A 72,089-nucleotide genomic window follows, 5' to 3' on the forward strand; every position below is an offset into this window, starting at 1 on the left:
GGCGTTAGTTAGTATAAGATCTAAGATGTTAGAGCCTCGGGTAGGTTCTTTAATGATCTGGAAAAGATTACAATCTAATGTTAGGCTAATGAATTCTGAAGAAAAACTGCAGGACGACGACAAGTTTGGCCAGTCAATAAGGTATGTGAACTCAGTTGGACAGAGCTGGGTGGCTTTAGCAATGCTGCTACGCAGTTCATCAACAAAGCAATCACTATAATTTAGAGGGCGGTAACAAACGCCTATCAAAACTTTAGCAGAACGGCAGCGGCATGCGGCCCAGACAATCTCCAGGCCTGAAGATGTGTCAATAATGTGCGATGCGATAGTTTTTTTAATACCGAGGAGGACGCCACCACCTCTTCTATCTGAGCGATTGCAGCGATAAATATTATAGGTTAGCTTAACGGGGAGACTTTCGGGATCGGCTAACTCGGGAGAAAGCCAGGTTTCGGCGAGAGCAACAATAGTGCAGTCGCAGTCTTCAAAATAAGATGAGACGAGTTCGCGTTTCGACATCAGGCTTCTAATATTAGTGAATGATATTGTTAACGATGTAGCAATGCGATGAGTTAGCGGCGCTTCACATGTGTCTTGGTCTAGCTATCTGCTGATTTACATTACTGAACGCTTTGTGGCATCATATGCATAAGATTTGTTATCAATGCGCAGTCGGTCAACTGAAAGTTTGAATGGTTTATTTAGTGTTTTCGCGTGATCGATCAATTGTTTTCTGGCTTGTCGTGTAGAAAATGAAAAGTCCTCTCGAACGTAGAAACCAGAACCTTTTAGTTTGTGCGCAGAAGCCAAGATGCGTCCTTCATCTTTAAAATATGTCAGCTTAGCAATGATAGGTCTGCGCTTTTTATCAGCGAACTTACCTATTCTGTGCAATCTGTCAAACTGGGCGCCCGTTACAGCGACACCAAGTTTTTCTGAGAAGAAAGAAATTATCTTCCGCTCCGATGCGGCCCACTCTTCTCGAGCATTATCTTCTATGCCAAAGAACAGCAAGTTTGAGCGTCTTATTCTATTTTCGTTTTCATCACACCTCGAAGAATGTTTTTCAATCTGCTCAGAAAATTTACTCAGTGAATGAGAGCCATGGTCCGGGCCACCTGGGCATTCAAGTGAAGTCCTCGACTCCACTGCAGAAGAGATATGCAGAAGCTTCGTACTCAGCAGCTTGACCTCGCCATCTGCGGCAGACTGCCTGTCGTGGGCTGCCTTTAGATCGGCCCGCAAAGTCGCATTTGCTTCTTGAAGTCGACGCACCGTTTCTGAAGCAGCTGCACGGTCATTTTTGACGTAGTTTAGTTCCGGGACTAAAGCAGCCTGCCCTTCCTCAGTTTAAGTACTCTTTCCGTAGTAGCAACATCAGCTGCCTCTAGCCTGCGTATTGTTTCCAATATAGTAGCAAAGGAATCCGCCTCCACCTTGGACATTGGGCCCGGGTATGGCTCAACATCACCAGAAAGTACAAGCAAAAGTACAGGTAGAGCGGAAAACACATCCCCCGAAAATGCTAGCACTCGTTTAAGTACATCAACGAAATCCCTCGGGCACGACACCTCAAATAAGCAGTAGTTTCTGGTCTTGGAAGACGCAGCGCCTTTCAAATAACTAACCTGCAAAAACAGTGGACGTGAGCTGGCCATCCTAGCAGTGGTGTCGTGCCCGACAAGGATCGTCGACGGTCGGTGTTTATATTCTCACGTGGTGGTGACGTTGAAGAACACAGTAGCAATACTGTGAACGACAAAACTAACTTTTATTGGGCGAACCTGTGCCCACAAGACAGGCTACACTTATAGCACAACGATAGCGGCGAACACGGTCGGCGATCGTCGAAAATCTGATCAACGGGTCAAGCGCGTGGGCTTTTATGCATCAATCGTCGAATGTTCCAGACTAATCGTTGGGACCCGCGTGTCTTCCACAAAGTTCTACACTATTCCCGTCACGCATACATGCAATCAGATTACACTAGTTCGGTGAAAGACAGTGGACGGAACCATCGATAACATTCTAGAAACTTCTTTTACATGCAGGCGCGTCCTGCGCTGTGCAATAACATTTGTTAGGCGGCGAAACGTGGTCGCCCGATAAAGATAAGTACACGTGTCAATATCCGGCCCCGCCGGTGGCGGGCTCAGTGGTAGGTGAAGTGACTGACGGGAGTCCGCGTTGCCAGGCGCATGTGCTGATCGTGTCCAGAGTTCGCATCGGGTTTGGAAATATCGGCCATACGGGTGGCTGATCCTCGGCGTTCAGCAGGCAGCAATCCCACACCTCGGAGCAGATGAACCATGTAAGCGTAATCTGCAAAAACAGTGGACGTGAGCTGGCCATCCTAGCAGTGGTGTCGTGCCCGACTAGGATCGTCGACGGTCGGTGTTTATATCCGGCCCCGCCGGTGGCGGGCTCAGTGGTAGGTGAAGTGACTGACGGTCCGTGTTGCCAGGCGCATGTGCTGATCGTGTCCAGAGTTGGCATCGGGTTTGGAAATATCGGCCATACGGGTGGCTGATCCTCGGCGTTCAGCAGGCAGCAATCCCACACCTCGGAGCAGATGAACCATGTAAGCGTAATCTGCAAAAACAGTGGACGTGAGCTGGCCATCCTAGCAGTGGTGTCGTGCCTGGAATCTGGTCACCAAAGGTGACGCGGACTTCGATCTAAGCGTACGCGCCAAAATTACGTCGATGCGACACGAGCTGCAGCCGGTGGGAACGAGAGTACGCGCATTAGTTAGCCCTAAATTGACGCGTTTCATTCCGTGAGCACTGTACATAACTCAAGTACTACCGACTGTGGTACGGAACGAGCAAACGATTGAATTTTTATAGTGCAGGGATAAGAACCTACTGGAAGACCTTCAGAAATATTTTATGCTGCTTTTTACAGTAAAACACATCAACTTGTGTTAATAAAGCACGCGTCGCGCTATTTTCGGCACCTACATTGCTGCCCTCATACCGGCAACACCGAGGAGACGTCGCTCGAAGTCATCGCTCGCATGGGGTACGACTTGTAGGCGACGAGCGAACGCGACGGCCATCTCCATCGCGTTGCTGTCGCGCGCAAGATCGCTTACATGGGGTTTGCGCTTAATTGCACCTTTTCCTTTATTATTGCAAAATAAGAAAGCTGAGCCTGGTGATGACGTAAGCTCTGATCTGCAGGTACTTTCCTGGAAGAGAGGCGATGTGTGTGCCGGCGGCGTCAGTACGAGAGAGGCGTCTTACTGGGAATGAAGCTAGCTGCTCGGTGAAACGAATATGTTGGGCTGCACGGCTCCCGCATTCAAGTCCCTGTCTACTTACGCATCCGAATATACTCATGAATATGCATCTGCGTTCGCCGAGAGCGAACGCAGATACATGCCCATACGTGTACATGGTACAAGAGAGGACGCACCAAGTGGAGTTTTGGTGTGCCATTCATGCCCAGCAACGAGACGGGTTACTGTGCCCGTCCCGCCAACCGACGATGACAATGAGATGAAGCGGATTGAGAAGCTGAAAGGTAAGCATAACGAGATGCACGAGGCGCTTGAACATACACAGTACAGTACAGTACAGTATATACAGTACAGCATATATCACTTCTGAGCCAAGTTTGGCGTGCGAGACGATCACTAAGATCGAGCTGAGTTTCAGCTAAGTTTAAGTTTAGGTGGGCGAAAGGAGCGTGAACAGCTCTGCTGTTTCATCAGTCTTCGCGACGTTAAGTCTGTGATGCTGGCCCATGTTTTTTTTTTCCGAGAGCAAGGACAGCATATGTGAATTCAACTAAACAATTGCGAGATGTTCGCATGAGATTGTTAGGCGAGGGAATGATACACACTCGATGTCCTCGTGGTTCTCAACTGAAACACCTTAACAAGGCAGTGGTAGGCTTTCGTTAGTAGTGAACAGAAATAACTTTTTCTACTGGGCTATCGGAAGCTTCCAATCGAACAGGTCATGAAAACCAATCAGTAATCACACTGTGAAATAATGAGCATTTAACTAAGCAACTAAACCTTACAGCTAAATTATAAGACTATTTTGACTAGTGATCACTACAGTGGAGTCTAATAAAGGATCTGTGCCGCTGATATGTTGACAATAATCGAGATCTAGGCCAGTATAGTATAGATCATTCCTTCCACTTGATTCTATACCACTCTTATGATCCACTGCTCACTGCAAGGAACTCGCCAGTTCTACTAATGGGTATAGATGTCACCTGGCCCACTGCTTGCCTCCTTATAGGGGTTCTCATATTGCAAGGCACCCTACAGAGATATAAAAAGGGGGTCTGGGCCACTTCCCTGGCGGCAATTTCCAGTGTGGCATCGTCATGCAGCAGATGGGGGACGCCCACGGATTGGGGAGAAACACCCCTTCCCAAGCATTCCATAATGGTTGAGCACTTCATTAGGAGTGCAGTTGTACCTAATTTACCGGTAGGTACCAGGCAGTGCAGCGGTGGCGTAGAGGTAGAGCATCCGCCTCGCGTGCAAGAGGACCGTGGTTCGAATCCCGGTGCTGCGCAATTTTCCACCGGATTAAAAAAAAATCCGCGTGTTGATAAAATTGCACAAACAGGCCTGGAGTGCGGCCTGATGCCGGTGACCAGAACCGGTAACGCACTCCCTCACCAGAGCAGGATTGGCCACCCTGGTGCAGTACTTGGCCACAACCTCCTATATGAATACAACAATCAAACCACGGCCCTCAGTCCTCAGCAGCTGCGAAGCAATTGACCACGGCGGCGGTCAGACCTGTGACGCAGCAGAGGGTGCTAAGAATCCCTGAATCCGAACAGGCCGCCATAGGAATCTGAACCTGACAAAGTTTAACGCTAGAACGTTATCTAGTGAGGCGAGTCTAGCAGTGCTATTGGAGGAGCAGCTTCCGTAGCAGCTTCCTGCACACCTTTACAAGCGTCGTGCGCTAGGAAAGGGCCGAAGCTATGCTAGACGCCCGAGTGCAGTTACCTAACGAGAGCGTTGCCATATTTACGGAAGAAATGAGCCGTCTGTTCCGCCACGCCGACCCGGATATGCCCGAGGAGAAGAAAGTCCGCCTACTTATGCGTGGTGTGAAGGAAGAACTTTTCGGTGCAATAATACGAAGCCCACCGACGACCGTAGAAGAGTTCCTTCGCGAGGCCACCAGCATCGAGAAGACACTCGAAATGCGGAACCGGCTATTCAACCGCCGCACAAGCTCTAGAAACTACGCTGGAATTCAGTCACTGGCCACCGACGACCTGCGCGAGACCATCCGAGCGGTCGTGTGGGAGGAGCTACAGAAGCTGTTCCCGTCATCACAGCCTCAAGTGGCTTCGATTGCCGACGCCGTACGTGAGGAGCTCCAACTCCAACTCGGAGTAGCCCCTGAATCGCCGCAGCCTCAGCCGCAAGCGATGACATACGCCGCTGTAGCCAGCCGTCACGTTACTCCTCCGCACCTACGGCAGGGCCCAGTGACGACACAGTTCTGTCGTCCACCACCACCCCCGCCGCCAGCACGCCAACCCGTCACCCCACGCGGCATTCCAAGGAAGACGGACATTTGGCGCGCTCCTGACCACCGCCCGCTCTGCTACCACTGCGAAGAAGCCGGCCATGTGTACCGCCGATGCCCATGCCGGGAAATGGAACTGCGAGGGCTCGCCACCAACGCACCGCGCCCTCGGGTAGGTGAACGACCTCGCGATATCGCCGACTACCTCGCCGCCACTCAGTGGAGCGCTCGACGACCGTCCCGTTCGCCGTCACCAAGCCGCTACCTGTCGCCGCAGCGCCGACCATACACTGGCCCAGCCCGGGGCCGGTCAGCGAGCCCGTATCCGGAAAACTAAAAGTAGCAACCGATGGAGGTGCGGTTGCTGTTCGTCGAACTGACGAAGATCCTCCGCCGCCGACGAATACGCCGAAGAAACTACCTCGACAACATAACGACACGCCACCGTCCCGACGAAGTGTGGAAGCAAAGAATACGACGATGAAAAACGATCTGACGACGTCACATACCAGCCACAGGTAAACGCGACGCAGCCGTGATCCCACGCCAAGACCGAACTGTATGCAACACAAAGAACCACCGACCTCGACGTGCTTCTCGACGGCCACGCAGTCACCGCCTTAGTCGACACAGGAGCTGATTACTCCGTCATGAGTGGACACATCGCCGCCCAGTTGAAGAAAGTAAAAACTACATGGGAAGGCCCTCAAATTCGGACCGCTGGAGGACACCTCATCACGCCGACTGGAATCTGCACGGCAAGAATTTCCGTTCAGGAGCGGACTTACCCTGCCACCCTCGTTATCCTCCAACAGTGTTCACGAGACGTCATTCTCGGCCTGGACTTCCTGAACCAACACGATGCAATCATCGACCTGAAATCGAAGTCGATAACGCTGTCGGGAGATGGAGCGATACTGCCGGACAGCTCTCGTAGCCACCATGCCTTAAGCGTGCTCGAAAGTCAAGTCAGCATCCCGCCTCGCTCCAGCATTGTCATTTCCGTCGGCACCAAAACACCTGCCGACGTAGAAGGCGTCATCGAGGGTAACCAACGTCTAGTTTGACCGACCGTGCTCGACCGTGCAATTTGCGTCGCAAGAGGGATCGCTCGACTGCCACGAGGGAAAACTGAAGTGTTGCTGACAAACTTCAGCCGGGAGCTCAAGCACATCAACAAGGGCACGACGATCGCGTACATTGAGGAAATTCTGGAAACCAGTAATGCGTTTGTCCTCTCGGATTCCGCCGCATCTACCCCGACGACCATGGTTCCCGAACCAGACTACAACATTAATCCAAGTCTCCCCATGATTAAGCAAGAATAGCTCAGAAGTCTGCTCCGAGGATACAAAGGCTGCTTCTCGACGTCATCAAGGATTCGACAGACACCAGTCGCAAAGCATCGCATAATCACCGAGGAGTGCGCTCGACCACTCCGCCAGAGCCCTTACCGAGTTTCGCTGCGAGAACGTGAAGCTACAAGAGAACAAGTCGACGAAATGCTGCGCGACGACATCATCCAGCCGTCGAAAAGCCCGTGGGCATCCCTTGTTGCCCTCGTGAAGAAAAGGACGGAACCTTACGTTTCTGCGTCGATTATCGTCGACTGAACAAGATCACAAAGAAGGATGTGTACCCCCTACCACGGATAGACGACGCATTAGATCGGCTCTGCAACGCAAAATACTTCTCGTCGATGGATCTCAAGTCTGGCTACTGGCAAATAGAAGTCGACGAAAGAGATCGCGAAAAGACCGCCTTCATCACGCCAGACGGCCTCTACGAGTTCAAGGTCATGCCATTCGGACTGTGCACGGCGCCTGCAACGTTCCAGCGCGTCATGGACACGGTGTTAGCAGGATTGAAAATGGCAGACCTGTCTTGTTTACTTAAGCCGACGCGCTTGACCCGCAGATCAGATTTTCGACGATCGCCGACTGTGTTCGCCTCTGCCGCCGTTCTTTGAGTGTAGCCTGTTTTTGAGGGCACAAGTTCGCCCAATAAAACGCTAGTTTCGTCTTTCTCAGTTTGGCTGCTTTCTTCACAGTCACTACCACGTGACAGTATGAAAGCCTCTAACCCTAAGCTAGAACTGGCAGAACTTTCCAAGTTAATCAACAAGCGTAAGACAGCTGACATAAGGAAGTATAATATGGATGAAATTGAACATGCTCTCAGGAAAGGAGGAAGCCTAAAAGCAGTCAAGAAGAAACTAGGAATAGGCAAGAATCAGATGTATGCGTTAACAGACAAAGCTGGCAATAGCATTACTAATATGGATGAGGTAGTTCACGTGGCTGAGCTCTATAGAGATTTATACAGTACCAGTGGCACCCACAACGATAATGGAAGAGGGAATAGTATTGAGGAATTTAAAATCCAACAAGTAACGCCAGAAGAAGAAAGCCTTGGGAGCTACGGAAAAGGGGGAGGCAGCTGGGGAGGATCAGGTAACAGCAGATTTGTTGAAGGATGGTGGGCAGACTGTTCTAGAGAGACTGGCCACCCTGTATATGCAATGCCTCATGACCTCGAGCGTACCGGAATCTTGGAAGAACGCTAACATAATCCTAATCCATAAGAAAGGGGACGCCAAAGACTTGAAAAATTATAGACCGATCAGCTTACTGTCCGTTGCCTACAAAGTGTTTACTAAGGTAATCGCAAATAGAATCAGGAACACCTTAGACTTCTGTCATGCAAAGGACCAGGCAGGATTCCGTAAAGGCTACTCAACAATAGACCATATTCACACTATCAATCAGGTGATAGAGAAATGTGGGGAATATAACCAACCCTTATATATAGCTTTCATTGATTACGAGAAAGCGTTTGATTTTGTCGAAACCTCAGCAGTCATGGAGGCATTATGGAATGAGGGTGTAGATGAGCCGTATGTAAAAATACTGAAAAATATCTATAGCGGCTCCACAGCCACCGTAGTGGGCTCAAGCAGGGAGATACGATCTCTCCCATGCTATTCACAGCGTGTTTACAGGAGGTATTCAGAGAGCTGGATTGGGAAGAATTTGGGATAAAAGTTAATGGAGAATACCTTAGTAACTTGCGATTCGCTGATGATATTGCCTTGCTTAGTAACTCAGGGGACCAATTGCAATGCATGCTCACCGACCTGGAGAGGCAAAGCAGAAGAGTGGGTCTAAAAATTAATCTGCAGAAAACTAAAGTAATGTTTAACTGTCTCGGAAGAGAACAGCAATTTACAATAGGTAGCGAGACACAGGAAGTGGTAAGGGAATACATCTACTTATGCAGGTAGTGACGGCGGATCCGGATCATGACACGGAAATAATCAGAAGAATAAGAATGGGCTGGGGTGCGTTTGGCAGGCATTCTCAGATCATGAACAGCAGGTTGCCATTATCCCTCAAGAGAAAAGTGTATAATAGCTGTGTCTTACCAGTACTCACCTACGGGGCAGAAACCTGGAGGCTTACGAAAAGGGTTCTACTTAAATTGAGGACGACGCAACGAGCTATGGAAAGAAGAATGATAGGTGTAACGTTAAGGGATAAGAAAAGAGCAGATTGGGTGAGGGAACAAACGCGAGTTAATGACATCTTAGTTGAAATCAAGAAAAAGAAATGGGCATGAGCAGGACATGTAATGAGGAGGGAAGATAACCGATGGCCATTAAGGGTAACGGACTGGATTCCAAGGGAAGGGAAGCGTAGCAGCGGGCGGAAGAAAGTTAGGTGGGCGGATGAGATTAAGTTTGCAGGGACAACATGGCTACAATTAGTAGATGACCTGGGTAGTTGGAGAAGTATGGGAGAGGCCTTTGCCCTGCAGTGGGCGTAACCAGCCTGATGATGATGACCAGGCAGCAGCGCTAGCCTGCCTCCCACAGCAGTGGCAAATGCTCGACTATGTCACTATTGCCATAGTGAGACAAGGGGCACCCATAGGCCTTTCAAGTCTCTATAGGGCTCATTTCTACATGAAAACTCCTACAAACTGAGCGCCAGGCTGAGGGACATGTCTACCCAATAAAAAAACTGGTGGGTTCCCAGCGGCAGTGGGATTCTATTCAAGTACTACCTCCCGCATACGAGGTGGACGCTCGACCATTTCGCCACCACTGTGATTCATGTGGCTTGATAAACAGATTCGCCCCAGCCTTTAAGGCTGAGTCTGGGCCGGGTGCTATTCCCAGGAGTGTCTTGCTCCCACTGGGTGCAGCACCACATGCTGGCCTGCAGGAGTACAACCCATGAACGGATCACTAGCTGCAGCTGCAAATCCTGTACCCATTTACATTGGGTCATCGTCAGACTGAAGTCCACCCAGTTAGCATGATGGCCCACATTGCTACAGTCACCTTGTTGGTCTTGTGGGCTAGACCCATGTATATCACGTAGGCAGAGGCAAAACTCCCCGAATGTGTCCCGTGAAGGACACTGTCAGGCGCTGTGGTGCCAAAGCCACAAGCCCCATCACTTACCTACGCATGTGCAGCATGTATCAAAAGCCATGTGCTTTGCTGTTCACATGTTGTGCCACTGTGAAGGTACATGTCACAAATGACATAGATGATGTGGTAACATACTTGAGGGCTTTAGATTGAGGTATTGAAGCGTTCAGGGCCCCCTAGCGCTTGGTATGTCTGTGGCTGCATATCCAAGCAAAAAGCATTATAGGTTTGCATCCTCAAATGCAAGTCACATGCACTCGCAGCACTGTCAGCTTGTAGTCAAGGTGGTGTCAGCATTTTTGAATATGTAAAGCTAACCATAGAATTAGAAAAAAAATTCATATGAAAATAATGTACTGGCTAAAGGTCTTTTTTGACATGAAACAATGTATACATGCATAGGTGGCAATTAAAGCTGAGCCAAACCAATCCAAAAAAGAGGTAGAAGTTTTGCCATCTAGTACAGCATATTTGCTGCGGAAGTGCACTGTCACCCAATTCATTACGACCAGCTTTTTTGTCGCATGCAACATGCATCGTGAAATGCTGTCAGGAGACTGACGAATTGGATAGTGCCGGCCTGTTCAGCACCAGATGCAGGCAAGACAATACAACTTAGAAAGCTGGGCAAGCTGCTAAGGTTTCATGCATTGTTTGAAAGGTTAGGCATAGAATACACGTGTTGTGTGGCTTTGAGAACACACCACAATGTACCTCAGTCCTAGTCTTAGTACTAGTGCAGATGCCTATAAAATTGACGGATTAGGTTTTCATGCAGTATTGAAGTCGTCGGACGATCCCACCGCTGTTACCGGACGATCTCGCCGCTGCCACCATTTGAATGAGTTGAAGGTCGTAGAGAGGAACTTGGGAGGAACTAGGCGTACAGGGTTTATTTACAGTATTCACATTTTCATTTACACAGTCTAGCGTGACTCTCAAATGGGGCTCGCAAGACGAAGCATACAGCAAACGAGCACACAGCTCACGATTACATTGACGAGCACAGAGCACGATGACGAGCACACAGAAGCCGCGGACAACATCTGGTTATATCCACTTCGTGTTCCCTAGATCCCTAGGTGAGGCAAAACGATCGACGTCAGCGTAAACAAGCCGCCTCTCTGCGGGACGTTTTACAAACACACACACGCACACACAGGTTTCAGTGCCCCCTCCGCGGGCAGACGACCTTTGCAGCGCAGTCGTCGTGGTGTCCATTGTCCTGCGTCCCCGCAGCCAGGTGGTCACGCCCGACCCCAGCCGGCGCCTCTAAATTCTAGAGCTGCCTTTCTCCTGTCCTCCGAACGAGGCGCTTGGTGGATGAACGCCGCCGTAGTCAAGTTCTCCGAAGGAAGTTCACGGTTGGTTAGCGCTGTCCTCGCTGGTTCTCTGAAGGGCGCCCCCACCGCGGGTGAATAGAAACACGTGCAGCGGGCTGATATAACTTGCACGTTGCCACCTTGGCAAGCCATTCCTAACAGCTCCTCCATGGCACGGAAAATCTCGCCTGGCCAGTGCTGGCAACCGCTGGGCCGGAAGAGAATGGCTGGCGAGCAAGACGATGGATTTGCTCTCTGCAACCCCTGCGCAATTATGCCTTCAACCATCTCACAACAACAGGCACAGAACAGTCGATCCCGGCAACACAATACCACTCAGCGTGCAAATGCCCGGAATTAGCTGTTAACCCACCAGGCTTCCTATCAAAATTTCCATGCTAGCCACTCAACTGGGAGCCCCAAAATTTGCCCCAAAATTTTGTGCCGCCAAAGCGAGCGTTCACGTTCCCCCCGAATTTAACCAGATCTGACTGTCGTGCTGCACAAGAGCAAAGGTTTACGTAGATCTAAACCGAAGGCTCTCAAATACCAATACCCAAACATAACTTAAGCAGCCTAAGTTCACGAACAGCCTGTTCTTACCCTATCGCAGTGGCGTACTTATCGCACTTACTTGTGCCACTGAACAGTCTGGTCAACTCCACAGGCACGTAATCACAATTGCGCTAGCTTTGTGGTCCCTATTCAGAACGCGCACTTGCGTCGTACGTAAGCATTTCATCACGCTTACTCACATTTGTTCCTTTAGTCTATACAGGACACGTACCTTAAACGAACAACTAAACTTGCGTAACTTACGCACTCCGCAGAACCCTTAAAAATGCGTCTGCTAATAACTCGTTCTACGCACGCGTACTGGAGAAGGCAGAATACGGCTGCCCTTAACACACACGAGCAACCCAGTCAAACATTCTGCTTCCTTCAGTCCGCACAGGACACGCGCTAAAGGAACTAAGAACGTTTCTCAGTGCAAATCATGCACTCACTGAAAATCTACGCGCTTAACCTTAGAAAATAAAAAAACAAAAAAAAGAAGGTTAACTAATACACACGCGCGTTACGATAGGCCTCTCAACGATAACCTTGACCATCAGGTTACTCACGCACACAAAAAAGAAAGGCTACCTACTCATTAATGAACACTCGCGAAACTAATTGTGTAAACACAACACCTCTTTCAGATCTCGGAGCTTCTGAAACCAAATATCAACAGAGCCCATACCTTACATTTTGAAAGAAACTCTAGCTTCAAATCGCGAAAATTTTCAAAATGTTCAAAAGAAATAAAACAAAACAACACGCTTTCCTTCTGCAGAAGCTCTCTTGGCCTCCCGTTCCAAACATTTTCGACTGACTCATAATTTGGAGCCGTACTCGAGGTGGTCGCGGTTGGAAAGCTAGTCTGGCTACCGAGGAACAACAAAAGGGCTGACTCACTATCAGCTCCTCCAAGACGTTACAGTCTCCTGCCAATTTGTGTTCTAGCGCCACGCTTTCATCACTAACTTGACTTACCGCGTCGCGACTCCCTACCACCTCGTCTCGTCTTGCCACCTGGCGCTCCTTCGCCCTACATGCTGCACTCCGAAAAGAACGACGAAACGACGAGGAACTTAACTGCCACGTGCCCTTTGTCCGCGTCCGTGCAAAACGTGCTTCTCGGTCTCTTTTTGACCTGTGGCTCGAACGTCATTGATGCGTCAACATCGTCAACGACGACCGCACCTTTCTTTTCCTCGCGCCCTGCCTTTTTGCGCCTGTCGCCGACTTTGGCTGCGCTACCTTATTTACCGCTTTCCTATCCTTACGGTGCTTCTTTCTGCGGCGTTTTTTTTCTCGAACTCTCTTTCATGTCGCGTTCTCGTGCCTCGTGGTGGCCGGTACACATTTCGTCGGCCCGGATCGGTCTCTTACCCGCGCAGTCTGAGTGATTCTTAACTAAATCACTCCTCTCTTGGCTACCTAGACTGGCGGAGGGCCGCACCGATCCCTGAACAATGCAATTGTCTTCTCTTGAGCTACGCAGCTCGCAATCCTGCGACCTGCCCTCAACTGCATCGTCCAGCTGGCACTTCACTTCGGCACGTAGATCTGACCTGACATGGGTGCACGCGTCTGTCGGGTCCGCAGTATGCTGTACCTCGCTAACGACCTCGCTACCATGAGATGCGACGCACACGCGCGGTGACTGTGCCAATTCCTTCACAGCTGGCCGAGCTGTCTCTACAGTGCTCTCTAGGCACAGCACTTCGTCGCTCTCACTCTGGCCTTTAACGGCCTCTACTGCCACTAAGGCATCGTTAGCTCCTAGCACTTCGAGTTCAGATATGAACGTGCTGCTAATCTCACAGCTACTACTACTTTCCTCGGCTTTCGACTGAAATCTGCTATCGACTTCCTCCCACTTTCGCTGCATCCAGCTTACAGATTTCTCAAGCCGCTGTTGACTTCGCTCGATTTCCGGCTCCAAACCTTGAATCTCGTTGTTCAATGCAGCAACGTACTGCCTCGTTACATCTGTTAGGTCTCTCTCCTGCGAAAGGCTTTTCAATTCCTGCCTAGCTTTTTCCTGTTCTTGCCTAAATTCTTCCTGTTCCTGCCTAATTGCTTCCTGTTCCCGTTTTTTGCTTAGAATTCGGTTACCAATTTGTTCTATGAATTTCGAATCATTGCCACTTTGCAGAATGGCTTTACGAATCTCTGATTCCGTCAAGTCCTCCTCAACGTTTACCTCGATCTCCTCACACAACCACAACAGGTCAGCTCTCGTCAAACACATTAGGACCATGGTCGCTACTTTAAGCTTTGGCTCTGCTGTCACACAATACTTGCTGCGATACCCACGCAAATCAAAATACAAGTAAAAGATCACCAGCGAATCAAATCCAAAAACACAGAGAAATTGAAGCCTGGTAAATCTTACAGCCAAAACCAAACGTTTACCCACTGAAGCAGCACCATATCACCAGTCCTCCGCCGTACCCAGTCAGTTGCAAGAGGTGGTCAATCACAAGTCGCCTCCAACTTGGTCAGGGTACCGGTCGGTCACCATGTGCCAACGTCCGTGAGCTGCCGTTGCTGTCTCCCGAGACGTAGGCCGATCTACGAGTCGTAGGCCGATCTCACCGCTGCCATCCAGATGTAAGATTTGGACGATCCCACCGCTGCCACCAGATATTAGAGTCGTTGGACGATCCCACCACTGTTACCAGTTGTAGGAGTTGTCGGACGATCTCGCCGCTGCCACCATTTGAAGGAGTTGAAGGTAGTAGAGAGGAACTTGGGAGGAACTAGGCGTACAGGGTTTATTTACAGTATTTACATTTTCACATGGGATACATTTACACAGTCTAGCGTGACTCCCAAATGGGACCCACAAGACGAAGCATACAGCAAACGAGCACATTGACGAGCACAGAGCACGACGACGAGCACACACTAGCCGCCGACAACAGCTGGTTATATCCACTTCGTGTTCCCTAGATCCCTAGGTGAGGCAAAACGTTCGACGTCAGCGTAAGCAAGCCGCCTCTCTGCGGGACGTTTTACAAACACACACACACGCACACACAGGTTTCAGTGCCCCCTCCACGGGCAGACGACCTTTGCAGCGCAGTCGTCGTGGTGTCCATTGTCCTGCCTCCCGGCAGCCAGGTGGTCACGCCCGACCCCAGCCGGCGCCTCTAAATTCCAGAACTGCCTTTCTCCTGTTCTCCGAACGAGGCGCTTGGTGGATGAACGCCGCCGTAGTCAAGTTCTCCGAAGGAAGTTCACGGTTGGTTAGCGCTGTCCTCGCTGGTTCTCTGAAGGGCACCCCCACCGCGGGTGGATAGAAACACGTGCAGCGGGCTGAAATAACTTGCACGTCGCCACCTTGCAGGCCATTCCTAACAGCAGCTAATCTTGGAAGCATGCCATTATGTTTGCTATCTACATGTGTCCGCTTTATCGTTCTTTGGAAGCGCAAACACACGCAACAAAGAACCTGCACTCATTGTCTTGTTCTTCTTTGTTGTCTGTGTTTGCACTTCCAAACAACCATGAAGCTATAGGAGCTTTGACGTTCTAGAAACTTTAATTTTTTTAACAAAAATGTGCCTTGAAACAATCATGTTTTGGTCAGTAAGGCATGTGTCATATGTGTAGAATCTCACATCACCTTGAAGGGGTTCTTTTCCACTGCTTGCTCATTTATGTGTTGATAATGAACTGTAACTTTGTGTAGATACAAACCACTCATTAAAATTGAACATGCCCTAAGCAAGAGCAGTCAGGATGTAGTGCACTATACAAAATATAATTGTGACCCCCTATGGTGGCTCCATGGATGCGGTGTTCTACTAAGCTAGAGGTCGGGAAGATCAAGGAGTTCCTATGGGTGGCCTACAACACGAAAATGAAGTAAAGTGGAGCCTCGTTTACATGCTGCGACATGCACAAGCTAGAAGTGCTACTAGCGTCAATTTTATGTAAACACTGTGCTATATTTGCGCATGTGGTCCCGCTTGGAATGCCACTGCGAAAAATGTGCATGAACGCAGTCCGACACGCATGCACGAGACAAATAAGCATAGTAAGTTAACCTAACGTTGACGTACTTGCTAAAAAGTGCCGAGAAGAAACCTTTAACTTGTAAAGATCCACCGCGAGTTTATCTGCACAGGTTGATACGAAAGATCCCTTGCGTAAGCGCTGTTCGGAAAGTTCCCTGGTTTTATTGTGCACGCACGTGCACACCTCAGAAAATGATGAAAAAATTCACATTTCTGCTACTTTGCCTTTAGCCTGTCTTCTCTTACTTTGGTATGGTTGCAGCAACGCACGAGAGTGCATGAGACCATTTATTTGATGTGCACTTGCGATAGTGTGCGCATTGTTCTCGCTGTGAAGTGCACCAACATGGCGTACTGCCTGGTCACTGCTGTTCGTGCATACACCCTTATTGAATGCACACAGAATGAGCTACCCCCAAGTTGTATGGTTTTAACTATCATTTTTTCTTTCACCCACTTAGGTGCATCTGAACAGTGTTATGATTGGGGGTTCAATCCCATAGCTCGTGATCCGTTGTCAAGATTGGAGTCGGGCATGAATTAGAAGGTAGCTGGCCCATGCCGTCGTCGAACGTATCCACGCTGAGGACGTTGATGAAGGGAAGGACTGCTTCTCATCGAGAACGAGGAATATGGGTTTATTTACAGTATTTATATCAGTCTAACATGACTGTTTGAGAAAGTACATCAGTCTAACATGACTGCTTGAGAGAGAGTGTCCTGAGCAGCCGCACAACAGCGGTTTTTAAACACTCGGTCCTCCCCTGATACCCAGGTGAACGGAAACGGCCGTCCAAGCACCGTAGGCGAGTTGACCAGGCACCATAGGGGAGAACGAGGCACCGTAGGGGCATTTATTCCCCGAACTGCAGCGTGCCCGCCGGCCGCCCATTGTCTGGCGTCTTGGTCGGCGCGTGGGAAGGGGTGTCAGTTGAAGTTCCCGCGGCTTAGTAACAATAGTTGGTCCGCCGAGGCCGTTTATTTACAATGGCGACTTCGTCAAACTCGAGGACGCACGTATTGTTAATCACACACAGTCGACTTAGTCACGCCGTGGCTAGAGGTGTGCGGCGACGCTCCCGGAATGTTGCCGCCATAGTCGCAACTGGGTGGCAAAACTTGCACTGCAGCTGGCCGTTCTTAACAACAGCGAATGGATACCATGCCCATCAGGCTGGCGGTAACGACCAGTGCTTTTAACGAAACGGCACAATGGAATACAGTCAACCACGTGAGGCACCTCTGACAGCATATTCAGTGGGTTGCGATGGATTGAATGATTTCATCAGCCTTTTCACTGTGTGCAAACCTGTGAATCTTTATGATGCATGTGTAAAAGAAACCAAAAACCCGTGCACATACTAGCTTGAAATAGGCATGTCCCATTTGTTGGTGTGCCCACATGCAGGTGTTTGCTAATGTGATCCCCACTATCTCCTCCGGTAACATTCTGATGAATCCACTGCAGCCACTATTTGGAAAAATAGCACATGGCAATTATTTCAAGGTAATTAGTTCTCCTATACAGGATAAATATAGGTAAATTAGCAGTACTCTTGGGCAATAATCTGCCACTTTGCAATAAATCCCGCTAGGTGTAACACTAGTTTTGATATTAGCAAATAACCTTCATGCAGCTTAACTTCATGTGTGATATCTTTCGTGCAATGTCAGTGTTCAGAATAAAAGAATTTGACCGCTGCAAACTGTCATTTTTTTTCTGGACGTGCATATGGACACAATTCTGATATAAAGAACATGCAGGGCTGTATTACAGTACAGAAGTAGGCTGGATGATTCAAGCTCATCACCTCAAAATGCCAAATTGAAAATTCTAAGGAATCAAACTATTGCTGGCCTTCTGTTTTCAGTACAATCTGAAGTACACAAAAATGCACTTCAAATGCAACTGACAAGATTGAAAACATTTGCGACTTATGTCGGCGCTGCAGTTAATTTTGCGTTGGCAAGCGCCTGAATTTCAGAATCTGCAATGAATGGAATGTGCCTAGTACAGGGCATTTCATGCAACAAAGAAGGAATTGCATACTGACGCGTGTATTCTATGCAGAAGACAACGACGATGGGGGCATTAACGGACTCCGTCTAGTGGGTGGCTGAGATTGGGCGAGGACGCAGAAGACGTGTCTCTTCTGTTTGTTTTTGAAAAGGTCCTGTTCTTCTTGAAGAACGTCTCCCTGTCTTCTGTCCGCATTGTACCATGACACTGGTGGATGTGCTGCGTACTGAGCTCGCCTGATGCTCCGGAGTCCTTCTGGGAGTCGTTCATCTAGCCCGGACGCATTGTCACCAGTTACGACGCCCGTATATCGCTTTATTTGTCGACGGTTAGGCCTTGCCCCAGAGTTCTCCCCTCTTCAACCACCTTTCTACGGGAGCTGCACACATCTCGACATGGCCGAAACCAGCCCACCGCAAGTACCCCAAAGCAGCCGGTTTCCCAGTCCACAACAGTAACCATTCTGCATCCGCCGGTTCCCGATCGCTATCGCAGTGCAGTCTTCAGTCTTCGACGAGATTGAAGACTGGCTTGAGAAGTATGAATGCATCGCAACGATTAACCAGTGGACTGAGCAGCAAAAGCTCTCCCACGTCATTGAAAGTAACTTAGCGCGATAACAACACAGAAACAAGAAAGGCGGACAAGTACAAGCGCTACTCACAACTGTTTAATGGAAGGAAGGATACATATATATCCTTTTGTCAAGCATGCGCCTATCAAGTAGAAGAGAAACAGGCACATGCACATCAAAGGCGGTTGCGCAAGAAGTTAAATTCGGCATCTAGTAATGTGATAGAAGGCTCACTTACACACCTATCTCTATTCTTCTTGATAAAGAAGGCCTCAAGAGCGAGCCTGGAAGAGGCGTTGCTGCTCCTGCCCAGAATAGTAGTCGCAGAAAATCGAGCGTCACAACCACACGCGCTAACATGAGCCACCAAATGTGCGCCCTTGTCCTCCTTTTTCTTTAGTTTTTGCGCATGTTCCCTTAAACGGTCATTTACACAACGCTCTGTTTGTCCAATGTAGAGCTGCCCACAACGGTGCTAGGGAATTGCATAAACAACCCCTCTGAAGCACACAACAAAGGGCTTCTCATGACTCGTGCGGCAGCCCCGCCTACTCTCACAGCAAACTCGAGAACACAGCTTCGAAAGCTTGTTGGGAGCAGAAAAAACCAGAGGAATACCATGACGGTTAGCAATCTTTTTAAGGTTGTGTGACACCTTGTGCACGTTGGGTATAACCTCTGGTCTTACCTTCGGTCGTTTGACCTCTGCTCTCGCCCTTCGTGCTCCAAGCTTTACTTTTTTGCAGAAGAGACTCTACTGTAGCGTGAGAAGACTACTATAGGCATGAGAAGCCCTTTGTTGAGTGCTCCAGAGGGGTTGTGTATGCAATTCCCTTGCGCCCTTGTGGGCAGCTCTACATTGGACAAACCGAGCGCTGTGTAAATTACCGTTTAAGGGAACATGCGCAAAAACTAAAGAAAAAGGAGGACAAGGGCGCACATTTGGTGGCTCATGTTAGCGCGTGTGGTTGTGACGCTCGATTTTCTGCGACTACTATTCTGGGCAGGAGCGGCAACGCCTCTTCCAGGCTCGCTCTTGAGGCCTTCTTTATCAAGAAGAATAGAGATGGGCGTGTAAGTGAGCCTTCTATCACATTACTAGATGCCGAATTTCACTTCTTGCGCAACCGCCTTTGATGTGCATGTGCCCGTTTCTCTTCTACTTGGTAGGCGCATGCGTGACAAGAGGATATATATGTACTATCCTTCGTTCCATTAAACAGTTGTGAGTAGCCCTTGTCCATGTCCGCCTATCTTGTTTCCGTGTTTTTTATTGCGCTAAGTTACTGCTTCAAATATGGACGACCAACTAGCCGAACAGTCAACTCTTCTAGAATTCATTTCTCGTACAGTGGGCAATTCCTTTTCTGTGTATTCTCTGCAGTCCTTTGTCACCGATGTTCTTATTTCCCAAATCGTCGAAGCCACATGCCGGGCCAGGTTTTACGCCTTATGTGTCCGGAAAGTGTTATACCCTTGAGATGTTTGTGTTCTGTTTGGTTTGGTGAAGCCGTCCTGGGCACATCTCAAGAGGCTTTGCTAACTCTTGAAGTCTGAGCTCTGGCGCCAAGTCCGACTTCTGCAAGACTGGCTGCGCGTTGTGTGCCACCACGGTAATACGGAATGGCTAGCGAGCCGTAAGTTGAGTGAGTTTAGAAAACTTGCAGCTCAGATCACGGAGACAAGGTGGAGGACCATGCTCAGCTTCCTTCTGAAGTCATCGACAACCAATCGTGCACAGAGAAAACCAGTGGTCGTTTTAGACCAAGTATCGCTCCCCGGGGACGTTTCAAGGCTACTGGAAAATGGTCCGAAGTATGCTGTTCCACCCTCCGTCCGGCCCCACGACCTGGTAGGACTCAACTGAGACGTTTCTGCAAGGTGTAGCCAAGAGGACCATGACCAGTGCCTGAAGGAGGTACTTTACTGCATCTCAAAGTGTTCAAGCAGGGCTACAGACGTTCATGCTAAAAAGAGCTTAGAAGGTGTCGTGAAGTATTTGAAACATAATGAGCTTATGCTGTTGCAGTCAGATAAGGAAGGTGGGTCTGTTGTGTTGCCAAAAGGCCGGTTTGACGAATAAGCGCGGGCAGCGGTGAATAATAATTTCGTTCGATTAGTAAGAGTGCCGTTAGAGTAAAGTCAAAATTAATCGAGTTCTGCAAAAGTTTGAACTTGACCACCCTTGCTAAAGGTATCAAGAATAGCAAAGAAAGCTGTTTGTCTCTTTTCTTTACCGCCAAAACGCACGAGCCCGATATTCCTTTCAGAACTATTATTAGCGAGCGCGGGGCGTGGCAGCATTGCGTGAGCCTTTTTCTTTTGAATAAGCTTAAGAAGCTACATGTGGATGACCCTTTCCGTGTGAAAAGTTCTTCGGAGGTTGCGCAATTTGTTAAGTGTAATGACGGCATTAAGTATCGTTTTTCTGTTGATGTAGAAGATCTATTCTACTCAATTCCTCAGGATAAGCCTCTGGTTTTCTTAAGGGAATGTATTGAGTAGAACGACGTGGTCGACTTCCAGAACTCAGCGAGCCTTTCAGTGGACAGCCTTTTAGCATGGCTCGAGTTTTATTTAAGTGTGGCTTTTATTCTTTACGACGAGCAGCCATATCTGCAGCACCGGGGAGTGTGTATAGGGTCTTGTGTTGCTCCTATTTTGTGCGACATTTTTTTTGTTTTTTGTTGATAGGTCTTTGGAGCAGGTTTTTAATGGGGGACAGGTTTTAAAACTTTTTAGGTATGTTGATGATTTTTAGTGCTTTTTAACAGTAATGGTGACTTTACATCCCCTGCTTTTATTTTAGAAGTTTTTAACCAAGGCAAAGGGCTCGTTTTTACCCATGAACTTCCTGACGACACAGGCCTGTAGTTCCTACATTTAAAACTGTCTTTTGAAGCTAGCCACGTCTGCTGGGCCTATCAACCGCGAGCCATGAAGCAATTGCTGCCGTACGATCCCGCACATTCTAAGGTGGTGAAGCGAGCAGTTGGTAGTCTTCGCTTGGAATCGGCTTTGCGGAAATCGTGCTTACACGAAATGCGGTCTAGTTTCACGTACCAAGTTGGACGCCTTTTGGCAGCTGGTTTCCCTTTGACGGTTGTCAACGCTATAGTAGTCTCTTCTGCAAAAAGTAAAGCTTGGAGCACGAAGGGCGAGAGCAGAGGTCAAACGACCGAAGGTAAGACCAGAGGTTATATCCAACGTGCACAAGGTGTCACACAACCTTAAAAAGGTTGCTAACCGTCATGGTATTCCTCTGTTTTTTTCTGCGCCCAACAAGCTTTCGAAGCTGTGTTCTCGAGGTTGCTGTGAGAGCAGGCGGGGCTGCCGCACGAGTCATGAGAAGCCCTTTGTTGAGTGCTTCAGACGGGTTGTTTATGCAATTCCCTAGCACCGTTGTGGGCAGCTCTACTTTGGAGAAACCGAGCGTTGTGTAAATGACCGTTTAAGGGAACATGCGCAAAAACTAAAGAAAAAGGAGGATAAGGGCGCACATTTGGTGGCTCATGTTAGCGTGTGTGGTTGTGACGCTCGATTTCCTGCGACTACTATTCTGGGCAGGAGAGGCAACAATTCTTCCAGGCTCGCTCTTGAGGCCTTCTTTATGAAGAAGAATAGAGATAGGTGTGTAAGTGAGCCTTCTATCACATTACTAGATGCCGAATTTAACTTCTTGAGCAACCGCCTTTGATTTTTCTATATTCCGACGCGACAGATCCCACAAAAGAGGGGGCGGCGTACTGATATGCGCAAACGAAAGTCTTCAGTGTGCTGAAATAACAGTAACAACGCTCTTAGAAATTGTCTTTGTGATAAGCAACGCTTCCCGCCCAGCCGTTGTCATAGGTACATGCTATCGTCCACCCGACGCAAACAGCTGTTTCGTAGCTGACTTCCATGAGGTGCTTCACTCCGTAACAGTGCTTTATCCCCAATTACCCATCATACTGTTCGGCGATTTCAACTTCCCTGCCATCAATTGGTCCAATATAGCTGAAACAACGTCAAAAAACAACGTCGAAAGTGATTTCCTTAATACGTGTCTTACGTTTGGCTTAACACAAATCGTCAGTAACCCCACGCGGCACAATGATAAGTCTTCTAACATATTAGACCTTATCCTCACTTCTCACTCCGATAATGTTTCACCACTGACGCACTTACCTGGCCTTAGCGATCATTCAGTGCTACATACCTCATTCCAAAGTGACATCCCTGCCTTCACTAAAAATAGAAAAACTATTACGCTTTACCACAAAGGCAACTATACTGATATGAATATTAAACTAGCGGAATTTACCAGCTCATTCTTTACCGGTTTCTTAGAACGTTCTGTTGAAATTAACTGGCTTCTTTTCAAAAATAAAATGCATGAGCTGATAAAAACTTACATACCTACTATCACTGTAACTGAAAAGCACTCATCACCCTGGTTCAATACGACACTAAAGCGTCACAACAATAAAAAGAAAAGGCTTTACCGCGCTGCTAGGCATTACAACTCTGAGTGCGCATGGCAGAAATACTACACCGCTGAAAAAACGTACCTATCCCTTGCTAGTCAAGCAAAACGCTCCTTTTCTTCGACTACCCTACCAAACATCCTGCGAAATAACTCCAAAAAATTCTGGAATATTATAAATCCAAAGCGTTCGCAACCACTTGCTCTGTGCGACGAGAAAAATAAGCCTATTCCTGATCACGAAATCGCCGAAGCGCTTAATCATGCATTCTCTTCCGTGTTTACGAATAAACCTAAAGGTGAACTTCCTGAACTCCCACTTTTCAGTTACCATACAATGCCCGCAATCACCTTCAGTTCTGATGGAATCAAGAAATGCATTGATTCCTTAAAGCTGTCGTCTTCACATGGCATCGATGGTATTAATTCCAAAGTCTTAAAAAATACTAAATATGTTACAAGCGAGATGTTATGTCACATTTTTCAGCAATCTTTATCATCAGAAGTGGTGCCGGATTACTGGAAAATGGGTAAGGTTATACCAGTCCCAAAGAAAGGTCCATCATCATGTAGTAGCTACCGCCCTAACTAGCGTATGTTCGAAATTAATGGAACATGTGCTTTACTCCCACATTGCTACATTCCTAACATCTGTCAGTTTCTTCCACCCTAACCAGTATGGCTTCCGTAAAGGTTTATCTTGTGATAGCCAATTAGCACTCTTTATAAATGACATAAGCTCTAACCTTGATCAAAACATCCCAGTTGATGCCCTCTTTTGAGATTTCGAAAAGGCGTTTGACAAAGTTCCGCATCAACGACTTCTCCTAAAGCTTTCTCGCTTGCACCTTAATCCCCTTGTTTTGAACTGGATACGAAATTTCTTTACTAACAGACAACAGTTTGTGTATGCTAACAACCACTCCTCCTCTAAAAGCCCTGTTCTCTCCGGTGTACCCCAAGGCACAGTTCTCGGGCTCCTCCTATTCCTTATATATATTAATGATTTACCGGCTAATCTTTCATCTAACATTCGCCTTTTTGCTGACGATTGTGTCATTTATCGCCCAATCCTAGCTGATACCGACAACCACGTATTGCAAGATGATCTAGACAAAGTTACCATTCGGTGCAGCACGTGGCTAATGTCACTGAACACTACAAAGACTTTACTAATACATTTTCATCGACGGAAGCTTCACCATACTCCTACGTACGTTCTCTGCAACTCGGAAATATCATCAGTAGAGTCATGCAAGTACCTTGGCCTTACACTCTCAAATAACCTTTCTTGGTCCTCTCATATTACGAACATCACTAACGAAGCCAATCGCACGCTTGGTTACTACCGCCGCAACTTGCGCTTCGTACCACCATCCTTAAAGATACTAACTCATCTAACTTTTGTCAGACCTAAGCTAGAATACGCATGCTCTGTTTGGGACCCACACCAAACCACCCTTTCTAACACTCTAGAAGCTCTTCAGAATCGTGCAGCTCGCTATATTTATTCTAATTATTCTTACCACACTAGTGTCTCTCAGCTAAAATTAAAAGCAGGAATTTCCAATCTAGATATAAGGCGTCATGTTTTCAGACTGTGTCTTTATCACAAATTTTATCATTCTGCTCCTAGTACGTCAGCCATCATTCCAGCACACCGTCAGTCTTGCCGATTACGTCACGAAAAATCTGTGTATCCTCCGCCTGCCCGGACCACTGCGCACCTACATTCTTTCTTTGTGAAGACTCCCCGGGACTGGAATGACCTTTCCGCCGACGCTGTGCACCACTCCAATCCACATCATTTCAAGGCTGCCATTGAGTCCATATTCCACTGAAGTGGTCACCCATCCCTCATGTAATACCTCACACTGGGGCCTTTGAGGTAATAATAAATAAGAATAAATAAATAATGTGCATGTGCCTATTTCTCTTCTACTTGGTAGGCGCATGCGTGACAAGAGGATATATATGTACTATCCTTCCTGCCATTAAACAGTTGTGAGTAGCGCTTGTCCTTGTCTGCCTTTCTTGTTTTCGTGTTTTTATCGCGCTAAAATACTACTTCAAATATGGACGACCAACTAGCCCAACAGTCAACTCTTCTCCCACGTCTATTTCGCCCTTGACGACAGTGGCCCTACTTGTTATGAGAACTGTGAAGCTAGCCTAACGACATGGAATGACTTTAGGCAGAAGATCACGGATACTTTTGCAAGTGCCGACCGACGCGACCGCGCCCAGCAGATGATGGAGCTACGGGTCCAACAACCTAATGAGTCGGTAATAATGTTCGTCGAGGACATGGCCCGCCTCTTTCGGAGAGCCGACCCGAACATGACTGAAGATAGGAAGTAGCGCTACCTCATGCGATGTGTAAAACAGCAGTTGTTAGCTAGCTTGTCCGGAATCCACCAGTCACCGTCGCTGACTTTATTAAAGAGGCTACGGCTATTGAGCGGGCCCTTCATCAACGGTGCAGGCAGTACGATCGACTGTCCACCAGCACTACAATCAATGCCGCCGCAGGGACTGCCGAGTATCAGAACCCCTTGCGTGAATTGATCAGAGAGCTTGTCAGAGAGGAAGTGCAAAAGATTACCGACATTGGATAGACCCGTAGCATCAATCGCCGAAGTGGTCCGCGACGAAATCAGGCAGGCGTTCCCGGCAGCCGATCTTCAAGACCACCAGCGCCCTTGAGTTACGCCGCCACTGTCAGGTGTCCATCACCAGTCACAACCACACTACCGTACCACCAGCCTCCGACAGCCGCTCTTTGGTGGCTGCCGCAAGAGGATGCTTCGAGGCGAGCACCCGTTATGCCGCTGCAGTCACACCCCCAGCCGTCGTTCGCCGCGCCTTGGTCAACGCCGCAAAACGACGCTACGGGAAGGCCGCAATTTCGGAGAACCGACGTATGGCGCACCATCGATAGGCGACCACTCCGTTTTCACTGAACTGAAGGCGGCGACCTCTGGGGGTAAGGTTGCAGGCCCGCCGCAAGACAATAAAAAGCCCCCAACTCTCCCGCTGCAGGACGCTGTGAAGCCGATAAACACCGAAGAAATTGTGAGCGCCGAAATTGATGTTTTCGCGCATGGGCAGCCGGTGACAGCGTTAGTCGACACTGGTGCCGACTTCTCTATAATGAGTCAGGAACTCGTCCGCCGCCTGAAGAAAGACGCCATGGACGGGACCTCACATAAGGATCGCAGGCGGCCAGTTACTAATGCCTACTGGAAGATGTACTTCTAGAATTAACATCGGGCATTCTTCTTTCGTGGCCGCTTTCATCGTTCTGGTATGCTGTAAACATTTGATTATTGGAATGGATTTCCTGAAAGAATATAGCGCCATAATTAACATTCCGGATCGCATGGTGACGTTTTATAAGAGCCCTGGTTTAGTCCATTGCGTATCGCCGCAACACCACTCCTTACGTCTAACAGAAGAAAACGTTGTCATCCCACCTCGATCATGTACCCTTGTTTCGGTAGCATGTGACATACCGTTTCATTGCGAAGGCGTTGCCGACCAAATAACCACTGTTAAGAATGGCGAGCTGCAATGTAGGTTTACCACCCAATTACGACTGGGAGACAAGACGCGCATCCCCCACTCTCCGTCGCTTCAGCTAGGATGCGTTCGATGAAGCGGGCTTTGTGCTGACACGGCCGCAAATCCTCCAGCCCCATCGCCGTTGTGACGGAACGAGTTCGGAGGGCGAACTATTGTGCCCGAGCTCTCCAGCGCGGACCTGATCGAGCTGCCGCGGGAAAGCTGTCTTTTCGCGCTTTTCACAGGACGAAGATGAGCAGGACAACGAGTTACTCAGAATGGCTCCGAGCTTCCCGGAACGGCGCCCCTCCGACGTCGGCTCCAGACCTTCGCACCTGTGTGTTTGCGTGTGTGTGGGCGTAAACTGTACTGCGGAACGGCGCCCCTCTGTCGTCGGCTCCAGACCTTGGAATGTGTGTGCCTTTGTGTGCGTAAACTGTTCTTCGGGGCGGCGGCGAATTTACAATGAGTAAACGAACGCTCGCGTCACCTTGTCGCGGGAGGCGGCTAGTTTTGCGATGACGAAACGAACATTCGCTGCCTTGTATCGCCGGCGGACCGAGTGTTTAAAAACGGCTGTTGTGCGGAGGCTCGACACACTTCTCTCGTGCAGTCAGGTTGGACTGACACACTTTCTCTTGAGCAGTCATGTTGGACTGTGTGGGAGATACGGAGTTCTCTCCTCCGTACTCTTGGGACAAAGGAACGACAACACACAGTAGTGCAAACAGTCACAAGGGCATTTATTGCACCTTTCATGGATCAATGCCTGCTAGCCGAGTTCATATCCCCAAAACATGCCGATAGGCGCGCGACAAATCTAGAAGTCCGACTCACCGCGTCCTCGCGAGCGAATATGTTCGCTCCATGCTGGATCCCAACGCCTGGTCGTTCGCGTGTATAGTCACGCGAATCGTGGCGCGTTCCAAGGCGGCCACGCGAGGCGGTCTCGCAGATGCATCGGTCGCCGCGCGCTCGCGGGAGACGTCCTCCGCCGCGCGCCGACCCGCCGGGCAAGAGCCAGTACCTTGTCCCTCGGTGCCCGAGTAACCCCGCCGCGACGGTCGCGCCATCTCTCGCACCGCGCTTGTACCACCCGACCGCCGCGGGCGCCAGGCCACGCGAGCCGTGCGGGAAAACAGCATATCAGGGGATGCGCTATGCGGGAAAAACATCAGGGGACGCGCGAGAGTCGCGCATCCCCACATCCCCCCAACCTTAAATCACTTCTTATTCCGGCGAAACATGTCACACGGTCTAACATTAACCCGTGCTTCGCGAACAAGATAGTACATGCAACAGTGGCCGCGCTGAGGAAATGTCCGCACGCTGTCCATAACATGCGAGCCGACTGTCCTTGGGGTACACCGCTGGCGTCCGCCGGTCACAGCAGCAGCTTTGCAGACTCGACGGCATCATTCCAGGCCAGGACTCCGGAGACGACGACGCAGTAGTCGGTACGAGCAAGCGTCGCTCGCGCCGACGCGCCCTGCTGGCAAGAGCCGCCGTAGCTGTCGGTGACCGCTGGCTCCTTTGTCCGCCGCCGAGGGTTGTGAGCTGGATGCAGGAGGCCGCCGAAGTCGCTGCGCCGAACTGGCCACAGCATCACCATCGCCCGGGGTGACTCGATCGTACTCCGGGCAGCAGCGCAGACCATGTGCAGGTGACAGCAAGCCAGGGGTGACTCCAATCACGCTGCGTAAACTCAACACACTCGGCAAACACTACAGTAGTGCAAGGGAGAGGAATTCTGCATGCGCATCGCCCACGTGGTACGATGTTCAACTCGGCTAGCAAAAGATCGGGCAGCTACTCAGATGCTAAGTTCACGTGAACGAAGCTCGCTTTCTTGAGTCGAACGAGTAATTTCAATTCGTGCGAGGCTAACTAGAATGAGGGAAGCAACTTGCAACACCTCAACGCCACGGTCCACCAGGTTGTGTCCCTCCACGTGCGACAGGCAGCTTCGTAAAGCCTTAGGCCTAAAGCGTCGCTACTCTGACAACAACCGGCATCCAAAAACACTCAAAATGAGCGCAAAACAGGCAGCCGCGAGGAGACGTTAGCTCTGTGAGGTGGTCCTACTCCGCTCGGTGCACACAGCATCCGAGTTGACGGCGCCCACCGTCCCAGACGGTGTCGGAGCGCCCGGTGCCAGGCCGCAATACCAGTCAGCCCGTCGTGGCACCCGTGGCCCGCGGCCACCCGGCTCCCTGAGCCGCGACTTCATCCGAGTCAAAGAGATAGAAGAAGCTATTTACATAAGAAATTCGGACCACCCACGAGGCTTCCGTACTCACTCGCTTCAGGCTTGCCACTGCTCCGCGGGCGCTCAGCCTCGCTCTCCCAGGATGCAGACCACGTGGCTCTCGTACCGACGAATGTCATTAAAAAAAAAACACTTGCGAAAAGGCTTAGCATGCTGATAAGTTCAAACACACTACAGCCACCGTCGCCTCGCTCAAGAAAGCACGCCGCCGACGCTAGCGATCAAAATCCACGCTAGGCCTACGCTTCGGTTCAAACAAAGGTCTTGAACGAAGCAACACTTAAAATTACCGTCCGATGCCCCAAGAGGTCCACGTTGGGCAGCCAGATGTGGGAGATACGGAGTTCTCTCCTCCGTACTCTTGGGACAAAGGAACGACAACACACAGTAGTGCAAACAGTCACAAGGGCATTTATTGCACCTTTCATGGATCAATGCCTGCTAGCCGAGTTCATATCCCCAAAACATGCCGATAGGCGCGCGACAAATCTAGAAGTCCGACTCACCGCGTCCTCGCGAGCGAATATGTTCGCTCCATGCTGGATCCCAACGCCTGGTCGTTCGCGTGTATAGTCACGCGAATCGTGGCGCGTTCCAAGGCGGCCACGCGAGGCGGTCTCGCAGATGCATCGGTCGCCGCGCGCTCGCGGGAGACGTCCTCCGCCGCGCGCCGACCCGCCGGGCAAGAGCCAGTACCTTGTCCCTCGGTGCCCGAGTAACCCCGCCGCGACGGTCGCGCCATCTCTCGCACCGCGCTTGTACCACCCGACCGCCGCGGGCGCCAGGCCACGCGAGCCGTGCGGGAAAACAGCATATCAGGGGATGCGCTATGCGGGAAAAACATCAGGGGACGCGCGAGAGTCGCGCATCCCCACAACTGACACTCTTTTTCTTAAGCAGTCATGTTAGACTGATTTAAATACTGTAAATAAACCCATTTTCCTCGTTCTCGATGAGAAGCAGTTCTTCCCTTCATCAACGTCCTCAGCGTGTTTAAGTTGGACGACGGCATGGGGCCGCTACCTTCGAATTCATGCCGGACTCCAATCTTGGCAACGGATCTCGAGCGATGGGATTGAGCCCCCAATCCTGACACCACGTTGTTGTTCACTCATAGTATCTCGGTCGCACGAGGAATCGTAAATGTCACCGATGGGCGCACAACCCTGTTGCTAACAAATTTTAGCACAGAGCGACGGTACCTTCCAAAGGGCACGGCTGTGGTCCGCGGCTGCTGTTCACTACTCAAAGAAGCGCCTACGCAAGACCCAGCTCCTGCACTTGACGTCAGCACCGCTTTGTCGCCGCACGAACGAGAACGGCTTCTTACGCTACTGGCCAAATTCAACGACTGCGTTGCGTCGACGTCCAGCGTCGATCGGACATCTCTAACAAAGTACCGAATATTTACAGATGATACAGCAAGACCAATTCACCAAAATCCTTATCGTGTTGCTCCCAGAGAACGTGAAGCCATACAAGTGACAAAAATGCTTGAAGACGACGTGATCCAACCATCAATGAGTCCCTGGGCATCTCCTCTAGTTCAAGTCAAGAAAAAAGACGGCAGCTTGCATTTCTGTGTGGACTACCGAAAACTAAATCAGGTGACAAAGAAAGACGTGTACCCGCTTCCCCATATAGACGACTCACTCGACAGGCTTCGACACGCACGTTACTTCTCTTCAATGGACTTAAAAAGCGGGTATTGGCAAATCGAGGTAGACCCGAGAGACCGCGAAAAAAACTGCTTTTGTGACACCGGACGGCCTATACGAATTTAAGGTCTTGCCTTTCGGCTTGTGCTCTGCCCCTGCTACGTTACAACGCCTCATGGACACTGTGCTTTCAGGCCTGACGTGGAAACCCTGCTTAGTGTACCTCGACGACGTCATCGTGTTCTCCGCAACATTTGAAGAACACCTCGAACGGCTTGAAGCGGTTCCGCAGTCCATCCGGTCCGCCGGCCTTACCCTGAAACCGGAGAAGTGCCACTTTGGCTTTGCGGAACTACGGTTTCTTGGTCACGTCGTCAGCCACGCAGGTGTCCGCCCGGATCCTGAAAAAATTGCCGCCGTTGCACAGTTTCCCGTACCATCCGATAAAAAGGATGTCAAGCGCTTCCTCGGCCTCTGTGCCTATTACCTGCGGTTTATTACAGTTTGCTCTCATTGCGTCGCCGTTAACTCGCCTCACGAGACGGCGTTGCTTTTGTATGGGGCGACGAAGAGCAAGGTGCATTCAACGACTTGCGGCAACGTCTCCAGGCACCTCCAGTGCTTGCTCACTGTGATAAGACCACTCCTACATTGATCCACACTGATGCCAGCAATGTTGGCTTGGGTTGGCAGTTCTTGTGCAGCGGCAGGAGGACACAGAAAGAGTGCTTGCCTATGCAAGTAGAACACTCTCACGCACAGAGGCTAATTATTCTACAACTGAGAAAGAATGCCTCGCCGTGGTATGGGCGGTTATGAAACTTCGCCACATTTGTATGGCCGCCACTTCAGTTATCAGCGACCACCATTCACTCTGTTGGTTGACAAACCTTAAAGATCCTTCTGGACGACTGGCGCGTTGGAGCCTAAGGCTGCAAGAGTTTGACATGACTGTCATGTGCAAGTCGGGGAAACGGCATACGGATGCTGACTGCCTGTCTCGATCGCCGATAGAGTCACCTGCTCCACCCGAAGAAGACTTAGCATTTCTTTGTGTTCTGGACACATCCGCCATCGCGCAACAATAACGGGGCGACCCTGAGTTGCTTGAACTCATCAATTACTTAGAGGGCAGATCTGCGAAACCTCCTAGAGTTTTCGCAAGAGGACTGTCGTCATATTGTTCGCGAGCAAAAGTCCTTTACAAAAGAAACTTTTGTTCGACCGGGTCCCCCTATCTGCTCGTCATTCCTGCAGCTCTTCGCACGGAAGTACTTCAAGCCTGTCACAATTAGGTGACTTCTGGTCACTTAGGCTACATGAGAACGTTGGCCAGAGTGCAGCAAAGGTGCTACTGGCCGACTTACCACCGCCGTGAAACATCACGTTCGCACTTATCTCGACTGCCAGAGACGCAAGTCGTCTCCGTCGAAACCAGCCCGCCTGCTACAGCCCGTCCAAGTTTCTCAAAGACGATTTGATCAAATCGGAATGGATATTTTGGGCCCACTTTCTACTTCTGTTGCAGGCAATCGCTTTGTTATCATCGCAACCGACTTTCTCACACATTACGTTTAAACAAAGGCAATCCAGAGAAGCACAGCAGCCGAGGTGGCGCGCTTTTTGATTGAGCATGTCGTGTTGCGACACGGCGCACCAAGCGTCGTAATAACAGACCGAGGAACTGCATTCACGGTTGCACTTTTAGATCACGTCTTGCTGCTAAGTGCAACGGCTCATCGGAAGTCAACCGCCTACCATCCACAAACCAATGGATTAACAGAGCGCCTAAACAAAACAATTGAAGACATGCTCTCAATGTACGTGGATGTTGAACATAAAAATTGTGATGACATCCTTCCTTATATCGCCTTTGCGTACAACACGGCGAAACAAGAGACCACGCGCATGACTCCGTTCACCCTTGTTCACGGACGGGATGTACAAACGATGTTGGATACGATGCTTCCACACGACTTTGACGACACTGACACAGACGCCGATATGTTTACGCAACGCGCAGAAGAGGCTCGGCAGCTCGCAACGCTTGCGGATCTGCCAGCAGCAAGACGCCGATATGTTTACGCAACGCGCAGAAGAGGCTCGGCAGCTCGCAACGCTTGCGGATCTGCCAGCAGCAAGACTACGAAGCAGGGCGCTATGACCTTCACCGTAGAATAGTAAGCTATGACGTCGGCGAAAGAGTGTGAGTTTGGACACCCATACGAAAACGAGGCCTCTCCAAGAAACTGTTAAGGCGATACTTCGGACCTTATCGAGTATTGCGGCGACTCAGTGATCTCACGTACGAAGTCGTTCCCGATAGTCCCAATTGTACGTGGCGCCACACATACTGTCCTGATTTTGTGCACGTTGTCCGCATGAAGCCGTATGTGAGCGAATAACTATGCCAGAGACCCTTACTTCCACGAGTGACATTTCTGGTTTAGCATCGGGGCGATGCTCTTTTAGGGAGGGACAAATTACGCGTGTATTCTATGCAGAAGACAACAACGATGGGGGCATTAACGGACTCCGTCTAGTGGGTGGCTGAGATTGGGCAAGGACGAAGAAGACGTGTCTTTTCTGTTTGTTTTTGAACAGGTTGTCCTGTTGTTCTTGAAGAACGTCTCCCTGTGTTCTGTCCGCGTTGTATACCGCGACAATACATATTTGGCCGACAGCATATTGTTCAGGCTTCACAGAATAGCTTTTTGCACAGCACTTAGTTAACATAGTTTGTTATGCAATGCTTTTTAAAATATTTGTTTCAGGGTATAAGTTGTACTTAAAGTTGAACGCTGTTCAGAAGCTGAAGAATGTGTTCACGTACAGCCACTTCAGGGGGACAACCTCTCACTAGTCGCTCAGCATCATGAAGACTGCTGTCGGGGACAATTGTGGCTGTTGCAAAGGGTTAAAAGTGAAAAAAATAAAAAGCCAACGCAAGCACTTTATACACGCTCAATCGTGAACAAAAGCCAAGTACTGAAATTGATATATTAACGCAGAATGTTGAAATCTCCTTGTGCATCGGGCGTTGCCAATTTTTATGAAATGCCTCAATCGCGCTGGTGAGCTTGTTCAGTTTTGTTTTTTCATTCGTCGCCAGACATGCCCACACTGCTGTCCATCACTCCTATTACTTGAACGAAAAGCAGATATTAATGCAAATCAATGACTCTGACCGGAGAGCTTGGGCTCCCTACCAATAAGGGTAGTGTTTTTCGTTATTTTTTAAATTTTGACAAAAGTGTCTAATTTTAGAGAAGGGTTGATGGAATTGCAACCCTGAATAAATGCCCCAAAAATATTTAGCACAGGCGAAATTTGATTTCCTTTCGCTGCCAGGATTCGTTCTTTTTTTTCCAAATGGTGATGACTTAAAAAAAAAGAAATCGCTTCTGTAGCTTGTGGGTCTACAGATGCACCCAACTGCCACCTGGTATTACAATTAGTGCAGAAAGGCCTCACTGAGGTACATCTCAAAACAAGGTATTGCACTGTAGTCAAGAGTGCGACGGAATACCGTCTGATCAGGTAAAAGCATTGTTAAATATGGAGCAGGTCACTGACAATGGTCCAAATAAAATGGCGTTTTGGGGCCCTATAACGCAAAACTATTCCAATATGTTTTATTCCAATCTCCTGACGTCAAATTTGCGCAACCGCCGACGCAAGCATCGGGCGGTCACCCGCAGGGTTGTCTGAACAGACCAATCAAACGCTGTCCTCGTTCATAGCAGGTCACTTTTGCTTGCTTGAAAAACAAATAACATTGCCTACACTGAGCGGCTTGTCTTATCTAATTCGCTGACAAGGGGCGAGGAGCACGCTCAAGTGGAGAGGGATTTGATGGGGCCGAGACCTCGCGCACTGAAAATCGATAACCGGATGAAGAGGGTGGTGCCGACGTCTGCGAATGGTCCGTTTTCCCTTACTTAGCTTGCGGTGGCTGGTCGAAAATTGTGGCAGCATGCAACAGAACGTTAAGATTGCAGCTAAGACGGATCCTCATCGGGCTTACCCGATTGGTCTGTTTGGGTGGGAACCCGCGCTCCCTCTCTCCTGGCGGCTGAAGCCGACCGGGGAGCTGCAAAGCGGGGGGGAGAATCTCTCGGATAGCGAAACGGTGCGTACTGACTTCCGATTCTCCCGGTCACCGCTCTGGTTGGCCGGTCTTGCCGAAGGTCCTCGACCCGAGGCGGTTGTGTACCTATTCGCTGCTCCTGTTCTGAAGGCTACGCCAAAGAGACGCGGCTCACTTGACGTGCGCGGCCGTACTGTGCCAAGTCGCCCTCGGAGGCTACTCCGAGCTGAAGGAACGTTGCCCTAGTAGCACGGTCGTTGGGAGCCATTCTCTCGTATAGCGGCGTGTTGCCGCGTTTTTGAGATACTGAGTGTCGCCCTTGACTTGCGGGAGCTTCGGCTCACGGGCCCCGCGCCGATACGGGCGTAACAGCTATCCTGAACGCCAAGGTGGTCGTATAATAAACGCCTTCCTTGTACTCTGGGCCTTCTTGCGGCGCTCTGTTTCGCTCCCAGAGGAGACCGAACGAGCGTCCGCTTCGGGCATACGCTACACACGCGGCTGAGCTGATCGCCCCCTGAGGGGCTCGGATCCTCGGACCCGCGCGGTGGTCTAGGTGACTGCCGGCGGAGCACCGCTATAGACGGAGACCCCAAAGTGGCGCCCAACGAGGGGCCAAGGGCTCATAAAGCCTTTGGCCGCTTGATACCCGAGCCAGAACGCTTTAACAATTAGGCTCGCCGCGTCAGGTCTGGTAGCAAGAGTGTCCCTTTTGCTACTTTCCGCTATCCGCGTCAGTTACGCTAGCCATTGCGGCTCCTTGCCGCCTTTCGCTACCGGACGACCCTCTGCAAGGTACCGAACGAGCGTCCACTTCGGGCACACGAAACACACACGGCTGAGCGTATCGTTCCTGCGGGATCGGATCATCGGCGTGTGTGGTGGTCTATAGGTGGACCCCTAAGAAACACCACGTGAGAGTGACGACGAAGTGTCGCCTGCAACACATGCGGCTGAGCGTACCGGTCCCTTTGGGCTCGTATCCTCGGCATGCGTTGTGGTCTAGGTGTTTCCCATAGGAACACCACGTGAGAGAGATCACAAAGTGGCGCATAAGTTCGTTCGCTGGCAGAATCCTTCTCGCGCACGCTCGCTGCAGCCCACATTGGGATGGAAAAGACAGCGTGGTGTTACGCTATCGCTTCCACTGGAGCGGACGTAGCACATTTGTGAACGGAGCCTCACGTTCACTAATTGTGCGTGCCTGCACATTTGCCCGTAACGGTTCCCTGCGGAGCTAACGGCAGACTGTTGTCACATAAAAGCTCTGACAACTCATTCGGAAAGCCTTAACGCCTGAGCGATCTGGCTGACCGCACCGTGTCTGCTAACCAGAGCGGCCATTGTCCCCTCATTGCGTTAGCAGACGTCGCTTTGCGCGATACCAGGGTCTTGTCCCCCCTCGAGCCGAGCATACACACACGCTCGCGTACTGCCGCCCCCAGTGGGGTGAACACGACAGCGAGCCGCTATGATATCGCTCCCAGTGGAGTGGACGTAGCTCAGCCCGGGAACGGAGCCTTGGCGCTCCCCGAACCGTGCGTGTCGGCACCGCTGCCTACAGCTGTTCCCAGTGGAGCTAGCGGTAGTCTGTTGCCACTTCGCCCCTCATCGGCTCCCTGTGGAGCTTACGGTGGGCAGATCGGTGCAGTGGCCTCAGCCATTTCCGACTTCTGCCCGTTGGCTGCGAACACTTTGAGCAGTCAGAAAGCACCGTGGCCAGCTGCGACCCCCTGTGGGGCACACAGCCGTTCCACAAACAATTCTGCTTCTCAGGTTCCCTTTGGAGTGCATGGTGCAGCGCCCGGTGACGCAGCATCGGAGCAGCGACCCATTTTGTCAACGCGGACCGAACGTGGCTTAAGCGACTCCGCCGTTTTCGGTAGCGACGTAAGACAATGGGTCGGTTCCCCTAGAACCACATTTGTTCGGAGGCTGGCGCGAACGGAACCCCATTGGAATCCACGCCGCTTATCGAGTTGGGAGCCATAGCCCCTTCGCTCGAGAGCATCTGCAACGCTCCAACAGTTTCCTGCGAAGCTGGAGCAGACACGTTGCTGCGCAACGCTGCCGGCATGATCCAAACCCTCTCTGAGGCGGTGAAAGCCCTTGTCGCTAGGCCGAGGCTCACTCGCCCTGCGGTAAAGTTGGCCATTTCGATATACCGTGGATACGGCGACCTGGTGAGTGCCCGAGAATTCATAGAAAACCTGGCGCATTATCAGAGAGCTATGGGAGTGGATGAAAACGACGAGGTGCTGGGACGCGTCGTTCCCGCAGCACTGACTGATGCGGCTGCCAGGTGGTATCGACTTGTCGGCCACCGAGCAGCAAACCTCGGGGAGTTTCGCGTGGCCTTCCTACGCGAATTCCTGCCCGCCGACTACCATGGTAGGATGCGGCGAGAACTGGAGCTACGCACGCAGGCTCTGGATGAGTCATTGCAGGAATATGTGCGAGCGATGGAAGAGTTGTTCTCTATCACTGAGCCCCAAGCCTCAAACGAGGCGAAGCGCATACAGGGGTACATTCTCTCCACTCGCGCGTACCGCCAGCTACCGCCGGTCAGCGAGGCCCTTGAGCCGCACTGTGTGTGAGGAGGAGCCATGCCTTTTCCACCCCCGCGCCTCGCTGAGGCTGCCTGTGAAGCAACAAGCGGGACGAACAACTGGGAGCTGAGCGAACGAGCTCTGGAGCCGTTCTCCTATGAGAGGCGCGTGGCTTTGACTACGCGGTAGCTCGAAACGCGCGTAAAGGGACGTCATCCGTCTTATCGCGTTGGGGAGCCTCAATACAGAGAGCCCTGCGGCATTCCGTCGAACCAACCCAGGTGGAGAGCAGCTGGTTTAGCCTGTGATCGAGAGCGGGCTGGAATGCGCTGTTTCCGCTGTTCGCAGCGGGGTCACATGGCAATGGATTGCACCGTTGACAGGCCTCCAGCGAGGCAGGGAAACGGAAACAGCGATCGCTCGTGAGCGCATGATCGGCCGAACCCTTGTCAGCTCCCTGTGCGTACCGGGCAAGCTGTGATGCTGGTGCGCACGCACCGTTTATTCCGATCACCCTTGCTGGTCGTGAATTTGCGGCGCTACTGGACACGGGCGCTAACGCCTCGTTGTTCGGCGATGAGGCCTTCTCCCATTTGAGCAAGCACGCAGTGCGCTTGAGAGACAGCCGAACGACTTTCAATCTTGCGAAAGGCGTGGCCCATTCGGCAGGCGCTGCAAGGCTGACTGTCAGATGGAGGGAACGACTGAGACGCACGCGTTTCATTCACCTCCCAGGGCTCAGTGTTCCTGCGATTCTCGGACGGGCCTTTCTCCTGAAAACCGGGATCGTTGTGGACATTGCTAATAGTGGCTATCGCGACGGACCTTTTTCCTCGCTTAAGCCGTTCATCAGCCCGCCGGCGCCGACTATTGCCCGTGCAGAAGAGGCGTTCGGACCGTGTCGCGCTGTTAAGAACGGCCAGCTGCAGTGCAAGTTTGCCAGCCATTTACGCCAGCGGTCGCAACCTCATCTTGGAACGCCGCCGCCAACCTCTAGCCATGGCGTGACTAAGTCGACTTTGTGTCGGGAACAATGCGCGCCTCCTCCACTCTCCGTCGCTTCAGCTAGGCTGCTTTTTACGAAGCAGGCTTTGTGCTGAAACCGCCACCGTTACGCTCTAGCCTCTTCGCCGTTGTGACTAAACGAGTTCGACGAAGCAGGCTTTGTGCGCAACACGACAACGCGGACCTGATCTTCTACGGGTGGGGGAGTTGCCGCGGGAAAGCCAACGAAGGCTCCTTCCCACGCGCCGACCAAGACGCAAGACAATGTGCTACCCGGCCGCGCTACCCGGAACGCTCCGAGTTCTACGAAATTCGTGTGGTGTCGATTTCGGACCGTGAACATGCGTGTGTGTGCGTGTGTGTGAGCCCTCATCCTCCTCCAAGTCGAGAGCCCGCCTCCTCCAAAAGCGCGGGTCATATACAATGACGTCGAACTATGACGTCGAGCGGAGTGCATATAAGCAGCGATTGTCGGCTGCTAGCGTGTGCTCATTGTCGTGCTCGAAATGTACTCGTGAGCTGTGTGCTCGTAAGCTGTTTGCTGTATGCTCGTCTTGCGGGCGTCATTTGGGAGTCACGCTAGACTGTCGATGTATCTCATGTTCAACTGTAAATAACATGTAAATAAATCCTGCTCTCCTAAGTCCCGACGAATAATCAAGCTCCTTCCTACAGCTACGACTGCCAAATCTTACATCTGAATGACAGCGGTGAGATCGGCCTACAGCTCGTAGATCGTCCGACAACTCTAACAAATGGTGGCAGCGGCGAGATCGTCCGACGAATCTTACATCTGGTTGGCAGCGGTGAGATCGGCCTACGGCTCATAAATCGGCCTACGACTCGGAGACAGCAACGGCAGCTGACGGACGTTGGCACATGATGACCGACCAGAATCCTGATCAAGTTGGAGGCGACTTGAGATTGACCACCTCTTGCAACTGACTGGGTACGGCGGAGAAGGACTGGTGATATGGTGCTGCTTCAGTGGGTAAGCGTTTGGTTTTGGCAGTAAGATTTGCCAGGCTTCAATTTCGCTGTGTTTTTTGATTTGATTCGCTTGGGATCTTTTACTTGTATTTTGATTTGCGTGGGTATCGCAGCAAGTATTGTGTGGCAGCAGAGCCAAAGCTTAAAGTAGCGACCATGGTCCTAATGTGCTTGACGAGAGCTGACCTGTTGTGGTTGTGTGAAGAGATAGAGGTAGACGTAGAGGAGGACTTGAAGGAATCAGAGATTCGTAAAACCATTCTAGAAAGTAACAATGACTTGAAATTCATCGAACAAATGGGTAACCGAATTCTAAGCAAAAAACGGGAACAGGAAGCAATTAGGCAAGAACAGGAAGAATTTAAGCAAGAGCAGGAAAAAGCTAGGCAGGAACTGAAAAGAATTTCTCAGGAAGAAGGTCTAACAGAAGTAAGGAGGCAGTACATTGATGCATTGAACGAAGAGATTCAAGGTTTAGAGCAGGCAATCTAACTAAGTCAACAGCGGCTGGAGGAATCTGTAGGCTGGACGCAGCGAAAGTGGGAGGAAGTAGACAGCAGATTTCAGTCGAAAGCCGAGGAAAGTAGCACCTGCGAGATTAGCAGCACGTTCATAAGTGAACTCGAAGTGCTAGCAGTTAACGATGACTTAGTGGCAGCAGAGGCCGTTAAAGGCCATAGTGAAAGCGACGAGGTGCTGTGCCAACAGAGGACTGTAGAGGCAGCAAGGCCAGCTGCGAACAAATAGGCACAGTCACCGCGTGTGTGCGTCGCAAGTAAAGTTAACGAGGTTGCTAGCGAAGTAAAGAGCACTGCTGACCCGACAGGCGCGAGCACCCATGTTGAGCCAGATCTGCGTGCAGAAGTGAAGTGCGAGCTGAGCGATGCAGTTGAGGGTAATTCTCAGGATTGCGAGCTGCGTAGCTCAAGACAACTGCATTGTTCAGGGATCGGTAAAGCTCTCCGCCAGTCTAGGTAGCCTAGATAGAGGTGATTTAGTTATTCATCACTCAGACTGTGCGGGTAAGAGACCGATCCAGGCCGACGAGATGTGGTCCGGCCAGCACGAGGCGCCAGAAGGCGACATGAAAGAGAAGTCAAAGAGAAAGCGCCGCAGAAAGAAGCGCCGTAAAGATCGGAATGCGGTGGCTAATGTAGCGAAGCCAAAGACGGCGACTGGTGCGAAAAGGCAGGGCGCAGAGAAAAGAAAGGTGCGGTCGTCATTGACGACGTGTGCGCATCAAGTACGTCCTCGTCGTTCTTTTCGAAGCTCAGCGTGTAGGGCGAGGGAGCGCAAGGTGGCAAGACGAAACGAGGGGATAGGGGGTCGTGACGCGGTTAATCGAGTTCGTGTTGAAAGCGGGGCGCCAGGACGGAAATTGGCAGGAGACTGTAACGTCTTGGAGGAGCTGATAGTGAGTCAGCCCTTTTGTTGTTCCTCGGTAGCCGCAATAGCTTTCGAACCGCGACCACCTCGAGTACGGCTAAAATAGTATGAGTCAGTTGTGAACGCTTGAAAAGAGAAGCCAAGAGAGCTTCCGTAGAAGGAAAACGTGTTGTATTGTCCTATTTTTGAACATTTGCAAATTTTCGCGATTTGAGACTAGGATTTCTTTCAATATGTAAGGTGACTAATCCATAAGAAAGGAGACACCAAAGACTTGAAAAATTATAGACCGATCAGTTTACTGTCCGTTGCCTACAAAGTATTTACTAAGGTAATTGCAAATAGAATCAGGAACACCTTAGACTTCCGTCAACCAAGGGACCAGGCAGGATTCCGTAAAGGCTACTCAACAATAGACCATATTCACACTATCAATCAGGTGATAGAAAAATGTGCGGAATATAACCAACATTTATATATAGCTTTCATTGATTACGAGAAAGCGTTTGATTCAGTCGAAACCTCAGCAGTTATGGAGGCATTACGGAATCAGGGTGTAGACGAGCTGTATGTTAAAATACTGAAAGATATCTATAGCGGCTCCACAGCCACCGTAGTCTTCCATAAAGAAAGCAACAAAATCCCAATAAATAAAGGCGTCAGGCAGGGAGATACGATCTCTCCGATGCTATTCACAGCGTGTTTACAGGAGGTATTCAGAGACCTGGATTGGGAAGAATTGGGGATAAGAGTTAATGGAGAATACCTTAGTAACTTGCGATTCGCTGATGATATTGCCTTGCTTAGTAACTCAGGGGACCAACTGCAATGCATGCTCACTGACCTGGAGAGGCAAAGCCGAAGGGTGGGTCTAAAAATCAATCTGCAGAAAACTAAAGTAATGTTTAACAGTCTCGGAAGGGAACAGCAGTTTACAATAGGTAGTGAGGCACTGGAAGTGGTAAGGGAATACATCTACTTAGGACAGGTAGTGACTGCGGATCCGAATCATGAGACTGAAATAATCAGAAGAATAAGAATGGGCTGGGGTGCGTTTGGCAGGCATTCTCAGATCATGAAGAGCAGGTTGCCATTATCCCTCAAGAGAAAAGTTTATAACAGCTGTGTCTTACAAGTACTCACGTACGGGGCAGAAACCTGGAGGCTTACGAAAAGGGTTCTACTTAAATTGAGGACGACGCAACGAGCTATGGAAAGAAGAATGATAGGTGTAACGTTAAGGGATAAGAAAAGAGCAGATTGGGTGAGGGAACAAACGCGAGTTAATGATATCTTAGTTGAAATCAAGAAAAAGAAATGGGCATGGGCAGGACACGTAATGAGGAGGGAAGATAACCGCTGGTCATTAAGAGTTACGCAATGGATTCCAAGGGAAGGCAAGCGGAGCAGAGGGCGGCAGAAAGTTAGGTGGGCGGATGAGATTAAGAAGTTTGCAGGGACAACATGGCCACAATTAGTACATGTCCGGGGTAGTTGGAGAAGTATGGGACAGGCCTTTGCCCTGCAGTGGGCATAATCAGGCTGATGATGATGATGTAAGGTATGAGCTCTGTTTATGTTTTGTTTGAGAAACTCGAGATTTGAAAGACGCGTTTTTTTGTAAACATGTAGTATCACGAGGTGGTTCATTAATAAGTAGATAGGCTTTCTTTTTTGTGTGTGTAAGTAACCTGAGTGTCAAGGTTATCGTTGAGAGGCCTATCGTAACGCGCGTGTGTATTAGTTAACCTTCTTTTCTTTATGTGTTTTTTTATTTTCTAAGGTTAACCGCGTAGGTTTTCAGTAAGTGTGTGATTTGCACTGAGAAGAGCTCTTAGGTCCATTAGCGCGTGTCCTGTGCGGACGGAAAGAAGCAGATATTTGACTGGGTTGCTCGTGTGTGTTGAGGGCAGTCGTATTCTGACTTCGCTAGTGAGCGTGCATAGAACTAGTTGTTAGAAGACGCGTTTGTGATTACGTGCTTGTGGAGTTGGCCAGACGATTCAATGGCAACAGTACATGAGATAAGTACGCCACTGTGATAGGATGAGAACAGGCTGTTCGTGAACTTAGGCTGCTTAAGTTATGTTTGGGTATCGGTATTTGAGAGCCTTCGGTTTAGTTCTGCGTAAACCTTTGCTCTTGTGCAGCACGACAGTCACGTTTGGTCGAACTCAAGGGGAACGTGAACGCTCGCTTTGGCGGCACGAAATTGTGGGGCAAAATTTGGGATTCCCAGTTGACTGACTTGCATGGAAATTGTGATAGGAAGCCTGGTAGGTTAACAGCTAATTCCGGGCGTTTGAACGCTGAGCGGTATTGTGCTGCCGCGTCGACTCTTCTGTGCCAGTTGTTGTTAGATGGTTGAAGGCATTCCAAGTGCGCAGGGGTTGCAGAGAGCAAAGCCATCGTCTTGCTCGCCAGCCATTCTCTTCCTGCCCAGCGGTTGCCAGCACTGGACAGTGGAGATTTTCCGGGCCATGGAGGCGCTGTTAAGAACGGCCAGCTGCAGTGCAAGTTTGCCAGCCATTTACGCCAGCGGTGGCAACCTCATCTTGGAACGCCGCCGCCAACCTCTAGCCATGGCGTGACTAAGTCGACTTTGTGTCGGGAACAATGCGCGCATCTTCCACTCTCCGTCGCTTCAGCTAGGATGCGTTTGACGAAGCAAGCTTTGTGCTGAAACCGCCACCGTTACGCTCTAGCCTCGTCGCCGTTGTGACTGAAGGAGTTCGACGAAGCAGGCTTTGTGCGCAACACGACAACGCGGACCTGATCTTCTACAGGTGGGGGAGTTGCCGCGGGAAAGCAGACGAAGGCTCCTTCCCACGCGCCGACCAAGACGCAAGACAATGTGCTATCCGGCCGCGCTACCCGGAACGGCTCCGAGTTCTACGAAATTCGTGTGGTGTCGATTTCGGACCGTGAACATGTGCGTGTGTGCGTGCCCTCATCCTCCTCCAAGTCGAGAGCCCGCCTCCTCCAAAAGGGCGGGTCATATACAATGACGTCGAACTATGACGTCGAGCGGAGTGCATATAAGCAGTGATTGTCGGCTGCTAGTGTGTGCTCGTTGTCGTGCTCGAAATGTACTCGTGAGCTGTGTGCTCGTAAGCTGTTTGCTGTATGCTCGTCTTGCGGGCGCCATTTGGGAGTCACGCTAGACTGTCGATGTATCTCATGTTCTACTGTAAATAACAAGTAAATAAATCCTGCTCTCCTAAGTCCCGACGAAGAGTCAAGCTCCTTCCTACAGCTACGACTGCCAAATCTTACATCTGAATGGCAGCGGCGAGACCGCCCAACGAATCTTACAGCGCGCAAAGTTCGGGGGCAAGCTCCTGCGCTCGCCTGCTCCTGGCCCCCATTGGCATAGAGCGGCGAGCACGTTAAGGCACTTCACCCGTTGGCCGCCAGTGCGCTTCACTTGGGTGATGCACAGAAGGCTCGGTTGTCGTCACTATTACGCCAATAGGATGAGCTATTCACCGATCTACCTGGCTATACCGATCTAGTCAGCCACAAGATCGAAACTGCGGTGATGCGCTTCAACTGAAGTGCAACCCTAGGCCTGTCAGTCTGGCCAAGAGGCAGGTGATTGGCGGTTTGCTGGATGAGATGCTGGCGACGGACATTATCCGACGCTCTTCCTGTGCCTGGGCGTCTCCAATAAGAAAGGTGGCAGTCAGCGCCTTTGCGTAGACTACTGCCGTCTGAACGGAGTGACTCGAAAGGATGCCTACCCGATCCCGACGATTAGCTCCATTGTAGGAAACCTGGGCAGTGCGAGGTACTTTACTATGCTGGATGCCTCCAAAGGTTACCTACAGGTCCGGATGGATGATCGTGACCGGTGCAAGACCGCGTACACGTGCCACAGAGGGTTATTCGACTTTACTCGTATGCCCTTTGACCTTTGTAATGGTCCTGCGACCTTTCAAAGACTGATGGACCGCGTTCTCCGGGAAGCCAAGTGGTCACACTGCTTATGCTACCTTGACGACGTCCTGATTTATTCACGAACCTTCGAAGAGCACTTGACCCATGTTGCAGATGTGTTCGAGAGGGTGTGGGCTGCCGGGATGACTTTGAATCCGGCGAAAGCCCCAAATCGCGCAATGAGGACGTACGCGGCCTGTGCCGCTTTTTGGGAATGGCCAACTACTACAGGTCGTTCATTCCGTCCTGTGCCCAAGTGCAGGCACCCTTGACCAAGCTCTTGGGAAAGTCTGTCGAGTGGCATTGGGGACCTGAAAAGCAAGAGGCGTTTCGCCGTCTGTCTATAGCGCCATTGCGGAGACAGCGCAGTTCAGGCTCTCCGACCTGACCAGTGAGTTCGTTGTCCAGACTCACACGAGCGATTTGGGATTAGGAGCCGTCCTCCTACAGGTTGTTAAGAACGGCCAGCTGCAGTACAAGTTTGCCAGCCATTTACACCAGCGGTGGCAACCTCATCTTGGAACGCCGCCGCCAACCTCTAGCCACGGCGTGACTAAGTCGACTTTGTGTCGGGGACAATGCGCGCATCCTCCACTCTCCGTCGCTTCAGCTAGGATGCGTTGGACGAAGCAGGCTTTGTGCGCAACACAACAACGCGGACCTGATCTGCTACGGGTGGGGGAGTTGCCGCGGGAAAGCCGACGAAGGCTCCTGACCACGTGCCGACCAAGACGCAAGACAATGTGCTACCCGTCTCAGAGTTCTACGAAGCCCCTCTGACGTCGGCTCCGGACCATCACACCTGTGTGTGTGTGCGGCACGTGGATGTAAGCCCTCATCCTCCTCCAAGTCGATAGACCTCATCCTCCTCCAAGTCAATAGTCCTCATCCTCCTCCAAAAGGGCGGGTCATCTACAATGACGTCGAACTATGACGTCGAGCGGAGTACTTATAAGCAGCGATTGTCGGCTGCTGGAGTGTGCTCGTTGTCGTGCTAGAAATGTACTCGTTAGCTGCGTGATCGTTGTCGTGCTCGAAATGTACTCGTGAGCTGTGTGCTCGTTGTCATGCTCGAAATGTACTCGTGAGGTGTGTGCTCGTAAGCTGTTTGCGGTATGCTCGTCTTGCGGGCGCCATTTGGGAGTCACGCTAGACTGTCGATGTATCTCATGTTCAACTGTAAATAACATGTAAATAAATCCCGCTCGCCTAGTCCTGTCGCCCCAAGGTCCTCCCTACAGCTACGACCGCTCCAATCTCTACATCTGGTTGGCAGCGGTGAGATCGGCCTACGGCTCCTAAATCGGCCTACGGCTCATAAATCAGCCACCGACTCGGAGACAGCAACGGCAGCTGACGTACGTTGGCACATGGTGACCGACCGGTATCCTGATCAAGTTGGAGGCGACTTGGGATTGACCGCCTCTTGCAACTGACTGGGTACGGCGGAGAAGGACTGGCGATATGGTGCTGCTTCAGTGGGCAAGCGTTTGGTTTTGGCTGTAAGATTTACCAGACTTCAATTTCTCTGTGTTTTTGGATTTGATTCGCTGGGGATCTTTTACTTGTATTTTGCTTTGCGTGGGTATCGCAGCAAGTATTGTGTAACAGCAGAGCCAAAGCTTAAAGTAGCAACCATGGTCCTAATGTGTTAAACGAGAGCTGACCTGTTGTGGTTGTGTGAAGAGATCGAGGTAGACGTAGAGGAGGACTTGACGGAAGCAGAGATTCGTAAGACAATTTTAGAAAGTGGCGCAATAATTTGAAATTCATAGAACAAATGGGTAAACGAATTCTAAGCAAATGACAGGAACGGGAATCAATTAGGCAAGAACGCCAAGAGCGTGAGCAGAGACGGCAAAAGCTTGAAAAAGAAATGGCAGCATTGAACAAACAGATACAGGATTTGCAGCAGTTAAACGCACGAGGAGAACAGCGGCTTAAGAAATCTGTAGGCTGGACGCAGCGAAAGCGGGAGGAAGTAGACAGCAGGTTTCAGTCGAAAGCCGAGAGTAGTAGTACCTGTGAGAGTAGCAGCACGTTCACAAGTGAACTCGAAGTGCTAGCAGCTACGATGCCTTAGTGGCAACAGAGGCCGTTAAAGGCCAGAGTGAGAGCGACGAGGTGCTGTGCCAACAGAGGACTGTAGAGACAGCTAGGCCAGCTGCGAACAAATTGGCACAGTTACCGCGCGTGTCGTTAGCGAGGTACAGAATACTGCGGACTTGACAGACGCGAGCAGCCATGTCGAGTCAGATCTCCGTGCCGAAGAGAAGTGCCAGCTGGACGATGCAGTTGAGTAGTTCTCGGGATGGCGAGCTCTGTAGCTCAAGAGAGAACAACTGCATTGTTCAGGGATCGGTGCGGCTCTCCTCGTCGTTCCGTCGTTCTTTTCAAAGCTCAGCGTGTAGTACGAAGAAGCGCAAGGTGGCAAGACAAGACCAGGTGGGGAGTAGCGACGCGGTTAAACGAGGTCGTGATGAAAACGGGGCGCCAGGACGCAAATTGGCAGGGGACTGTAACGTCTTGAGGGAGCTGATAGTGAGTCAGCCCTTTTGTTGTTCCTCGGTAGCCAGAGTAGCTTTCGGACCGCGACCACCTCGAGTACGGCTCAAATAGTAGGAGTCAGTTGTAAACGTTTGAAAAAGAGAGGCCAAGAGAGCTTCCATAGAAGGAAAAAAATGCTGTTTTGTTTTATTTTTGAGCATTTGGAAAATATCGCGATTTAAGGCTACAGTTTCTTTCAGTATGTAAGTTATGAGCTTTGTTTATGTTTTGTTTAAGAAGCTCCGAGAGTTGAAAGACGCGTTCTAAGTAAACCTGTAGTTTAGCGAGTTGTTAGTTAATGAGTAAATAGGCTTTCTTTTGTGTGTGTGTGTAAGTAACCTGGGTGTCAAGGTTATCGTTGAGAGGCCTATGGTAACGCGCGTGTGTTTTAGTTAACCTTCTTTTTTATGTTTTTTTTTTTGTATTTTCCAAGGTTAAGCGCGTAGATTTTCAGTTAGTGCATCATTTGCACTGAGAAGAGCTGTTAGGTCCATTAGCGCGTGTCCTGTGCCGACGGAAGGAAGCAGAAGGTTTATGACTGGGTTGCTCGAGTGTGTTGAGGGCAGCCGTATTCTGACTTCTCTAGTACGCGTGCGTAGAGCTAGTTATTAGAAGACACATTTGTTCGAAGGTTCCTCTGTGTTGCGTTAGTTACGCGAGTTAGGTTGTTCGTATAAGGAACGTGTCCTGTGTGGACTAAAGCAACAAATGTGAGTAAGCGTAATGAAACGTTTGCGTAAGACGCAAGTACGCGTTCGGAATAGGGACCACGAAGCTAGCGCGTTTGTGATGATGTACCTGTGGAGTTGGCCAGACGGTTCAGTGGCAACAGTACATGAGATAAGTACGCCACTGTGATAGGGCAAGAACAGGCTGTTCGTGAAGTTAGGCTGCTCAAGTTATGGACTGGTATTGGTAGTTGAGAGCCTTCGGTTCAGTTCTGCGTAAACCTTTACTCTTGTGCAGCGCGACGGTCGGGTTCGGTCGAACGAAACGGGAACGTTAACGCTCGCTTTGGCGGCACGAAATTTTGGGGCAAAATTTGGGGATTCCCAGTTGAGTGATTTGCACTGAAATTTTGATAGGAAGCCTGGTGGGTTAACAGCTGATTCTGGGCGTTTGAGCGCTGAGCGTTATTGTGTTGCCGGGTCGACTCTTCTGTGCCAGTTGTTGTGAGATGGTTGAAGGCATTCCAAGTGCGCAGGGGTTGCAGAGAGCAAAGCCATCGCCTTGCTCGCCAGCCATTCTCTTCCTGCCCAGCGGTTACCAGCACTGGCCAGGCGAGATTTTCCGGGCCATGGAGGAGCTGTTAACAACGGCCTGCAGCTATTTTAGCCCGCTGCACGTGTTCCAATCCAACCGGACGGGGCGCACTTCAGAGCACTGCGGATAACCAGCAGCCACGTGGCGCGGGGTCAGCTCAGGGGAGTTCTCGAGGGGAGGTAACTGGCGGAACCTCCCCATGAGCTTTTCGAGAAACCAGTCAATGTGCTATCCGGCCGCGTCAACAGGGACGGCTCAAAGTTCTACGAAGCCCCTTTGACGTCGGCTCCGGACCACTCAAACCTGTGCGACACTGAAACCTGTGCATCACGCGTATGTGAGCCCGCCTCCTCCAAAAGGGCGGGTCATCTATGGTGACGTCGAACGGTGACGTCGAACGATGACTGGACGAACGTTTCCGTCCGCTTGGAAAAAGGGGGGCCAAGTGCTTATAAGCAGCGTTTGCCGGCTGCTAGTGTGTGCTCGTCGTAGTGAGCTGTGTGCTCGTTGTCGTGCTAGAAATGTACTAGTGAGCTGCGCGCTCGTTGTCATGCTCGAAATGTATTCGTGAGCTGTGTGCTCGTAAGCTGTTTGCTGTATGTTAGTCTTGTGGGGGCATCATTTGGGAGTCACGCTAGACTGTCGATGTATGTCGTCGAAGATGTAAATAATGTAAATAAATCCTGTTCGCCGAGTTCCTCTCTACGACCGTCAACTCCTTCAAATGGTGGCAGCGGCGAGATCATCCGACGGCTCCTACATCTGTTTGACAGCGGTGCGATCGTCCGACAACTCTTACAGTGGATAAGTTGGATGACGGCATGGGCCAGCTACCTTCTAAGTCATGCCCGACTCCAATCTTGACAACGGATCACGAGCGATGGGATTGAACCCCCAATCATAACAGCGGCGAGATCGTCCGACGAATCTTACAAGGTATTTGATGGCGTGTTGCAGCCGCTGGTCTTTGCCAGCCGCTCCTTAACACCTTCGGAGAGGAATTATTCCGTGACCGAGAAGGAATGCCTCGCTATAGTGTTTGCACTACGTAAGTTCGACGTCTACCTTGACGGGACGAAATTTGTCGTGCAAACAGACCACAGTGCGCTAAGCTGGCTGATGCGGCTCCGTGAGCCTGTGGGCCGGCTCGCGCGCTTGGCCCTCCTGATACAGCATTATGATTTGTCAGTGCAATATCGAAAGGGGAGTACCAACGTGGTAGCTGACGCGCTATCTCGTGCGCCATTGTCCACCGGGAGCCTTCCTCTAGGTGCGACAGCCGATGGCGGCGCCTTCGCGCCAGCAAGTATCAGGGGCGAAACGGCGGCCCAGCCGCCGAGCGGTGAGAAGGGTGATCCGGCAAACCCGTGCCGCTATCCAGGCAAGTAGCGCGCCGCAAAGCAGGTGAGAGGGGGAGCTTCTTGAAAGCGAACCCACGACGCCGACGCGGGCGGTACGAATGGCTGCAGTCCTGAGTGGGGACGAGACCAGACCCCCCTGCGTGGGTACTGGAATCGCATTCAGCCGGAAAGAGCTACTGACGGCCCATCAAAATGACCCGTTTTGTCGCGATTTGAGCGACGGTCTCAGGGAGACAGCGCCGAGAGGCTGCTTGTACAGCAGCGGGTACGGTGGAGGCGGAGCCAGCGTATGTCGCTGTGGCCTCTGGGGATTCATATTTGCTGGATCATGATGGGCTCGTGCTGAAGTACTACATAGCCACCGATGATGAGTCCGTAGAAGCCTTTAAGGTTGTTATTCCCAAGAGTCTGAGAGGCGCACTGTTGCGATTCTCTCACGACGAACCATTGGCCGGTCATTTGGGTGGCTCCAAAGTTTTTGCAAAACTAAGCCAAACTGTGACCTGGCCGGGCATGAGGCGGGATATACTCCGCTATTGCCGCTCCTGCCATGCCTGTCAAATGGTGAAATCACGAGGAGGCAAGCCACCTGGACAGATGAAACCAATTGACAGTGTGCGTCCGTGGCAGACAGCCACCTGCGATTTAATGGGGCCTTTCCCCAGGAGTAAGCAGGGTTATAGTTACTTGTTGGTAGTTGATCATTTTTCGAAAGGGGTTGAACTGTTTCCTCTTCGAAAGGTGACAGCACGGGCGGTGCTAGGGAAGATCCTAGAAGTGAACCTACCCGGAAAGGCTGATCACGGACAATGCGTCCTATTTCACCGCTCGGGTGTTTGGTGCGACGTGCTGTTCCTTTGGAATTGATCACCGCACTACTTCGCCCTACCACCCCCAGTACAACCTGACAGAGCGAATGAACAGAACGCTCAAACCCATGCTCTGTGCCTTTGCCGAGAGCCAGAAAGATTGGGCTGACCACTTGAACGAGCTTGCTTTCGCCATCCGAACCTCTGAAAATCATTAAACTGGTTTCTCTCCTGGCTTCCTCAACTTTGGAAGGGAGCTCGCGAATCCTATGACCAGTGTAATTCGCTGCTAGCACGGGGATGAGAAGGCGCGGGCAGACCGCTCTGCTTACGCATCGAAACTTCGGGACCGTCTTTGTCAGGCTCTCAGCAGAGCAAGTCAGAGCTTGACGAAGGCCAGAGCCCAGCAAAAGGCTCAGTACGACCGCAAGCACCGCCACCTTTCATTTAAGGTGGGTGATCTGGTCCTGAAGCGGAACCACGCGCTTAACGATGCTAGTAAGGGGTTCTCAGCCTCGCTGGCACCTAAGTGGCTTGGTCCGTACCGAGTACAGAAAGTTTGCTTTCCGCTCGTGTACTTGTTGAAAGGTCCCCCTTCGGGGAAACTTAGTCGTATCCATGTCGCAGACCTGAAAGCCCATGTCTCTCGGGCTGACGATTTAACGCCCGAGCCCGTTCGCACAAGGCGCCAGCGACAGGGCACACCCGTTGTGGCCAAGCACAAACGGCACAGTCTCAGGAAGCGATCACCTGTGTGATATCGCGCCGGACGGCGGACCCTTCGCCACCGAAGACGGCCCTGATGCAATTCGCAGCCTCAGTAGGCAAACTTCTTTCTCGACGGGCATTCCCCCCGAAAAGAGGTCTTGCCGCAGCCCGTATTAAGTAAGTTTGTTCAAAGTGCATGTTCCTTTCATTGTGTATATGCGATTGGGTGTTACTCATGCGTAAATACTTTTTATTGTTGGGCATGTAAGTGTTGTTTCTTTCCAATAAGCATGTATGCGTTCTTGTTTGCCTTGCTGTAAACAGCGACGAACCGCAATTTTCCGTGTAGTCAACATGCTACCAGTGCTGTGTCGCGGGTTTTGTTTGCTGGCCCATTCGAGGCGGGAGCCGTTGCAGGAACGCGGCGGGCAGTCGCGGTTTTGTTTTGTATGTGTTTTTTTTTTTTTGGAGACCAGTTTGCACGTCGGCTTCTGTTTTCCCCTCGAGGGGGAAGCTGCGGTCGCCTGGCTATTGCTTCCGGATGTGCGCATGCGGGAGGACCGCCATAACGGTGTTGCAGGGTTGTGGTGTATGGCTAGTTGAGGGCAGCAGCGGGAGAGACTGCCGAAAAGGCGTGCAAGACGCTTGTTGTGTTGTTCTTTTGTCGGGCTCTGCGACGCGACCGCAGCCGCTTTGCGTGCGCGCGTCTGGCGGCGTTTCTGTGAACGTGTTGCGTGGGGGTGGTGTGTGCGTGTGTGATTGTGCCCGGGGCGAGTGTGCGTGCACGCTTCGTTGGACGCCCCAGATCGGCGGTAGCATCCCCGACTTTGTGCCTCTATTCGCACCTCCCCGGGGAAAAGCGAGCGAAACCCACTGCGGCCCGCGGCGCGAGACCCACCTCGCTTCCCCCAGCAGGCGGGGGATGTTTTACGGCGTCGGTCCTGTCGACGACGGGACCTGGTTGAGGCCGGCCCAGCCCCTCGGCGGAGCCGGACATCGCCGGCCGGGCCCGACGAGTGCTCGGCGGCAGGACCGGGCTGAGAGTAGTGTGGCCACCTGGACGTGCCAGCGAGATGGGGCGCCGCCCCTGACTTTCTGCAGCAGCGCCCCATGGAAAGCGCAGAGGCGGGTTCGCCGAGATCGGGAGGTGAGTCTGGCGCCCCATCCATTCCGTGGGCACACGGTGACCGAAAGGAGCGCCTCGGCGGCGGCGCAGTTCCCCCTTCCGGACGGCGTCCGCTGTTTCCGGCTATGTGCCACGCCGGTCTATTTCAAGAATCAGAGGATCCATGCACCGAGCTCGAGAAAGGGCCCTTTTCGAGGCTGTTGCTGGCGACCGAAATCTGGCACCAAGCGGCTCTCAGATTGCAGACTCTGATTTGGCGGCCCTGTGCCGGCAACGCATACGGGACAATCCTGAGTTCGCGGCAATGGTCGGTGCGGCGACCCCGGCCGGCGGCGGCTATCGGGGAGAGTGCGGCGCCAGGCGACGAGACCAAACTGACGCGCTGCAGAGCTTCTCCTGCGCCACCGCGTCATGCTGAAGAACTGATGCGCGAGCTGGGGGGACTTTCGTGCGAGGTACAGAGCAGGGGAGCGCGGGCACGGACATAACCTTATGGTACTCCCGTGAGTGCCATTTTTCTTGTTCTGGCCACCATTATTATCATCATTTGGTTTTGTTGTGTTGTTCCTTTGTCTTTAACTTTTACTATAATATACGCATTTTCTGTGTGTAACTGTAAATAATCTTCGTTGGGGTAGAACATTACCACCGTTTTCCCCGCTCCTGTGTTGCTTTTTTTTTGTTTATTTGCATGTGTGTGTTTTGCCTTTGGTATATGCCGTGACTTATAAGAACATTATACGGATGTAACTTTATGAAATGGTTCCCTGTCCTGTTTTCTTTGTATCAGTAATTATTTTTCATGGTTATTTTAACATAGACATGCATGGCACTATTTACGAGTAATTGTAGAAATTTGTTTGGGCTGAGCTGAGGTTCGCGCGCGCTCCGCTAGTCTGACCACGTCAGGCCGGTGGGAGGACGATTTAGGAGGGGAGAGTGTGGAGACTGCGTAGTCCTGCGCAGTCCATTCAGTATTTCGCTGCAGCGCCATAGCGCTGCACGTTTTGGGCATAGGAGCCGCAGCGCGGCGAGGTCGCTTTCGAACTTCGCACGCGCTGTCCCCCGCTTTCCCTCTCTCTCGTTCCTCTGAGGGCGCCGAACAGCAGCGGTACCGTAAAACACTTGCTGCTGTCCGCCCACGAACGGTCCAGGGGCTTACCCGATTAGTCTGTTTGCGTGGGAACCCGTGTTCCCTCTCTCCTGGCGGCTGAAGCCGACCGGGGAGCAGCAACGCGGGGGGGGGGAGAATCTCTCGGACAGCGAAACGGTGCGTACTGACTTCCGATTCTCCCGGTCACCCCTTTGGTTGGCTGGTCTTGCCGAAGGTCCTCGACCCGAGGCGGTTGCGTACCTATTCGCTGCTCCTGTTCTGAAGGCTACGCCAAAGAGACGCGGCTCACTTGACGTGCGCGGTCGTACTGCACCGAGTCGCCCTCGGAGGCTACTCCTAGCTGAAGGAACGTTGTCCTGGTAGCACGGTCGTTGGGAGCCATACCGCGTTTTTCAGATACTAGAGACTTTTAGCTTGTACGCTATTCCGGTAAGCGGGAGGGGTTTGGGCGGATTACCGGATGGTCGGGGCGTAAACGTGAGCGGTGAAGCCGCCTGGTGTTGTAGAGCTCAACCAGACAAACGCATAGCTAAAATTGCAATAACTCACCATATCCTGCTTCGCCACCCGTGCAAATTTTTGGCAGCGGCGTAATTGTGAACACGATTACGCCACTGTCGAAAATTTACGCCAGCAGCTAAGCAGAATATAGTAATTAGCTCTGTGTTTGTGTGGTTGAGCTTTGCGCCACCAGCTGGCGCCACCAATCTGGCCGCTCACGTTGACGCCCCCGCTAAACCGTAAAACCGCCCGCGCTTGCCCGAATACCGGACACGCTAAAAGTCTCTATTGAGTGTCACCCTTGACTTGCGGGAGCGTCGGCTCACGGGCCCCGCGCCGATACGGGTGTAACAGCTATCCTGAACGCCAAGGTGGTCGTATAATAAACGCCTTCCTTGTACTCTGGGCCTTCTCCTTGCGGCGCTCTGTTTCGCTCCCAGAGGAGACCGAACGAGCGTCCGCTTTGTGCCTACGCTTACACACGCGGCTGAGCTGATCGCCCCCCTGAGGGGTTCGGATCCTCAGACCCGCGCGGTGGTATAGGTGACTGTCTGCGGAGCACCGCTATAGACGGAGACCTCAACTTCAGTGACTGCCCACTTTCTTCACGGGAAGTTCCAGTGACTACATGTGGCCCCAACAATGAAAACACAATTTCTGTGTTCTCACTATTAAAGTGCCTCTGCCGAGAATTTCAATTGTTTGTGAAACCGGCTGTGACCAAAAAACAGAACTGGATGCATGGACGTGCTCGCATCACAAGATAAATTAGCCCTTTTTATAACTGTAGACAAGCTAGGGTCGTCTATGGTGGCAGGTGTGCAAAGCGTGTGGACGAGTTCAGCTTGTCTATGGAAGGTAAACTATGCTTACTCCTCTGGGATTTAGAGTGTTGTCGATTGTCTGCCAAGTAAAGCAAGCCGACCCTAGAGACTGTGTAATAATAAATTGGGCCAATGCTGGAGACTGCACGGTCAAAGATTGTGACTTTTTGGGCCGATCATAACACCAGAGCACACAGGTCGGCAGAATAAGTGGACACCCGCTCACCATTTTCTTTTCAGAACACACAAGCACACTCATTAGCACTCGCTCTTACTCGCACCCACTCACTGGCGCTCACTCGCATTCATACTTTCTTCCACTAACACTTACTGGCACCCATTCACGTGTGTGAACATGAAAATTTATTCACCTTCACTCACATTCATAAGCTAACTCACATTCACACTTGCCCGTACTCACTGGCGATCCCTCGCATTCATATATTAACGTTCACTTGCTGACAATTATACTTCCACTCACACACGCTGGCACTTACTAGCATATACTCACGCCCGTCGTCACTCACACTCACAAGTGTGAAATGAGTGAATGTACTTGTGAACATGCCAACCTGTACCAGAGCACGGTGTACCCTCACAGGAGTTTCAGTGTGATTCATAACACGCTATGACTGTGACAGTGCTATTGCATTAGCTGTATAGGTGTAGCATGTGGCCCTAGCTTTCCCTCCAGGTTTGGCGCCTAGTAGACACAATGGGGCATCTCTTGCACAACTGTGGCACAGAAAGGGCAAGCACAAAGAACAGCTGTGACATTAACATATGGGAGTTTACTTGTGTAGTTCAGCGAGATCCTAAAGGACATTTACCAAAGTTGGTTGGAAGGTGTAGTTGATCGTGTCTATGCAAGGAGTTTTAGACATTAAAATTAAGATATTGCATTTTGTACTTAGTACTGTTAGATACGGGGCCGTTTCCTGAGCCTACTTCGAGTTCACCAGACCACATCGAATCGCACCACAGCTAATTAAGGAGCGCAGAAGCACGGATACCACATTCCTGAGGCGCGGCACGTGCAAACAAGTTGGCGGCCCCCACTTCGTGTGCCGCAGGTGGAGCTATTCACTGCTTGACTCTTCCCGAAAGTGAATCGAGAGCCTGGCACTGTTGCGGGTAAAGTGGGTCCCGAAGCAAGACGGCTGTAATGCGCCGTGAAAACATGGCAGCGTCGCCCCCCCCCCCCCCATCCGCCTATTGTGACGGCGCATTGCAAGTCAGCAAGGCAAGACTGCAAGGGAGAAATAAGCCCTCGGACAATTGAGGACCAAACAGCGACCCTCTCCGCCGGGTGTGACACCATCGCACGGGCGCCTACCATTGGCCGAAAATGAGGACACCCGAGCGGGCTCGCCGATTGGCCGAAAATGGCGTCACCTGAGTGGGCTCTCCCATTGGCCGAACGTGACGTGTCTTCGAGACACCGAAGGGCTTAAAAGACGCAGACCGGGAGCAGAAGAAGAGCTTTTCTAGAGGATTCCTAGAGCATTCCTTGATTCATCTCTTTCGAGCTTCTTGCCACGGGCCGCAGTGTCCGAGTTGCTGCCGGCCCGTAATGACTCTACGACTGTTAATTGACTCTTACTGTAAATACTGTAAAGAAACCTTCCAAGTTTTCATCCCGACCTCCTCCTCAACTCTTACAACTGGTGGCAGCGGTGGGATCACCTCCAAATGCAACAACTGGTGGCAGCGCTACGGATCAACCTTCGTCGAGAGAAATCCTGAGGAACCCGGAACAGCGAAAAAGAGCCTTCGTCCAAAGGAGTCGCGAGGAATCGGGAAGAGCGAAGAAGAGAGAGCCTTCGTCGAAAGAGGTCCTAAGAAACTGGGAACAGCGAAGAAGAGCGAGCCTTCGACCCAGGGAGTCTTGAGGAACCGGGAACAGCGGACCAATGAACCAGATGGCACGGTGCTGCAACCGTAAGTGAGCGCGTGGTTTTTTTTTTCCTTTTGATTCGCCAGACTCAAATGTTGTGTGTTTATTTTGATAGTTCTTGGAATCGGGAATTTGTTGCATTGTGTGTTTGCACAAATTAATTAAGGAAAACAGTTCTAACCACCAGTCGGGGCAGCTGCCATGGATCTTGGAAGGTTGACGAGGTTAGACTTGTTGTTGGTGTGCGACGATTTGGGAGTTGAGGCGGACGAACAGATGAAAACGCCAGCTATCATAAAGGCGATTCAAGATAGTGGCAATGATGATAAAAGCATTGAGCTTGCTTGGGAGGTGATACAAGAACCACGGGAGCGTGAGCGTCGTGAACGTAAGCGTGAGAGTCACGAACGTAAGCAAAAGCACGAGAAAGAGATAGCAGCATTGGAAAAACAGATACAATATTTTCAGCAGTTAAAGGAACAAAGACAACGCCTGTCTGAAAATTCTGTAGGCAGTACAGAGCACAAGAATGAGCAAGTATCTAGCGGATTTTCGCCAAAAGCCGACGAAAGAGGTATTGCCTGTGAGATTAGCGGCACCTTCATAGGTGAAGGGAAAAGGCTAGCTGCTAACGATGCCTTAGTGGCAACAGAGGCCGTTAAAGGCCAGAGTGAGAGCGACGAGGTGCTGTGCCAACAGAGGACTGTAAAGACAGCTAGGCCAGCTGCGAACAAATTGGCACAGTTACCGCGCGTGGGCGTCGCATGTAACGTTAACGGGGTAGTTAACGAAGCATAGAATACCGCTGACCCGACAGACGTGAGCACCCATGTCAGGTCAGATCTGCGTGCCGAAGTGAAGTGCCAGCTGGACGATGCAGTTGAGGGTAATTCTCAGGATTGCGAGCTGCGTAGCTCAAGAGAATACAACTGCATTGTTCAGGGATCGGTGCAGCTCTCCGCCAGTCTAGATAGCCTAGATAGGGATGATTCAGTTATTAATCATTCGGACTGTGCGAGTGAGACAGCGATCGATACCGACGGGCTGTGTGCTGATGCACAGCGTGAGCTGGGCAACCTTTTTCTCCGCTAGGGGGCCGTGGAGTACTGACGTGCCTCACATGAGCTCCTGCGCTCATTTCTACAAGAAAGGCCACCCACCCTATTCATTTTGCACCGATAGAATCGGCAAGATTCAAGGAACCAGCGGATACCACCTACATTAAATGTGAGTGCGTTTTGGTCAAGATTTCGATCTTCATCTTCGCCGACCACCCCGCGCCTTGCTACGCCTAACGCCGCGCAAGACCACGGCGGTCCGCCGGGGAGAACACCTGTCGCACGTGCAGCAGGCACACGGCGCGTGAAAGGAATCCGACACCGCTCGGTGCCGCACTAGCAACAGGCGTTACACGTGCACTGTGAGCCGAAGCCGACGCGTCCAACGCCCGAGGGTCGTTTCGCGGAAGATATGATAGGCTGCGTGCCGTTCCGAAGTCTCGGGCCAAGATGGTTTTCGCTTCGCCCGCAGAGCGCCCGCCACGCGTTCGCCACCGTCGCCATGCCAGTTTGAGCCTGGTGACACTCGGCCCTGCATCCCTCGACGAACTCCGGCCAGGGGGGACCTGGAACTTCGTGCCACTCGTATGCTGGACCAGTGGCTCAGTCAACGGGCCACCACCATCGATGCCCCTGTGGATCCCCCCCTGCCTACTACCGCTTCGAAGCCTCTCCAGGACGGCCCCCCAGTACAGGAGCCCCATGCTTCGGTCCCGCTCCCCCCCTCCGACGACGAGGACATGGATATGTCCAGCTCCCGTAAACGCGCCCGCGAGACGGAGAGCGAGGACGAGGAGCCAACCGGGAGACGTAAGCAGCCAGCCACCCTACAGCTGCCACGCGCAGCAACCGGACCACGGCAGCGCCATTTCCCCACACTCGGGCGAAAGAGCCGCCACCTCCTCTCCGCCTGCCGCCCAAGACGGAGGCCCTCCAAAAAGGGCGAGCGCCACCTCTCGACATCCCGCCGAGTCTACAGCCGCCTCCTCCGCGTCCCCCCCGAGCAAGGGCGCGCCCGGCACCATCCTCGACGCGCCGTCTGCTCCTGATGGCGGCGCGTCCCCTGCAGCGTCTGCTAGCGAACCAGCTGCAAACGAAAGCGCTGCCGACGCGATGGAGCTGACGGACGCAACACCCACTGTTTCGTCACATCAGGGCCCTGATGACCCCGCGGCGCGGTTTCTGAAGGACCCACCATGCCAGCCTTCTTCGCGGCCGATGCCAAAGGGGAAGAAGAAGAAGCAGAAGAAGAGGAAGGAGCCTGCCCATGTTTCCCGTTCGTCTCCCGGGGCAACGGGCGACTCGCGGCGCCCACCCGCTACCCTGCTCACGCCCAGCGTGCCTACAGCCGCAGTACAGAGAGCGACACCATCCGCCCGCGAGTCCACCACGTACGACATTACGCTGGTGCAGTCAAAGAGGGACCGGCGGCGTGCACGAGCCCTGGAGACTGCTGCACTCCCGGTTGACCCTGCGGTCGTCGGTACGGTGCTCTTCCGTCCCTCGGCGCCCGGTGGAACCTTACGAGGAGCACCGCGCCTCTCACTCGCTGCAACTCTCTCTTCGCAGCCCGGTGTTGCAGTGGTTCGCGTTAACCATAAACGCAACATCGTGGCAGCCGATACTACCACCCGGGAGTACCTGGAGGAGCTGCTGGCAGTCAGTGAGCTGCACGGAATCCCAGTGACTGCCCGACTGCCAGCCGAGCGCGGCAAGAGCATCGGCTTCCTGCACGGGGTAGTCGGGTTACCCGCGGACACAGACCTGCTTGGAGCCATCGAGTCGAGCGTTTCCGTGCTGTCGGCAACGAGGGAGGAGAGCACCATCACCATCCGATTCGCGGGACCGGTCCCCCCTGAACACGTGCGCCTCTTCAAGCTCGGGTTCAGGGTGAGGCCTGCCAGGCCCCGTCCGGTGCAATGTCGGCAGTGCGGCCGCTTCGGGCACGTGCTGGAGTCCTGCAGATGGCCGACCGACTGCATCTCATGCGGCAAGAGCCACGCGGAGGGCGCCTCCTGCCTGAAAGTCCGCTGCAGGAACTGCGGGGGCCCTCATAGGGCCGACACTCCCGCCTGCCCCAAATGGCAGGAAGAACGGGAAGTGGCCACCATCATGGCTTCCTCCACCTCGGCGTTGTCGAGGCGTGCTGTCAGGGCCGCAGTCCGGGAGGAGAAGCAGCCGCAGCAGTCCTCCTCATCTCCGGCGCGGTCCTATGCGACCGTGCTGAAAGGCCCCAGCCCTGCACCCAGGCATTCGGTACCAACCCCTCGTGCCTCTCAACGCCAGCAGACGCAGGATACTGCTGCTCCACCCGCCCAAACTACTATGGATCAGCTGGTAAAAAACCTGCTGCTCACCATGCAAGCAGTCAGCACCATGCTGCCAGCTGACAATCCGCTCCGGGCCATCTGCCTGCAGGCAGTGGCATGTCAACAGCGACACAATCACCATGGCTAGTCACCCAGCCAAACGTCGGCCGCGCATCCTGCAATGGAACATGCGCTCACTGCGCCGACGACACGCCGAACTGTCCGAACACCTACTCCTGCACGAGTACGACGTGCTCGCGTTGCAAGAGACATACACGCGCGACGGGGAGTGCAACCTTCCGGGCTTCGTGGGATACCACAGTGCGACCAACTGCGAGTTACGGACTTGCGCCAACGTGCAGTGCTGTGATCCGCTCCATCCACCCGGTCGCTCCCGCGCGTCTATTTACGTCCGTGCGCGCCTTGCCCAAGCCGTCGTTCGTGTGGCCGACATCGTTCCCACCTCCGTAGAGTGTGTGGCTGTGACTGTGCGCGTTGGGGGGGGCCGACACTTGTGTCGCCAGCATGTACGTGCAACCCGTGCAGCGATGGGATACGTCTTTCGTGGAGAGCTTTACCGCGCGCATCAACGGTGACTGTGTTGTGTGCGGCGACTTTAACTCTCACCACACGGCATGGGGCAGCAGCCGCTGTGAGCCTAATGGCAGGAACCTGCTGAACTCAATCCACTCCTCTGGTCTGCTGATCATCAACACCGGCAGTCCCACTTTCGTGCGTCGGAAGGTGCGCGGGAGTGTGATAGACATATCGCTGGTTAGCGAACGGTGCCACTATGAGTGGGTACGCAGCCCTGACACTCAGAGTTCGGATCATTATCCGATCTCGCTTGACCCGCTCGGTCTGAGCCGCGACCGGACCTGTACCTATCGCATCACCGACTGGTCTCTGTTCAGGACGCTCTGTGCCACGCCCCCTCCGGCGAACACCGACTTCCTCAAGCACATTTCGAGGTGCGTTGTCGCCGCGACCAAGTCGTGTACGGTTCCCGCTGGAACGCCGGCGCCCGACATCAAACTTCTGAACTTACGCGCGGCACGCCGACGCGCTGAACGCCGCGCCATCAAAAGCGACAAGGTGGAGCACTGGACACTTTACAACCGCCTTGATGCCGCGTGCCGTCGTCATGCCAGGCAGCGTCGCAACCAGAGCTGGCAGAGTCTCTGCCTCTCCTTGGAGGACACTCGCGACAAAGCACGCCCCTGGCGCATTCTCGCCGCCCTACTCAGTCCCAAGATCCCCCGCCGCCCTGCACTCTCCATCGCAGTGGCCCGGGGCTTGAGTGCCGAGCAATTAGCCGAACTCTTCGCGGATACGTTCGCTCCGCCGTCTGTGTGCCCTGTCGCAGCCGCCATCGAACTTCCGCCACACAACATGGTTGAACGCCTCGCTCCTATGAGCTATTTCCCAACGAGCGCAATTCTGGAGCATGTAGAAGTGCTGTGTTCTGCTGAGTTCACGCTCAGCGAGTTGCGCATCGTCTTGAACAGACGCAAACGTCGCTCCGCTCCCGGTTCCGACGGCGTTACTCATCAAGTCCTGAGGAACATTGACGCAGCTCAGCTTCCGTCACTTTTCGAGGTCTTCAACTCGGTCTGGCGCAGCGGCATCATTCCTGCCGACTGGAAAGAGGCGATCGTCGTTCCCATTCTCAAGCGCGACAAACCAGCCTCGAACATCAACTCGTATCGCCCAGTATCGCTAACCTCGGTACCCGGCAAAACAATGGAGTCCATGGCTTTGCACCGCCTTGAATGGATTGCCTCCGCCCTAGACGCCTTTGCCCCTGAACAAAGCGGCTTCCGCCGACTGCGCTCGACAGCTGATTCCATCGCGGACGTTGTCGCTACGCTCGAGCACGCGGCAAGCCGCCACGAAGCCGGATACCTGGTGCTGCTCGATGTGGAACGCGCGTTCGACGGCCTCCCGCACGGCACCATCATTCAAGCGCTTCGCGAGCTGCGTATCACCGGCCGCCTACTGGACTATGTCTCGGCCTTTCTTAACGACCGAACGCTCAGAGTGCGCGTGGGTGAAGCGCTCAGCACCCCCCGTAGCGTGACCTCTGGTGTTCCTCAGGGCAGTGTCCTCAGCCCTTTCCTCTTCAACTTGGCGCTGGCAAGGCTCCCTTATTTCATCCCGAAGCTGACAGCCTTCGAAGTCCGTGTGGCGATTTACGCTGATGACATCGCTCTTTTTGCTTGCGGGCCCACGGACCATGGCTACCAAGTGCGTCAATCACTTCAGTCGGCGATCAACGCCGTGGACGAATATCTCGGCAGCATAGGGCTTCAGCTCTCGGCGTCAAAAACCGAGGCGCTACTAATTCACCCCCGTGCGAGCCGTGCACGCTTCGAAGTGCCAACTCTGTCGCTGCGCGGAAGCCCCCTCCCGTGGCAGAGAAAAGTCCGATACCTCGGCCTCCACATCGACTGCCGCCTTAACTTTAACGCGGCCACCACACAACTCTGCAGGGACTCCAGAAAAGTCGCAGGCGCCGTACGCTCCCTGCTCGCCCGAGGCCGCGGCTGCACACCGCATCTTGCGCTCCGAGTTGACAACTCGATCGCAACGTCGCGAGCGCTCTACGCGCTCCCACTCACCAACGCCAGTGCAGCCAACTGGAAGGCCGTCGATATCGAGCACCGCACCGCAGTTCGCCAAATGTACGCGCTTCCCCGCTTCTCGCAAGTGGGGGCAACTCTCGCCGAAGCGGGAAATTGGCTGCCCTCACTTCGCGCGCGGAAACAGGCGCTTCACCACATCGAGCGTCTGCAACGGTCGCCACAGGGTCAGCGTCTCGTGTGCCGCCTCCACACCCTCGAGGGCTCGGGCATGGACCAGCGTGCCACCGAGTTCAGCACTCGCATCGCCTCTTTGCCTCAACTCCTCCCCCTGCCGCCATCGCCGCACCGCGCTCCTCGACGTAATCACCACCGTCCCGGGCGTCAAGAGCAAGCGACAAACAGCACTGTGTGCCATGCAACAGGAGACGGCTGCATTGATCTTCGAACATCTACGCGACCGTGTCCAGTGACGGTTCCGCCGCTGCCGCGTGCACGGCACCGGACATTTCTGCGTCTCGACAGTGCCACCTTCGTTTTCCTGTCTCGTCGACAGTCGCCGAACTCGCGGCGATTGACCTCGCGGCTGACCTACTTCTTCAGCAGTGCGGTGTCTCGTCTGCCGCGATACTGTCGGACTCGCGTGCGGCTCTGTGCATGCTGAGGAAGGACTATGCCGGTCTTCCGCTTGTGCAGCGCGTGGGATCAAAACTGCGCCATCGTAAATCAGGGCTGCGATTTGGCATTGCAGTGGGTCCCCGCGCACATCGGCCTGCCCGGGAACGAAGCGGCCGACGCCCTCGCAAAGCAAGCTCTCTCGACTCGCTTCCCCCTCGCCAGCTCCGTCACCCGTTTCGACGTGGCCAAGACGGCGATACTGCGCATTCTCCGCGCGCAGCATCCGGATCCGCGCGTTGCTGCAGGTACGCCCCCTCGCCTCCTCCTCCGCGCGGGTCTCTCCCGCTGTGACCACTCGTTTCTCCTTCGGCTGCGCGTCGGCTGCTACAACACGGCCGCCAGAATGCACAGACTGCACGGAAGAGGCAGCCCCGCGTGCTTGGATTGCGGTGAGGAGACGCTTGAGCACCTTCTGCTCCGCTGCCCGGCCTTCGATGTTAAGCGCACTGCGCTATTTGCATCTACCGTCGTGTGGGACTGCCCTGTGACTCGGAGGGAGCACTTCTCTTTCCGGCAGCCCACCCTTCCATTGTCAAGAAAGTGCTCCCTGCCCTACTTGACTTTTGTTGTGAAACGCAGCTGAGAGCGTGGCTGTAAGCCCCGCATTGCTTCTCAACCTTCTTGTTATTTTTTTCCGCCTTCTTTTCCTTCTCTCCCTGATCTTTTTCTCCCCACTCCCCTTTCCCTGTGCAGTGCTGTTGAGGTGTCCTCCTCTGAGAGACAGTTACGGCACTGCACTTCTCTCTTCCTCTCCTTCAAAAGTCACTACACACACACACAGCTGGGCAATGCAGTAGAGGGCAGTTCGCAAGAGTGCGAGTTGCATAGCTCGAGTAAAGCCTGCTGCACTTTTCAAGAGTCGGTTGAGCTGTCCGCCAGTCGAGGCAGAGAGAGTGTTGATTTAAATGAAAATCAATCAGACTGTGCGGGTAAGAGACCGATCCGGGCCGATGAGATGTGTAACGGCCAGCACGAGGCGCAAGAGGACGGCATAAAAGGGAATTCCAAGAGAAAGCGCCGCAGAAAGAGGCGCCGTAAGGATCTGAATGCGGTGACTAATGCAGCGCCGTCAAAGACGGCGAGAGACGCAAAAAGGCCAGGCGCGGAGAAAAGAAAGGTGCGGTCGTCACTGACGATGTTGACGCATCATAAACGTTCGAGCCACAGGTCACAAGGAGACCGAGAAGCATGTTCTGCACGGACGCGGACAAAGGGCACGGGGCAGTTAAATTCCTCGTCGTTCCGTCGTTCTTTTCGAAGCTCAGCGTGTAGTACAAAGAAGCGCAAGGTGGCAAGACGAGACCAGGTGGGGAGTAGCGACGCGGTCAATCGAGGTCGTGATGAAAACGGGGCGCCAGGACGCAAATTGGCATTAGACTGTAACGTCTTGGGGCAGCTGATAGTGAGTCAGCCCTTTTGTTGTTCCTCGATGGCCAGAGTAGCTTTCAAACCGCGACCACGTCGGGCACGGCTCAAAGTATGAGTCAGACGTAAGCATTTGGAACGGGAGGCCAAGAGAGCTTCCGTGGAAGTAAAGCATGTTTCTTTTTTTTTTTTTGAGCACTCGTATAATTTTCGCCATTTAAGTTTCTTTCACTATGTAAGGTATGAGCTCTGTTTATGTTTTGTTTGAGAAGCTCGAGATTTGAAAGACGCGTTCTTTTTTTAAACATGTATCGCGAGGTGTTCATTAATAAGTAGATAGGCTGTCTTTTTTTTGTGTGTGAGTAACCTGAGGGTCAAGGTTATCGGTGAGAGGCCTATCGTAACGCGCGTGTGTATTAGTTAACCTTCCCTTTTTTATGCGTTTTTTTTATTTTCTAAGGTTAAGCGGGCACGTTTTCAGTGAGTGCATGATTTGCACTGAAAAGCGTTCGTAGTTCCATTAGCGCATGTCCTGTGCGGACGGAAGGAAGCAGATTTTTGACTGGGTTGCTCGTATGTGTTGAGGGCAGCCGTATTCTGACTTCTTTAGTGAGCGTGCCTGGAAGTAGTTATTAGAAGACGCATTATTTTAAGGGTTCTGCGGAGTGCCAAGTCCCGCAAGTTTAATTGTTCGTTTAGGTTACGTGTCCCGTAGGGACTAAAGGAAGAAACGTAAGTAAGCATAATGAAACGTTTGCCTACAACGCAAGTACGCGTTCCGATTAGTGAACACAAGGCTAGCGCGCTTGTGATTACGTACTTGTGAAGATGGCCAGACTGTTCAGTGGCAACAATACGTGAGATAAGTACGCCACTGCGTTAGGGTTGGAAACATGCTGTTCGAGTAGTTAGGCCACTTAAGTTATGTTCGGCTGTTTTCATTGTTTGTTTGCAACGGCAACGACCCATTGTTTTACTACAACAATGACACTCTGGTCTTGTCGGCATTCGGGGAGAACTGGATAGCGGTTTGGAAAGGTGGTTGGAACTGCTTTGTCAAAATTGGGGAATTAAAAGATCAGGGTTCATTTTGACTCAGTAATAGCCTGGCGAGTCAGGGGTGAAGAGCCTGCGCTTACACGTGGTGCAGCGCTGTGTTGTTTTGTTTGTTTGACGTACGTTCTCCAGGGCCCAGGATCCCGAAGTTCGTCGAACGAGGCTCGACACCAGTACCCTGCAGGTTCTTTCAGCGTTCCTCATGGCCAGCGAATTGAGTTCACCGGCCATTCCGAACTTCCGGGGCGAGGACGAGCTGTTAGATACGGGACCGTTTCCTGAGCCTACTTCGAGTTCACCAGACCACATCGAATCGCACCACAGCTAATTAAGGAGCGCAGAAGCACGGATACCACATTCCTGAGGCGCGGCACGTGCAAACAAGTTGGCGGCCCCCACTTCGTGTGCCGCAGGTGGAGCTATTCACTGCTTGACTCTTCCCGAAAGTGAAGCGAGAGCCTGGCACTGTTGCGGGTAAAGTGGGTCCCGAAGCAAGACGGCTGTAATGCGCCGTGAAAACATGGCAGCGTCGCCCCCCCCCCCCCCCCCCACATCCGCCTATTGTGACGGCGCATTGCAAGTCAGCAAGGCAAGACCGCAGGGAGAAATAAGCCCTCGGACAATTGAGGACCAAACAGCGACCCTCTCCGCCGGGTGTGACACCATCGCACGGGCGCCTATCATTGGCCGTTGGCCGAAAATGACGACACCCGAGCGGGCTCGCCGATTGGCCGAAAATGGCGTCACCTGAGCGGGCTCTCCCACTGGCCGAACGTGACGTGTCTTCGAGACACCGAAGGGCTTAAAAGACGCAGACCGGGAGCAGAAGAAGAGCTTTCCTAGAGGATTCCTAGAGCATTCCTTGATTCATCTCTTTCGAGCTTCCTGCCACGGGCCGCAGCGTCCGAGTTGCTGCCGGCCCGTAATGACTCTACGACTGTTAATTGACTCTCACTGTAAATAATGTAAATAAACCTTCCAAGTTTTCATCCCGACCTCCTCCTCAACTCTTACAGTACATACACTCATACTTGCAATTTTATCTGAACTGTGACACCAACAGCCCCTCTGCATTTACTGTGCTGGAAGCAGTCATGTGAATGAATATGCTGAAATGTGAGGCACTGACTTCTTCAATTTCAATCAATAAATAAAGCTTAATTCATTATCCTGTATTGCTTCAGCACAAGCTATATCACCACGTTTGCAATTAACACATGTAAAATAGTATCTACAATGCAACATTACATGACAACAGATTTAGCATAAATTCAAGCATCTACATCAAAGAAACTTAATGTCCAGTAATTCCCACAGTGCACTGGAGCCTTCCAGAATGCTCTCAAATATAATAGAGCCCGAGAAGCTAAAGTGATGCAGACGTTGCTTTAGCGTAATATGCACTTGCCAGGTGCTTCTGTGCAAGGGTATAAACAGCTGAAGAAATACAGTTAACGGGTCAGCATTACAACGAATAGTATTATTCTGCATGCGGAACCTGGTGGCGGTGATAATGTATAGCTGAAAGAGCGGTGCCAATTGTGCGCGTTGGTTTGAAGAGAATAGCAATAGGGCAAAGCTGCGAGATTGTACGCACGCCGCAGCCTCGAGTCTGGCCTGGTGCAAAAACTAAGTGTGTTCAATAAAATGTCAGCACTCGAATGGTAGGACTTGGTTGAGACCAAGATGCCAGTACTCCAGGGAATAAAATGAAAAGCCTATACTGAAGAGCAAAGAGTTTCACGTACGTTTGGCAATTTATTTGTAGCGGACTTACGGCCTCCTAATATCGATTACACCCGTGACCACACTATCGTCGACTAGTTAGTTTTCCATGCACCTGCATTAGTAGCATCAGAATACAGACATCTAGCACATAAGTTTACAAACGAAGTAGGCGCACCATTGATCCAAATACTTACGCGAGTGTGGAAACTCCGCAAAGTCTGCAATAGACAAAATCGTAGGAGGGTGTTGTAATTAAGCAGCACTTGACAACAAATATTCATCATCATCATCATCATCATCAGCCTGGTTATGCCCACTGCAGGGCAAAGGCCTCTCCCATACTTCTCCAACTACCCCGGTCATATACTAATTGTGGCCATGTTGTCCCTGCAAACTTCTTAATCTCATCCGCCCACCTAACTTTCTGTCGGCCTCTGCTACGCTTTCCTTCCCTTGGAATCCATTCCGTAACTCTTAATGACCATCGGTTATCTTCCCTCCTCATTAGGTGTCCTGCCCATGCCCATTTCTTTTTCTTGATTTCAACTAAGATATCATTAACTCGCGTTTGTTCCCTCACCCAATCTGCTCTTTTCTTATCCCTTAACGTTACACCTATCCTTCTTCTTTCCATAGCTCGTTGCGTCGTCCTCAATTTAAGTAGAACTCTTTTCGTAATCCTCCAGGTTTCTGCCCCGTACGTGAGTACTGGTAAGACACAGCTGTTATAAACTTTTCTCTTGAGGGATAATAGCAACCTGCTGTTCATGATCTGAGAATGCCTGCCAAACAAATATTCTCAGGTGCTCATATCGCACGAGAAGACACATGGACAGTGCATATTCGTATTTTTAACAGCAGCAGAAGCATTGCACTCGCCAGATGTCCACGCGAAAGCAGTCGCCTGTCGGCCTCATCAATTGTCTCGTATGCACACATCGACAAGCAGCCATTTTCTTGACCACACTTATTCCTATCCGCATATTTCGCGAAGCATCCTTGCGTTATTAAACAAGTTTAGAACACGAATTTTGCAGGTTGCTCGTAGCATGCCTTACCTGACGCAGTCGTAGAATAAGAAACCAGACGCAGTGGACAAATGTTGCGTTAAAAGCAACATTAATTGAAAAATCAGTAGCAGAATAAGCTGCAGCACTTGCACGCGAGTTAAAACACATTCAATAGTTTGGAGAATGCATAGAAACAGTGAAAAGAAACCTCATCTTACATTTCAGTCTGAATTTGCGTTGCCGCCACTACCGTGTTCTGCTTTCGACTAGTGTCCATGGCGATGCAGCCGCCATTTGATGCTCGGAGGTCTGATAAAAAGTAAATTTTAAAGGTTGACTGACTAATGAGCATTTTTACATATAAAATAGATTACATACTTTTTTCCAAATATATTAATAGATTAGCTAATGTTCTGGTTATGCAGATTATGTAATTTTTCTGTTTAGATAACTTCAACGCACAGTATTTATATCTACAAGGCAGTACACAGTGCCTAATTTGCAGTTTAAGAACGACTAATTAACAATTTAATTATGTGCCACAGCGCAGATAATACAATCATATAATTTGTGCCGTTCGGTACTTAAGACCAACACCAGTTACATCCTGAAATCCCCAGATATCACACCGAACTGCACTACGGAATACAAAGGCATCTCGTATTATTTTTCCCGAAATTCCGTAGGCGGTGCTCGACAATACTGAGGAATGCCAGCATATCCCGTATAGTAGATTTGGGGAATGAATATGCCACACCTACTGGCTTCTATAGAGCTGTTTAAGTCAACATTCTCCCCTTCTCTCACAAGTGTGTAGGAAAAAGGACCGACACCATCAGTGGCTTCGCAAAGACTGAAAACAACTACCAGCCCCTGCCAATTACTCATTTAATTCACTTAAACTTTACTTTAGCAAACAGTAAAGGTATGCTTATACCCAAACACTAATGCGGAAAAATAGTTATGAACATGGGCATCAGATCTTCAGTTGCTACATGTAAACTATAGGTAGCACCTTGTTGCAGGCAACTGTGGAGAATGCCTGACACATGAAAGTACAATTTGGAGTACTGAAGACAGATGTCTGCAGCAGAGAGTAATTGCAGAAAGTAAGAAAGTGAGTAACAAACCAACCATACTAATACAAGGGAAACACGAGATCACGAATCAGACGTTTATACCCATTTACAGGTCATCTAATGCCCAGTTTAAGCAATACTAAAGAAGCTTACTTACTCTGTACATATCTCTGAGGACCACACTTGTTCTAAATGGGAGAAAGAATCATTAATAACATGAAAAGGTGGGATAATGAAGCAAAGTGAATGATGCATGGCGCCACCCAGCCATCACTAAGCCGATTGCTTCAACACATGTTCTTGCACTCACCAGGTATGTCAAGGAAGACAGTTGACATTCATGTGTAACACTAAGTCAAACATTAACAAGGAAAAGTCTGTTCGATGTGCTGAATTCACAAGGCATGGATGAGACAAGCACAATGATCAAAACTGACAAAGCCATTCTTTTGCAGCCTTGACCTAAGCAACTTGTCGTGTCTTCATATAGATTGCAAGACTAACCCTTGCTTGCAGCCAAATAAATGTCCCAGAAACTTCGCTGCATTCTAGAAGGTGAAGAACAAATGGCATTTTGGTATCCACGTCTAACCAGATCTATGGTTGAAGGGCAGACAAAATGCCAAATATATTGAAACGTCAAATAGAGTTTAAGAACTACAGGTGCTATCCATTTTTAATGGAGCTGCTTTCACAGTTCCTGCCCTAAATCCTCAAGACATTATCGTATACATTTGCACGGTGGATGGCAATATTGAAAGTGCTGGTAGGCATCAAGCTTTTACTGCAGGCTGATGGCAGGACTGACAGCTGTTGAGACACTGTTCAGTAATATGCGAGAGTGAATGAGTGCTTTATTCATCCCAGTCAATTAGGGAATGGACCTCAGACAAGAAAGGCTATAAAAAGGTAGCTTGAGGACATCTGGGACCCAGAAAACAAATACAGGCATATATTATTCAGGGCAGGCACACAAACATAATTTATGCCAGCGGGCATAAATTGTGCCTACAGGCATATCATAAAAAGGCCCACACAGAGTACGGCAGACATAATGTAGATCCTAATAGAGAACACTAACAATGGAAGAGCCTTGTTGCAGTAACTGCAATATTTCGCCACATAGATGTTCTTCATGAGCAAACTGAACCACTATCAACCTGAAGTGACACAGGCACCATAAGACAAGTGGCAGACATAAAGCATACAACGTTAGAAAGTTGAGCTAGTTGGTAGGAACTTATGCTACAAGAAAGACATGCAGACATGGAGACAAGGCAACTTGTCTATCTCTGTTGTCATTTATCCGTGTTTGCATGCCAGACTTTTTTCTAATAATGTGAAAGTATTTGATTGTTTTGCATATATATTCTATGCACAACATTGAGAGCACTGCACAGGACAACAAAATTGTTATATAAACTGCCTAGTGGCAATGCTATCTATACAAGCCCAAACTAACTAGCAGCTGTGAAAATGCTGACATTTTCGCAACTAGACCTTCTTGGAAGTACGAGAGTAGACCAAGTGATGTTACTGGAAGGGGCACGACAGCGCATTGGGAATGGCATGCTCACGCTGGTTCATGTTAGAGGGCGCTATCTCCTGGGCGGTCAATTCTTGGCTTGTTCATCCAAGCCGACACTTCGGTGTCAAGTTACCGCCACCACTGTCTGCATCACCGCGCTGGAAGCCGGTTCTGGAAGGAAGCTTGCCTCACCAACTGACAACCCGGGCGTGCGACAACTACCATCGATACAGCGTGCGGAAGCCTTAAATGCCAGCCATCAGCAGCACACCTTAGGCACGACAGCGCATCGAGAATGACACGTTCACGCTGGTTCATGTTACAGGTCAGTTAACTGCATAATGCGGTGTGTTAGGAGTAGTAACTACTGTTTATGTGCGGTGTCGTGCCCTGTAAAGCTTCACAATTTGTTTAAGCGGTTTTTTCTGTTGTATTCTAACATTCACAATGCGTTATCTACCCTTCTCCTCGTACTTTCTGGAGACGACCCAAATCCTGGTCTAATGTCCAAAATTGAAGCTGATGCATTTGCCCAGGCACTAGAATCCATTCAAAAGCTTGAAAATGGTAACGCTGCTTTAATTGCAGAACTTAAGGAGACGAAACAAAAGCAGGAGGCAGCAGAAAACTAAGTCAAGCTGCTTAGTGAAAAAATCATAAAACTAGAATCCGCCATTTCTTCGAATTCCACAGTCGAAGCCGGGACAAATTCTGATGCTATAAGCAGTGTTTCCAAGCAATTGGCAGCAATATCTTCAAGGTGCAATGACACTGAAAATTGACTACGCCGCTCGAATCTCTTGTTCTTTGCAATAGATGATGATTCCAAAGAAGAGTGGGCTGCATCCGAGCAAAAAATTATCAAGTTTTGCTCAGAAAAACTTGGCGTTACCATGGTAGGTCAACAATTCGAGCACCTGCACCGTTTGGGCAAACATTCGCAAGAAAAGCACAGGCCCATCATAGCAAAGGTCACTTTCTTCAAAGGAGCGTATCTTGGCTTCAGCATCTAAACTTAAGGTATCGGCGTTTTCAATCTGCGAGGATTGAAAACGTCGATACAAAACGTCGATAAACGTCAATACAAAAGCTATCTAAAAGAATACTGCACAGCTTTATTGGTCGCCAAGGATAAACATTCCTCAAAAGACCTACCAGAAATTCTTACAAGCAATCCAAGA

This window comes from Dermacentor andersoni, chromosome 1 (genome assembly GCF_023375885.2).
Source record: "Dermacentor andersoni chromosome 1, qqDerAnde1_hic_scaffold, whole genome shotgun sequence".
NCBI lineage: Eukaryota > Metazoa > Arthropoda > Arachnida > Ixodida > Ixodidae > Dermacentor > Dermacentor andersoni.